Source organism: Momordica charantia, assembly GCF_013281855.1.
Source record: "Momordica charantia cultivar OHB3-1 chromosome 1 unlocalized genomic scaffold, Mcharantia_2.0 BLBB01000001.1, whole genome shotgun sequence".
NCBI classification, from domain to species: domain Eukaryota; kingdom Viridiplantae; phylum Streptophyta; class Magnoliopsida; order Cucurbitales; family Cucurbitaceae; genus Momordica; species Momordica charantia.
The window spans coordinates 8,132,210-8,204,298 of NW_028275157.1; the positions used below are offsets into that span (position 1 = coordinate 8,132,210).

Genomic DNA, 72,089 nt, shown 5'->3' on the forward strand with positions numbered 1-72,089 from the left:
GATTTTTGATGATATGCTCCCTAAACATGTCGAGTGTTATGTTGATGATCTTGTAGTTAAGTCAAAAAAACGCGAAGATCATCTGTAGAACTTGAGAATAGTCTTTGAGCGCCTAAGGAAATATCAGTTGAAAATGAATCCTCTCAAATGCGCTTTTGGTGTGACATCAGGGAAGTTTCTTGGCTTTGTAGTACGGTATCGAGGAATTAAGATTGACCAATCCAAGATTGATGCCATCCAAAAAATGCCAGAGCCACGAAACTTACGTGAGTTGAGAAGTCTTCAAGGACGCTTGGCCTATATAAGAAGATTCATCTCAAATTTGGCTGGTCGATGTCAACCCCTTTCAACGACTAATGAGAAAGATGTGACCTTTGAGTGGGATCAGGCATGTCAAAATGCTTTCGATAGCATAAAAAAATATTTGCTTAGCCCACCTGTCTTGGCGGCCCCTACAGCTGGAAAACCTTTAGTGTTGTATATTACTGCAGCAGAAAGGTCACTCGGAGCATTACTCGCACAAGAAAGAGAGAAAGGTAAAGAATGTGCTCTCTATTACCTAAGTAGAACTCTGATTGGGGCAGAACTAAGTTATTCACCCATCGAGAAGATGTGTCTGTCACTCTTCTTCGCCATCGATAAGTTGAGGCATTACATGCAAGCCTTCACAATACAATTGGTGGCAAAAGCTGACCCAATCAATTATGTTTTATCTAGGCCAATTATCTCATGATGACTGGCTAAATGGGCGTTCTTACTCCAACAGTACGACATTGTTTATGTTCTGCAAAAGGCAGTAAAGAGACAGGCCGTTGTAGATTTCTTAGCAGATCATCCAGTTCCAACAGATTGGAAATTATCTGAAAGCTTGCCTAACGAGGAGATCTTCTATGTTGAAATAAATAAGCCTTGGACAATGTATTTCGATGGTGCAGCTTGAAGAAGCAGTGTGGGGGCAGGTATAATCTTCATCTCGCCAAAGAAGCATATGTTGCCATATAGTTTCACTTTTGGCGAGTTGTGTTCAAATAATGTCGCTGAATATCAAGCACTCATTATCGGTCTTCAGATAGCCTTAGAAATTGGCGTGACATATATGCAAATCTATGGAGACTTGAAACTGATAATTAATCAATTGTTGCTTAAGTATGAGGTGAAACATGAAGACCTAATACCTTACTTCAATTACGCCAGACAGTTGTTGGGAAATTTTGAAACTGTGACCATGGAGCACGTCCCAAGAGCCGAAAACAAGAAGGCGGATGCTCTGGCACATCTGGCTACAACTTTAACAATTTTGGAGGATGAAGTTTTAAATATCCCACTTTGCCAAAGATGGATCATACCACCAACTGAAAGTGAGAGTGAAGAAGTGAATGCAATATCCGTCTATGTGATTGAAGAAGAAGATTGGTGGCAGTCAATTATATAGACTATCTCCAACATGGAAAACTCCCTACAGATAACCGACATAGAACTAAAGTACGAAGGAGAGCAGCTCGTTTCATCTATTACAAAGAAACTCTCTATCGCCGTTCGTATGAAGGTCTTTTCCTTAGATGTTTAGGAAAAGAAGAGTCGATAAAAGCCTTAGAAGAAGCCCACTTGGGCATATGCGGGGCTCACCAATCTGGGCCAAAGCTTCATTTCAAATTGAAAAGGATGGGCTACTATTGGCCTACAATGGTCCAAGACTCGATGCAATATGCAAAGAAACGTGAGGCTTGTCAATTTCACGCCAACTTTATACATCAGTCTCCGGAGCCACTTCATCCAACTATAGCTTGTTGGCCCTTCGAAGCTTGGGGAGTTGATCTTGTTGGTCCTATAACTCCCAAATCATCAGCGGGACATTCTTTCATTCTCGCAGGAACAGACTATTTCTCAAGATGGGCTGAGGCTGTTGTACTAAAAGAAGCTAAGAAAGAAAATGTAGCTGATTTTATTCGCACCCATCTCATCTACCGTTATGGCATCCCGCATCGCATTGTCACAGATAATGGAAAACAGTTTTCCAACAGCCTAATAGACAAATTATGTGAGAAATTTGGCTTCAAGCAGTATAATTCATCCATATACAATGCTGCGGCAGATGGGTCGCCAGAAGCGTTTAACAAAACGCTATGTAATTTATTGAAGAAAGTATTGGGTGTGTTGCCCTAAACTCGTAGTTTGTATTTTGTAAAAACAAATGTCTATTTAATAAAGTTTTATTCAATAAATTTGTTGTTGAATCATAGCTTTGCATTGTCCAAAATCCAATAAACTAAACATCCAAGGTTATTTATTATGTAATCGGCACAGTATATATACTGGGTATATAGTTGATATACGAGGTATATATTTGATATACGCCTGATATATGAATGGATAATGTCTCGTGAATAACCTAAAGGGTTTATAGTATATGGATAAGGCTGGGTACCTTATCCTGGCAACACTATGGATACGGCCCGCTCTGTAAAGGTTACAGACGACTCGATCCACGTCGTTCGTGTGGAGACATGCGAGTGGGGGTATCCAATACAATGAGTTTGTATAAGACCGGACTGCGAAATGGGCAATCTTTAGATGTAACTGACTGGTGGTTTATGCTGCACGCACTAAGCGTGGTAACAATGTTATAGATGCAAGCGCACACCTGTCAGAGTAATATAAAATGGATGGAATATCCAAGTATCGATCCTCAAGGACTTCTAAATAATTTTCAAACTCTAAAGTTTTAATGAATAGTGAACGTTGAAATGAGTGATTCTTGTAAAATGGGAAGTGGTCACAAATAATGGTTTTGGATTTGGGATTTGGTCTTATAATGGTAAAACCTAGCCCGAATTACTTCAAGTTAGCCAACAAAGAATCAAGGATATGCTAAGGACGATATGCATTTTACTTTAGGAACCAACGACTACGCTTTTCACTTGACTTATGTCTAAGCAAGTTCAAAGTCCTAAGACATTCCCTAATATGTCTATTACGAGAGATATCTTAGTTTTAGGATGGAAATAGTCGCAACCTCGGGTTAAGGTCCTATGTCTAGGCTACTTAAGCGGAACCCTTATGTCTAAGGCGCTCCTCTCCTCGGTTTAACCACTCAACAATGCAAATAAGCAACCTTTTCAGTATTGACTTGTTAAGACTTACAGTGGCCTTCTTTAAATCCTAACTTCTTGGGAAAACATGTTGAGCAATGAATGAAAAGCAAAAACACTACTTCTTAGCAACCCTTTTTAGAAATAAAAGGCTAACTATCCATAACCGGGCTAGAGACGGGAATTTAGAAAGACATATTGAAGAAAATACAGGAAGTAAAATGTTTGAAATTGGAATGCATGTGTGAAAAATAAAAGTTAACTAACGGAGAGTTTTTCTCGGGATTGAGAGCTTCGCCCTTCTCTTTCAAGCAAGGGGGAGTGTCACGTGCTCTTTCCTCCAAAAACACAACTCTCTTAACTAAAAATAAAGTAAAGGCAAAGGGAAGATAAGCAAAGTGCTGGATTTTTATATATTTGAATAAGTAGGAAATAACTAAGTACAAACGAAAACAAAACAAAGCTCAATAAAGGAATGTAAAGTGCTCGGGATTTAAAAACTAAAAGCAACTAATGAAAGCAACTCAAAAGTACTTAGAAAGCAACAAAGAAACACTAAAAATGATCAAGAGAAGGAAGCAAGGCTTGATGAATTTGGTGGAGAAGCTGCTGGAATTTATAGCTGTGCAGAATTGGTTAGGTAGGTCCTAAAACGATGGTGAATCACCCATTTCCAACTCCTTTGACTGACTAAATCGTGCTCAAACTAATAGTGGAACACTTCTTCTACACGTATGCATCGGTTGGAACCACCAAAACGCATTGGAAGACGCGTTTCATTAAGGGCAAAGTTGGAAGAAAACCAGTTCATTCTGCAGCCACGCAGGCGCTTGGCGCCTCCCATGTTGGTTTTTTCATCTTTTTGCTTCTTTTGATTAATTTGCACTCCCAAATTGTCCTAAAATGTCATAAATACAATATAAGCCAACCACAAACCATCATATATGAATTTTGCATGAATTGGAACTCAAACGACCGAGAAAAAGTCCGAAACAAAGTTAAAACATAGTAAAAACAGCATCTAAAACCTTCTTTTTACGCATGTAAACAAGCGTAATCAGTAACACCGCTAACTAATAGATTGTCATTTCTTAGGATAACCAGGCAACTCATTCTCAATCCTGAGTGAATTATGGACTCCTGCCCGTGAGGGCTCGCCCTTTGATCTGTATGGGTGAGAGTGGCCCGAGTCGCCGACTCAACATTCCTACCATTTTGGGGACGAGACCGAGTGGGGAGCTGGGAACATAACTTCACAAGATGGAATTCACTCCTCCCCGACTTTAGGGAAGTAGGTGAGTGTTCCCTTAAATGCTGACTCCGGGACTTGAACAAAGGGCCCCACCCTCTCATTGGCCGAGAGGGACTTCCGGTTATTGGTTGGACCATAACCGGGTTGTTCATTAGAGGATCAGTGGTGTTTAAGGAGTAAGATGTAACTCAGGGGAAAACGGTAATTTGACCCAACTTGAGTTACGAACACTCGTGAAGGATTGACTCGTCATTAATGGTCGTATATCCATGGACATGAAAACATTCTGCAGTGAGAAGAGTGCAACTGCGGGTCTTTAGTGGAATGACCCGTAGTTAACGAATCTATATTAACTCGGTCAATGAGTTTGACCGATTAATCTTGCATCGTTGGAGCTTCAGATCTGTAGGTCCATTAGGTCCCCTTGCTAGCTCATAACGGGTAAAACGAGGATCAAATTTTTGGAAGAATTTGAATTGTTCAAATTACTTAAGGGATTATATGTATATTGATACATTATAATATATATAGTTAATTGTAAATTAAAACTATATATTATGAGAGATATTATTTGAATGAGATTCAAATAAAATTAATATGAATGAGATTCATATTAAAACTATAGGTTAAAAATAATGTGCATAAGATGTACATTAAAACTATAGTTTATACGAGAGAAATGTTTTAGAATATGATTCTAATTTTATAATAAATAATTAAGTGTTAATTATTTATGTATATATATATTTATTAATTATTAATTGGATTAATAATTAATATATATATAATTAATTTGATTAATTAATTATATATATATATTAATTATTATATATTTTTTAATTATATTATATATATATATTAATATTATTATTAATATTAACTCCCCTGCAATTTGCAGAGGAGTGGGGGGTTGCTGCCCCACGTCATTGTTCTTCTTCTTCAATAGTTGAAGAAAACAGAACAACACAGAACAAAAAAAAAAAGGAAAAACTCCCACCAATTCTCTCAAGGGTTATCTCCATCTCTCCCTCTCGTTCCAAAGAAATTCTCCCACAAGAACGATCTCGTACCCAGAGGATAGCAAGGAAGGCTCGGTGGTGGTGTTCGTCGGAAATTTGTTGAAGAAACGTTCTTCAAAGGTATTGAATTTCCTCTGTATTTTTCTTCTTTAAACTTCGATTTTGTATCCCGAAAATCAGCAACGAAGATCCGTTTCCGCTCCGGGAATCACATCCCTTCAGAAAGTGGTCTCCAAGTCCAAGCGAGACTGGCAGGAAAGAATTGGTGAAGCATTATGGGCGTATCGAACTACCTATCACACTCCGATTGGTGCTACGCCTCATTCTCTTGTATATGGAGTAGAAGTCGTGCTCCCTCTAGAAAAAACAAATTCCATCTCTACGAATGGCGGTACAAGAAGGACTAACAGTGGAGGATAATGCTCAGCTTCGTCTTTAAGAGTTGGAAGCATTGGATGAAAGAAGATTGGATGCCCAACAAGCGCTAGAATGTTATCAAGCCCCCATGTCTAAGGCTTTCAACAAAAAGGTACGACCTTGATCATTTCAAGTTGGTGAGCTCGTACTTGCAGTGCGAAGACCAATCATTACAACTCGACATACAGGGAATAAGTTCACTCCAAAATGGGATGGACCCTACGTTGTAAAAGAAGTCTACAAGAATGGAGCATACAAGATTGTGGATCAAGACGGCCTCAGAATTGGCCCAATCAACGGAAAATTCCTAAAGAAATACTATGCTTAAATTGTAACCGCTTCTTATCCTAAGAGCCTAAACTATATGATGCTCCTGGCCCGCATGAGTTTAAAAGGTGAACGGCCCTAAAAAAAATATATAAAAAAAATTTGTTTGTAAATGAACTACGTTATGACTTGATCCTTTTTATAAAAAAAAAAGGTACGTAGGCAGCATAGAGGAAACTTTAAGTCAGTCCAAGAAAAAAAATGATGCAATTTATTATCATCTTGGTCATGAAAATATTTCTTCTTCGTAAAAAAAAATAACAGTCCATACATTAAATAATAATAAAAGAGCGAGAATGCAAAAGAAATCATGACATCATCTAAAATCGTGGCGCCCACTTGAAGTCTTTCAATTCTTGTTGCGCATCTGCCAAAAGTCCACGAAATGCCTCGAGTGATCTCACTACTGCATCATTAACAACTGGAGTGTTTTCGAGGTTGCTCATCCTCTCTCGCACCTTAGAAGCCTCAAGTTTCTGCTGGTCTAAACGCTCATTCTGTTCAAGAATAAACTTAGAAATCTCACTTCGTTTAGTCTGACAAACTTTAAGCTTGGCTTCCAACTCTTCCTCTTGTAGCATGCGCGTGTGTTGTTGTTGTAGCTTGTCTTTCTCCTTAAGGGCGCTCTACTCATCACATAATATCTTCTCCAAGCTAAAGCTGCACTCTTCCAGTTGACGGTCCTTACTTGCTAAAGTCAGCTGAGAAGAAACTGAAGACTGTAGGTTATTATAATTTGCAACCTTTTGAAAAATCACCTACAAAGTCTTTGAGAGACGCAAGGTTTATCGCTTTAGTCTCTGAAATGGCATGAAAAATTTTATGTGTCTCTGGCTCAAGATAAGAAGCCTTATCAAGTGAAGTACAAATAAGCTTCTTATGTAGGCGATCCCACATGACTAAAGCAAGTTGCCGTTGAACATCAAAAATCACAGTGTCGGCACAAAAGTTGGAGACTTCAGGAGCATCAACACATATCATCTTTTGAGCAGGAATAGCATACTTCAACAAAATTGGGGGAGCTACAACCTTGTCATTTGGCGTATTGAAACCTCCAACAGGAGTAGTGGAGGGATTAAGGATATCAAAACTCGTCAAAGATAATGGACTGTTTGGTGCCATACTCTCGTGAATAAGATTCTCCAGAGACAACTGAAAGTTAAATAAAATAAAATAACTGTAAAATATATATATATATATATATGTATGTATGTATATACATAAAACAAAAGAAGAATGGTATACGGGAAAGTGATAGAATTACTAACCATAAGTGTAGTATAAGGAGTAGGAAATTATGAAGCACTTGTAATACCATCAAAGAATCCGTCGTCACAAACTGGTAGTGGCTTGGATTTCTTAGATCTCTTCCAATGATGGTCACTGTTACTGTTTTGACTCTCGTCATCATCCTCAGCAACAAACTGCTCAACGTCTGGAAGACGAATTCTTTTCCCTCCATTACTATCGCCAACTTTCTTTGGAAGTTTGGGTTTTGAAGGGGGCGGAAGAGCACTGTTCGTCAACTCTTGTACGTCTTTCTCAAGATAATCTCCATGTTTTGCAAGCCACCATTTTGTATAACGGGGAGTGATCTTGTTATGCGGATTTAAGGAACGTGCAGGAAGATGTACCTGATATGATGGCCGAGTTAAAATACAAATCCTCCAGTGACGTAACACGTTATCCAAACTAGCTGGCGGAATCCCTTCGCTCAAATCCTTCGGTATATCTTGATAAAATCCGAATTGCCGACCGAACCGGTAAGGATTATAAACCTCAACAACCATCGAACTTGAACATCGTGATGATATGAAACATGAGCGTAGGCTTGTGAAGTGTGAAAAAGTTAAAAAATGAAAGTTGTTCACTACCTTTCAAGTCGCCACTCTTATTCCTAGGCGAAAGAGTCGCATGCCACGATATGTACCTACCTCTGTGGTTGAGATCGCGAGCGTCAAAATCACTGAAGTACTTAGCTCCACCTTCCCCAGAATAATCAACCATCATGGGACTGCTGACTGGCTTAGGAGTTTTGAAATGTGTGTTGAAATAATGGGCAATCCTACCATGAACATAATGTACGAGAAAACAAGCACCAGAGTTCCCAGCTGAGGGCGACGCATCATGAATTTGGCTGAGCCCACGATAGATATTGGCCAAAACAGGAACAGCAAGACTAAACGGGATACCCTCAGCCATGTAGCTAGCAGTTTTAAAGACATCTGGATGAAGAAACAAATTCTTACCAGGGAAGACAAACACGCATAGCCAGCACAAAAGGAAAGCTGCCAAGTGCGTCCTTTCTCTCCATTCAGCTTCTACGCCCAACTCAGCAAATAACTTAATTTCCTCCACAGACCAATTGGGACGTGCAGAATAAGTTCCATCCGGATTGTAAGTCGAGCGAGGTGGAGAATTCTTTTGTGCCCTTCGAGGAAGCGGCTTCACATACTTCAGATCTCCTTTAAACCAAAAAGATATCCACAGCTTGACAGGAACTCTAAAGCCAACACCTTCTTGAGACACAACATGGTAGAAAGCGGCAAAAAGATACTCATAGCTCTTTAGGAGATAATCCTCTCTCTCAGTAGGCGATGCTAATAGTTCTGCGCGACTCGGAATGACTTCATCATAAAAGCTACCTCTAATAGGAATTCCCCCTAATTGCCACATATCCCACAAAGATATTGATAACTCTCCAAATGAAGTATGGAAAGTATTGGTTGAAGGACACCAAGCTTCATAAAACACTCGAAATATGTCACTATTACGATCGTTGGTGTATGAAGAAGCCAAAACTGCATCTAACAAGTTTATACGTTGTAAAATATTCCCAGACCGAGCAACTGTTGCTTCTAACCATTCCCAATAATAAGGGGTATAACAAAACTCCCCGTGAAGCTTTAAGGTAGGACACCATCGAGCCGAGCCTTTAATAATGCGACGACCTAGAGTTGACTCCGGATTTGAACCTACCTCCTTTTATGTAGAGGAGAATCTAAAAACCATGTCGTCGAAGAAGAATCACGAGCCAATGACTTCTCTCTGGACCATTTAGATAAATAACTAAAATGATCTAAACGAGGCCAATCCTTCAGATTATGCAAAGGCTCCTCAACTTGAAGGATAAGTCCACTTTTTAATGGCTGATCTTTATCCTTCAAAATAACTAAACACCGCTTCTTTAGATCAGGGTGTTCTGCAAAATATACCATGATGCAATAAAATATCCTACAAAAAAAAGAGAGGTCAGAAGAGCAAAAAAAAACGGTCAGCAAATTATGAAAATTTAATGATCAAATGTTTTAGAATAAAATGATATGAATGCTATAGAAAAACAAAGAAGAAGTATACTGAAATAAATGAACAGGGTAGACTGAATAGGAACACCAAAAGGGAGAAGTGAAAATTCTACTGGGAAATCAACACTGCAGGAGAGCCAACTGACTGCTATGGGAAGAGAGAACACCCCAAAGCGGAGAAGGAGTACTAACAATCACGCGGTTGCAAAAGGTGACTACTGCTGACATAGGACACCCCAACCAGCGGAAGAGGCGTAACCTATCAGCAATGAAATCACTGCAGGATTGCCAAAGGTGACCACTGCTACTTAGGAACAGGAACCCCCAACCAGGGACAGAGGCGATAGGGAGCAATAGCAATGAAATCACTGCAGGGTTGCCAAAGGTGACCACTATGACCTAGGAACACCCCAACCAGTGGAAGAGGCGTTAACCTACTCAGCAATGAAATCACAGCAGGGTTGCCAAAGGTGACCACTGTTGACCTAGGAACACCCCAACCAGCGGAAGAGGCGTTAACCTACTCAGTAATGAAATCACTGCAGGATTGCCAAAGGTGACCACTGCAGACCTAGGAACACCCCAACCAGCGAAAGAGACATTAACCTACTCAACAATGAAATCACTGCAGGGTTGCCAAAGGTGACCACCGCTGACCTAGGGACACCTCAACCAGCGGAAGAAGTGTTAACCTACTCAGCAATGAAATCACTGTAAGGAGAAAAGTGACTGTTGGGGGCATACCTACAGATCAAGGAGTATATGTGCATGCGTACAAAAGAGACTAAATACATAAAATTAGTCATGCTTAAAAGAGTTGGATGATACATATGTAAAGCAATTGTAGAACAATTGTTTTAATAAACTTCTAAATTAAAAAAAAAGCAAAAAAAGCAAAAAAAAAATTATTTTAGTTTTAAAAAAATAAAAATATATATATATATATATACAATACTCAAATCAGTAAGTAAGAATACTAAAAGAAAAAGAGTACTCAAATATATAGATTAAAAAAAACAAAAAAAAGACAAACAAAAAAAAAATATTATGACAAAAGAAAAATAATGGAGAAAAATTTTGATAAAAAAAGTAATAAACAAAACCAAAATAGAATAGAAAAAAATTGTATGGTTAAAAAATATCTTACAGTTTTCAAAAAAAAACAAAAAAAAACTGAAATATATACATATTTTTTTAAAAAAAAAACCTTAAATATTTATATATAGTAAAAAAAATTCGAAAAATAAAAATAAAAAAAGGCCGCATTGGGAGCGGCGCCCTAATGGGCGGCTGCTTTAACATGCAGCCGCGACAATGCAAGAAAAAAGAAATTGATTACAGGCGGCTGCCTCTGCGTTTGTGCAGCCGCCCGATACATTTTTTTTAAGAAAGAAAAAAAAACAATTTTGAAAAAAAAAGAGGCGCTGTGTGTATATTGTATATTAAAAAAAAAATGCTGTAAACCTACGTTTGCATGCAGCCGCCGGCAAAATTCCATGGGTATATATATAAAAATAAAAAAAATAAAAAAAAAGGTGATTCAGTAGGCAAATTGAAAAAAAAAATAGAAGGTTTGTCTAGGTTACCTCGCTTCCAACGGTGCAAATCAAATAAAGGGGCAGAACCCGATGCGAGGCTACACAAAAAAGAAAACACATGAGTACAATAAGCCTAAATGTTTCTACAAAAAAGGAAGAGAAGTTTAATGGATTTTCACCGGCAACGTAAGTGGAGACGAGCGAAGGAGGATTATGGCGTCAACGACAACACAATGCACTGCGCAAAGAAGACAATAACATGAATACAAGAATCCAAATATTGCCACAATGTAAGAAGAAGAAGGAAAAAAAAAAAGAATCTCATATACCTCAATGTTCCAAGAAGGAAAAAAAAAACTTTGTGTTCTCTCTAACACAAAACCTCCCACTTTTAAACAAGGCTCTAAAGCATACATGAAAAATTTTGATAGGAGAGAAAATATTATTCTCAATCAAATAAGTATGGTATCTCCCAAGTTTTAATGCTACAAAAATATTTTTATTCTCTAAAATCAAGAGAAAATTGATATGGAGCGAAGCGTACTAGGGAAATTTCGTTAGGGAAATATATTCTTCCCAACCAAATCAGTATGACATCCGTAAATTTGTATGTCATCAAGAAAATGTCAACTCTTGATTTTGGCAACAAATCATTTTGCCAATCAAATAAAATGATATTTTTTAATGTCATTTTCTATCCCAAACTCAAATTATGGGTAGAATAAATCATAAATTTTTTTACTGAAAATTGATATGTACATTAAATCAAAATTATGAAACATACTTTATATTTTGGTCAAATGTCACATATTACTTTTTTCCGAGATCCACGCATCCATATGCATGTATAAATCTCGAAAAAAAGGGGCATTTGTTGAATGATAAAATTTGACCAATGATTAAATGTCATGCCACAATTTTAAATTATATTTAAGACCAATTATAAAATTACACATGTCCTAATTAATTTAAATTGTGTCCTAAATCAATGGATGAAATAATGTCACGTGTCTCTCCTATGCCGTCCGATGAAATCAATTAATTGGACCAAACCCATAAGGAGATTGGACTCAAGCCCATGGCTCATATGTGACCCACCAAGTCTCTATAAATAGAGGGAGTCACATCTCATTCAGGGGATCCAGAGTGGAAGCATTCAGAGGATTGAGAAGAATTGCAGACTCAGAGTTTTCAGCATCAGGTGTCAAGCGAAGAATCTAGAGCCTAACTTGAAGACTTGAAGATTGAATTGTCACTCCGCCAAGCAACCGATTGAAGAATTCTTCTCAAGACTTGAAGATCTCACGAGCTGCACTTCAAGCAAAGGAACTCTTCACAAGCTACAAGCAGAAGACTTCACAAGCCGCAAGCTGAAGAATTCGCAAGCCGAAGATTTCATCAAACATCCAGTTTCACAGTCGAAGATTGTAAAGATTCTTCAATACGCTCTAGACTGAAAGTGAGAACCTCCTTGATTCGAGAACAAGTTCATTAACCCTCGAAGCGAGCTTACGTCAGAGAGAATTAATCAGAGGATCATACAGTAGAGTTGTAACACTTATACATAAATATAAATCAAGTTCATTAAAGTCGAGTTTCGTTCATCTGAATTTCTGGTCGAACAACTCTTTTTTTTAGTACAACATGTGGGGTGAAGATTCGAACCCACCATCTTTTGGTCGGAAATAGATACCTTATCTAAGTTCGTTGAGCTATACTTAGGTTTTCTAACTTTAAAATATACTTTTTTTGGGCAGCCAACACGTATACTTTAATTTCTATTTTTCAAAAAAATAAAAAACTTTAATTTATAAATTATTTTTGCAGGCATAGGTTAGGAAAACTCAAACAATTTGATATTGTCATCATCAAAACTGTTAGGAAAAAACCTCACAAATTAATGATTCCAACGATTATGAATTGAATGATTGCCCATAGTTTACTATTTTAAATAGCAATACCATATCATTAATTAACACTATAGGCATCTACATGTTTCTTCATGGAAAATAACAAATCATATTAATTCCTACTTTTTATATTTATTACTCATAGCATATAACATGGAAATGTGATAAATTTAGTGATAATTATAAATGCACTTTTTTTCTTTCAAGATCATAGCATGCTGAATAAATGTACATCCAACAAGATCTTAAACTATCATTACTTTCAACGAGGCATTTTACATGCATGACTAGCAAGATCTCAAACTACCCTCAAATTTCAATGAGCTACATATATATTAATCCAAGTAATAACCAAAGAAAATTATAGATCAAATAAATTAATAACTATACTAGTAATTCTAATGAAAATTCATGGTAAAATAAACTAAACATTGCAATTTAGGGTATAATATTATACACTTAATTTGTCAATTAAAATACTCAATTACCTCATTTTCATGGGCAAGGGAGTGTATGGCATGTGACATGCATGAAACAGCCGTTTAGTAGGAGGCGTGTGAGAGGACAAGCAGCATGGGGCGTGCGCGGGCAAAGGCGAGGGCGTATGGCAGGTGAGCCACGCAGCATGAGGTGCATGATCATGCTATTATTATGCTTTAATAGCAACTATAAAATATTATGATAAACTTTTATTAACTTTGCAAATATGCTTTAGAAAAATTTTCATAGTTTTTTTTTTCAATTCAATTTTCAATAATTTACATTATAGCAGATCACAAATTCTTATAGCCGTGTGAACTACAATTTGAAATATTTTTCATAGTTAAGCAGGAAGGAAATAACAAACCAAATTCCTCATGGTTCAATAACAAACCATATCGTCTTCTCCAAAATCCCACAAAATCTACAAGTAAAAACTGAAATTAAATATACAAGAAAGAGCAAGGAAGAAAAGAAAAACCTCTCCTTTTGACATATAGAGCAAGGTGATAAAAAAATCATTCAAATGTTTCCCATGAAAATTATTCAAAGATGCATGGAAATAATTGAAGAACAACTATTGAAAAAGCTTGTCAAAGCGAATAAATGAAGCTGTCAGCAACCGGAAAGGATATCTTGCTCCAATATATAATTTTCATAATGAAATTTCAGTAGTAATAGTAAGAGAAACAAAAGAACACATTCTCACTTAGGTAAATTTTTGGAGCACAACCCTCATGAATTCAATACTCACAATGAAGGGACAATTCTCTCCCAAGGAAAAATTGGCAAAATCACTCAATTCTTAAGGGATAAAGGGAGATACAATTCACACATTATGGCAACCCAGAAAGGAAAGCAAGGAGAATTAGCTAAATTTCAATCACAAGAGAGAAATAAAACAGGATAAGAGTCGGTAGGCATTTAAAAAAGACATCAAAGAAGACACAATAGAGAGCCATCAGAGAAGAGTGATAGAAGCGAGCTCAAAGTGGATATCAGAAACATATAAAGAATGATACAGTTGCTAAAGAAGAAAAATGGAAAAGTTGTTCTCAGGTAATCTCTATTTTTGGGATAATTAAGTATTGTTTGGCTCCTGAAAATGAGCTAAAATCCAAACACAAATGTATTTAGTATGTAGGTATAAAGTATGAGAGCGAGAACAAGAAAAATAAGAACAAAAAAGGGGTGCAAAATGGCACCAAATAGAGCAGTAGACACAAAATTGAAGAAAAATAGAGTGAAATCATACTCGGTAGTGTATTTGGATGTTTTCAAGGAGTTAATGGCTCGTGCAAACGGGCTACAGATTAAACAAAATTATAGATAATATATAAGCAAAAACAACAAAATAACAATAAAATAATGGTGAAAAATGCTACCAAACACGAGACAAGCAAAATAATGTGCTAAAACATGAATCGCTAAAATTTCCTTTACTGTCACATTCTATTCCTATATAAACAAACGAAGCCTCAATAAAACTCTATAATTAAGCACATTTTGTAGTAGAAATTGTATGATGTTTTAGTTTCTATCTCGAAAAATTATTCAAAATGTTACGTTACCACAATACATGGTGCAAATACATATGGAATTATCGTCAGAAAAGAAAGACTCAATTGGTTCGTCTATAATGTCAAGTTATTGCTACCATAATTTGTTTTAGTGAGACCAAAGTCTTCTAGACAAACCATAGCTAAGAGCCATTAGGCCCATATTTAGAAGTTAGAAGCAGTGAGTGACAAAAAACCAAAGAGATATACGTACCAATTGTAAAGAAAGAAAAGTAGAAGAAGAGATAGAGCACGAGGAAGAGGGATTGTGTAACGCCCCAGGTTCAGGATTCAAAATTTAGATTCGGCACCTGTTATTGAATGGTTGTTGTGATTAAATTTGATGTATTGCAAATCATGTTATGATTATATAGTTTTATCATTTCATTTTAAATAAGTTCAATAGCAAAGCATGTTTAGGTAAAGTATGACATATGTGTGACATATTGCTAATTAAATTAGTAGTCTTATGTGTCATGAATTTAGGTCAGATTAATGTTATGCATGAAATACCAGCAGTTATATTATGCAGCTAGATGTATCATATGACATGTATAGTTTTTGCTAAAAGTTGGGCCCTAGGAAACGAATTAGTTCAGTAAATAGTATTTATGAGAGATAATTACCCTATAAATATTACATGCGGAATTGACGGTCATGGTATGGGATATTTCTACATAACATGGCGCCAAATTAAGGATTTAGATAAGTAAGTTTCTACTAGCAAGCACAAGTATGTTAAGTTAGGATGTTCGGTGGTTTATATGCTAGGTGGATGTATGCATGCATTTAAAAACGTGTGTTTGTGCATAAAGGTTCCTTATGATGGGAACTACTTACTGGCTATTTTTATATGATGAGAAGGAGATATGAGACAAACTTTAATTTTATTTATAATTTATACTTTTAATTATGACTAGACCACATTTTTACTTTGATTATAATTTATGATTTCTACTCATAGAGATTTATAAGTTTAGTTTTATTAAGTTATCGTTTCTATTTTTAAATGAAAGAACAAGTTTTTATCTTATTTTATTTTAATGAAATTATGTTTTATGAGTAATTATCTCGATTTAATATTATTAAATACATATAAAAAATTGGAGTCATTACATATTATAGCAAACATAGCTCAAGAATATTACTTTTGTGATACAATAAAAATAGTGGCAACGTAGGTACCTAATTCCAACGATACCAAAACACAGGGACTTGATGTTGATATTTAGATACCTTCAATATCTAGAAAGTGAATTAAAAGGTGACAATAAATTGTTACCTCATTGGACAATGTCTCAAGAGGCCTTTAGGAAATTTCAGCCAATGAGGTAACTGGATGCATGAAATTTATCATATATCTACACACATCGAACCATTTCAATGTTAGGAAAAGGAAAAATATATAAAACTAAAACATGTTAGCATTTACTTTCGTTCATTTTTTCATCCATATGTACATGTGTTTGTTAACTAATTAGTCATATAAGAAACTAACATGTAATAGGTATGTGCTAAAAAAAACTAACTAATTAGTCGAAAAGAATTTTTGAATCCTTCAACCATTTTTGCATGATGGTTGCTTCGAAGTTATTTTTGTAGTCATTCCACTACTACAAGGGATTTTCGTGACGCTAATAAGTAGTAAAAACTGTTGAAAACTAAACAAAACGTCACAAAAGGTAACAAACGCATTTTTAGTGAGGAAAATGGAGTTTTCCAGATTTTACATTTTCGTGACATTTTTTAACCATCACGAAAAGTTGGAAAAAAATACATTTTTCGTGACGTTTAAAAAAACGTCACGAAAGGGTGAGGCATGTTTTTGGCGGGAAACGTCATGGAAAACCAAAATTTTCTGCAAGCAACTATACACATGGTGACTATGAACTCCATGAATCAACTAAAGGGTAGTAAACATGTAAATCCCAAAGGTAAATAAATAATAATTCATCGTGAAAGAATATAATTCTAACCAGGCCGGTTATACAAAAAACGAACTCATAACTCTAAGCATAAAAGTAAAATAAATAGCAGAAAGAGATTATTTATACATTTGTAAAGTCTTCAAATATCAATACCCACACAATTTGTTGTTTTAACTTCCTATTTGTCTCTTTGACTAAACCTCTCAAGAACTTAGACAAGCATGCAGATTTTAAAATAGAAACACTACTAGAATTTTGGGTTTTCGTGACGCACATGAACAGTAAAATATTGTTCAAATAAAACGAACGTGTTTTTGGGAAAAAACGGAGATTTCTGGAATTTTGACCTTTTTGTGACGTTTTTTAAGCGTCACAAAAAGTTTGGCAAAACAAGTATTTTTCTTGACGTTTAAAAAACGTCAGAAAAGAGTAAGCTGCGTTTTTAACGAGAAATGACGGAATGTTTCACATTTTTAATTTTAGGGAAATATTATGAAAAATCTAAGAACATTAGCCTATTTTTTTTATTTATGTTTAAGTTTGTTTCTTTCGTTAAATAAAATAAAAGAAAAACAAAAAGAAGGGAAAACAAAATTAAATCAAAACCCTAGTCTCTCCAATATTATTCTTCTTCTTCCTCCTCTTTTGGTAGCCGCCTACCCCCTCCTTCTTTTGTCTCCGGCGACCCGCCACCAACCGGCACAGTAAATCCCATCCCACGCCCAAATTTCTTTCTTCTTTCTTCTTCTTCTTCCGTCACTTCTTCTCCGTCCTCTATCTTCTTCTTCTTCGGCCGCTTCTTCTTTCTTCTTCTTCTCCTACTGTTTCTTTTTCTTTTTTCTTTGTCTTTTCTACTACTTTCTCATGCTATTGATGGCACTACCAGATGAGTAAAAAAGCCCTATTCTTTTCTTTTTTAATCCATCGTTTCGTTCCGTTTCATTTTTAGGGTTATATCATTTGAAAAGTACGAACCACGAAATTTGCGATTCAAAATGCGATTTGAATCTTTTTGCCTTTGTTTCATTCTGAATCGTATATATTTTTAACAACATTGATTTTGTGTACTCTCCCTCCAATATATCCCATCTAATATCTCTATGTTTTGCTTTGATAAGGTTCTTCATGAGCACCAATTTATCAATACTGATTATGTTAAATTTTAGCCATAACACTGATGAACTCCACGGGGAGAATATCAAACGAGTTGGAATATACAACTCCATGACATCCAATGGTATGACATGCTTTTTTTACTTATACCTACACATTGGTCTTTATCAATCACTTTTCTGATATATGACTTCAACTACAATGGCCTGAATAAGATGAATGGAGTGCTGATATGTGTAGTTGCAAAAAATGGTTAGGGGACTGTGAAATTATACTTATGTGGTATAGATTTTAGCCTCCCCACCCTTCTCCACTTCCCTTTAGGTCGGTTTTGTCACTGTTTTTGTTTTGGGGCCTTTTTTTTTTATTACTTAGGAAATGTTTTTAGTTGACTGATAACTTAGTTGTCGACATGTCCTTATCGCAATGGCTTGTAATGAGATATAGTATTTTTAACTTGGAAGTTATTCAAGCGGCTGTAAAGTTGGCCAAACAAGAGAAAGCTTTTGTGGTATATTACTTAGCAAACCTCTGTGTGCTTTTTGTTTTGAAGAAGAGACTTTTGTATCATTTTAAAAGATGTGTTTAGAGGTAAATAAAGTATCTCACATCTCTATATTTGGTCAGATGGTTCGGGATTTTAGATTATCTCTTCTCCGGCTATTGGAGTCTGGGGATATAGACCTTTGCTTTGCCAATGAGAACGAAGCAAAAGAGTTGATATGGTGATTTCCATTGCTTTGAATCTTATTAATTTCCGAACTTGACTGATTGTAAATCTAATATTTGCGTTGGGGTTGGCGTCTAGGGTTGTTGGTGCTTTGGATCTTTGTGATTGGTTTTATGTAGTGTTTATATTCGTGTCATGAATATAGTTTAAAGTCTAGTTGGATAATTGTGTAGCTATCCTGTAGTAAAGATAGTCAATTAAGACTTAGTGTTTATATTTTCATAAATGAGTCAGAACTCATTATTTGCTTGGTCTTTCAAGGATGTGCAATATAATCTCGATTGCTACTGTTAGATTTTGCTCACATTGTGATGTTATTAGATTAGATTTTGTATTTAAGTCTCTAGATTTAGGTTGTGTAGCATACTTTCAATTCTCGAAATTTGAGTTAAATTCTGATATCTTCGTGTTGTCTGTGTTGCAATAATTTAGTCTATTATTAGGATTTGAGTGCGAAAAAAATCTAATATAGATTTTATCTTATAATTTGTAGAGAATGTTTAATTAGTTATTGTGGTAGCATTTCTAAATTGCATTGTTTTGAAAGATTTGTTGTAGATCAATCACTTACATGGTTAGTCATGAACTTTTTGTCTTGAAGAGGTAAACAATAGCATTTTGTATTTAAGTCTCTATATTTATGTTACATTAGGTTTTTTAGTAATTAAAGCTGTTCTTGAGTTTTGATGAGGACTAAAATTTCTCGTTTCCTCGTAGGTGATCACTTTTTGAAGATGAGGATGACGTTACTGAATAAAAAAATTAAAGCTTTATTGGATGACAAGGTTTGAATTGTCAATTTGAGTCTTTGAGATAAGTGACTATTTTGTCTTTATAATCAACATTGTCGGCCCTTTTATTAAATACACTTGTCGGTTCTTAGTTGGGCATGAAATTGGAGTGGTTCTATTCAGTTCTAATTTGTAATGCATTTTTTCGATGTCTTTTTTATAGCTGCCACATGTATGTTATAGTTAATGATGTAAGTCTGTTCCCCTCTAGGTTTTCTTAATCATGCTTTGATTTTTCCTTTCATATTCTTGTGAGAGACCTCGAAGAATGTGGCAACTACTTAGGATATTGCCATCATATGCTTGAGTGACTTCTGTTTGGGATCTACTTTTGAGAATTCGTTTGCTACTGTAGGACCAGGGACACGTTGTCCCTCTTTTTTTTTTTTTTTCCGTTTCAATGTTCGAATCTACTTTTGTTAATTCCAGAAATTGGCATTTGGGGTTGGTGTTTTGGATCTTCGTGATTGTTGTGATTGGTTTTATGTAGTGTTTATATTTGTGTCATGCATATAGTTTAAAGTCTAGTTGGATAATTGTGTGGCTATCTTGCAGCAAAGATAGTCAATTAAGACTTAGTGTTTATATTTGTGCCATGCATATAGTTTAAAATCTAGTTGGATAATTGTGTGGCTATCTTGCAGCAAAGATAGTCAATTAAGACTTAGTTTTTACATGTGTCATGCATATAGTTCAATGACTAGTTGGAGAATTGTGTGGCTATCCTGCAGCAAAGGTAGCCAATCAAGATTTGGATAAGTAGATTGTTTTTGCTTGTTATTGTTCAACATCTGTGTTGTTCATAAATCTGTTTTATTTGGGTAAAGTCTTTAGTATTTGGAGAATCTAAAAAACCATTTAGTATTGTCTTTTTGCTTCTTTGTTTTTGTGAAAGAAAGGTTTTGTGTGAATGATTCGAGGGAAAGAAAAAGATCTTACGTGTTATTCTTTAATAACTACGAGTTGAGTGTTATTCTTTTGGATTGGAATCCTTTCTTGTAGGGTCGTTACCATTTTGTTGAGATTGATTTTTGTATTCATTTTCTATATTCTTTCATGTTTCTCAATGATAGTTTGGATTCTTCTCAAAAGAAGAAAAAAAAAATGAAGCAATATTTGGAGCACAGTTAAAGCATCTATATGAGAACTCTTTACGATTCCATGAATTCAAGTTAGTTTCTTGAGAGTGGACCACATTCTATAAGTAGGTAGTGAGCTTATTATGTAGTCTATTTTTATTTTATAATGTTGGATATATTTTCTACCAATTTTTTATTAAATTATGTTAGTATCATTTTGAATCTATATTCTCTATTGCTTATTATTTTTACTTTTACAGAGCTTGCTTCAAAAATTGAAGAAACACCACATGATCGCCCTTGAATTTTTTGTTGGAATTAATTTAATAATTAATTCATATGTGGGTAACAAATTAAAGAGCAATTATATTTGGGCTATTTAATGGGCATATGAGTGATCTTGATTATGGGCTCACGACTTTCCATTTAGTGGTGTGGGTTGCTGAGTAGAAACCAGCCCATTAATCCTAGGGGATTATGGGAAATCCTAGGATTAACCTATAAATATATGGTTATGGTCTTCAATACACTATGTTTCTTGAGCCTCCTGTTCCCCATCAAACAGAGAGTATTGTCCATATTTGGTATGAGTTGCATAGTTTTGGAAGACCACAAACTACACAACTTCTTGTAGATATGGTGAATCTATCTAATTGTTCAAGGTAATTCTAATCTCTTTATAGATTTTGGTTTTCTTCTATGCTTGTATCTTTGGTCTTGATTGTTCTGGAATTTTATAGCTGTTATTTTAGAATAATCATGAATTAGGATTTGTTTAAAATTTCCATCAAGGGGTATCAGACCAAGTTTTGCATGGATGATTACTGGATTTTTAAGAGTTAAGTTGAAGCATTGTTCTTTTAATAATTTATTTATTCAAACAAAAAGTTATTAAAATTATTTGGATTGATAAGATGTTTGAACAATTTTCACATGATTAAAATTCTTAATTGGTTGAAAATTGTTCGAATTTATGCCTGACTAATTTGATAAAGTTTAATTTTTTTTAACTAACAAATTAGTTGTGATGGTATCTTTAGTTTTCATTAAAAGAAAAATTAAAGAAATTGCGGCACTCCAATAAGGTGTCGTTTGAAGATAACGGCTGGTGCGTGGAGATAGTGCTCTAGCACCAACTATTTTTGAAATGTTGCAGTCCGCAAACTTACAGATGTATTTTTTTTTTTGGCTTATTTATTTAACTTTTAATAATTATTTATTTAGTTATCAATTTATATTCTGTTTTGAATATTCTAGGCGAATTTAAATATGGAGGCCAATTTAATTTTCCTTTCATGTTGTGCTAATTAAAGATTGTTGATTATGGTGAATAAATTCACAATTTAATCAATATTTGGCACAATTTTTAAATTTCTATGAATGTTTTGATTTAGAAATATTATTGTTAATTGTTGAAAATAACTTAGGTATTTTATTTTCATATGGAAACAATTAATAATAATTGATTAATAATTTTGTGAGATTTGACTATTGTTGTTTATGTCAATTGTGATCGGCCCAAACGAAGGTCACAATTTGACCAAATAACAAATACACTTACAATTATGAAATTAATTATTTATATTAGATTATTGTGCCTTGCAATTAGTGCTCCGTAGCCTATGTTGAATTGTTGATGAGTTATAATATTAATAATATTCTTTTTGGGAAAATCTAATTTTTATTTTTTATTTCTGGATTTAATAAATTGTTTAGAGAACTTCTCCCATTATTAAATTATGTATATAAATATATTATTATTAATTTTGAAAATAATTTTGGTAGTTTTACTTTCATAAAGATAAAATTAATAATAATTAAAGTTATATATGTTAGCATAATTGTCTGATCCTTTTTGGTTGGTGTTAATTTAATGAATCAGCCCTGCTCGGGCTCAGCTCTTCCAAGCGACCTTCGGTCCTGACAGGGGACCGGTCCATTCTCTGCGTCACTAGGTAGCTTTGGGGCCGACCTAATAGGTTGGCAGTTATGGAAATTGAGGACAGGTTGGTTGGCGAGAGTTTGACCATCCAACATTGGCCGCCTCTTAGGTCGGGCGATGAGTCGCTCACTTGAGAGACGTCGAAGGGTGGCGGGCGACCTATCCTGGGTCTTGTTGTCGAGCTATCAGTGGTGACGTGGACCAATCCATCTTCCCAACAGGAGCATTCAATGGCCGCCCCTGGCCTTCACGTCAGATGCGGCCTTCGAGGTGCTCTTGAGCACTTAACCGCTGAGCCGCTGGGGAGGCGATCTAAGCCGCTGGCGAGGGGACACGTGTACAGTGGAGATCACTCCCTACGTTGTATATATATAGTTGAGGGCTTCCTCCTAACTTTACGCTTTCAAGACTTCCGCTTGCTCTTGTGCCGAGGTCAGTAGCTCGTTTTCTTTCTTTTCCTTTCGCAAGTAGGTCATAGGCAATGTCTGATAGGGGCAGTAGTTTCAGGTCGAGGTCTGAGAGCTCGGAGGAGAGCTTCAAGCAACCCTTAGAGGGGTCCCCACCTTTTGCGTCCTCGAGCGACAGGTCGGCCTCCGTCAGGTCGTCTCCCGCCGAATCCTCCAGTAACAAGTCTTCCTCCCCTACAGGTGGGGATGAAGTACCTCATTGCTTAGCCATTTAGCTGTACATTCCCCCACCTAAGATTTCGGAAAAATCCGTCGGCAGCCCATCCGACCTAGGTGACGGCTGCCTAGCTTACTTTAGGGATATGTACGACATCCTGTCGTCGATAGGGATGAGGTTTCCCAGGTGAGGCGAGATTGTAGAGAACCCCCCTGAAGGGCACGTCTACTTCTATGAGAAGATGTTCGAGTTTGGGCTCAGGCTCCCTCTCCATCCCTTCGCACAGGAATTCCTTGAGATGGTTAATATAGCCCCTGCGCAGCTCGTGCCCAATGGCTGGGGCATCCTTCTAGGCTATTGGATGTTATAGTGGGGGCTCGGGATTGACACCTTAGATGTTGATTATCTTACCTCGACCAAATTCATTTCATTATACACTATCAAGAACCTCCCAAGGAAACCGGGTCGGTTCTACCTCATAGCTCGACATGGCGTCGGGAAATTAGTCTATGGACTGTCGTCTATTAAGCATTGAAAGAGGACTGGTTTTATGTGTATTGCGACTGGTGGGCTAAGGTCGTGAGGGCGGGCTGAGCTGGCGGGTTCCTTGCCACTTAGCAATTTAGGTAACGCCCCTTTCTTAGTTGCATTATGTCTCCAAGCCTTGCCAACCTTCTTACCCTTTTTTTTGCAGTTCTTCCTAAGCCCGTGCCTCGACCTGACGAGCTCACTCGCGAATACTTGGTGAGGATACCTTAAATCTACCAAGCAGATCGACACTACCTTGATCTCTTCGTCAACAAACTAACTGCGGCCTGCACATTTTCGAGGGGGCTGCACCAAAGGAGGTCGTCTTTGAAGGGGCAACTATAGAAGTCGTGCCAGAAGAAGTGCCTGAGGAAATTGCACCAGACGAGGCTGCAACTAACCCGTGCACGCCGAGCCCCTCTCGATCTTTCTCTCCCCTCATGTTTCCTATATCTGAAGGTATGTCGTCTCCTCCTTGTTGATTTTCATTTTCACCGATGTTTGATCGTGCGGTTGTTCTACAGAGATGCTGCCCTGCTTCCCTCTTTGGTCGGAAGCGGAGGGCTGTAGAGCTTGGCAACTGCTCATCACCCATCGAGGTCCTCGTATGGTCCATCAATGCCACTCCTCGCTCTGACCCAATCGAGGTGCCCCCACTCCAGACTGTTCACACGACGCCTCCTAAGAAGAAGAAGAAGAAGAAAACCCACAAGGGGGCTAGCCCGAGCTCCCGGGCTATCGAGGGAGCTAAGAAGGTCAGGCCTTCCACGGTAGGAGACTCTGATGGGTTGCAGATGGCGAGGAGGATCGACGGAGTGAGGGACTCCGATCTCCGTTTCAGGAGCTATCCCACCACTAGCAGCATCGACGCCTTATCGCAAAGGATCAACTTGGCGAGCTCAAGCCGTGCTCTAGGGCGTGTCAGCTCGCCCACTGGGACAGCTGGGGAAACCATTCAGCTGGCCATTGACCATGCCGCCGAAGTATTCTCCTGGAGCTTTTCCTTTTTTATTTGGCATTTCAATCCCCTATTGGCCCTTTTTTGTTTCTGTGTTTTCCTTTTAGGCGCACGCCCTCATGTGTAGGTCAGTGACCTTCATGGCTGCTGAGCTCCTTGGACATGAGTAGTAGGTGGACAAAGAGACTGCTGCTCACCCCAAGACCACTAGGAGGCCAACTTGGTAAAGGTCGAGCTGAGGCGGGTGGTGAGGAGCTAAAGAGGGAGGTGAGTTCCCTCCAAACCGAACTGGAGGGCACGAGCTCTGAGAGGCAGGGAAGCTCAGGAAGGAGCTTCAGGCTGAGATGGAGGAACTGCGGCTGGCTGAGGCCGTTACGGCGACCAACCTTAAGAGCGAGGCCTTCTTAGACGCGCGCTTTCAAGAGCTGCCAAGCTACGTGGACTACAGCAAGGGCGTTGCTGACGACGACTTCAAGTTTGCGCTTGCCTTCTTGAAGCACCATTATAAGCGCGTCGACCTGACCCCTATGAAACGTGCTTACTCAAGTCCTGGACGATCTCTCCTGATGGCACCATGGCCTCCGAAGAAGTCATTCAAGCTGGGGTGAAGAAGCTAGATGAGCTCGTCCTTGTGGCCCCTATAGACGATGACCCTTTGGCTAAAGTCGCGCAGTCCAATCTCTTAGACAAGTGACCATACTGTCTTCCTTTATTTTTGCGCTTCCGCTATCTTTTATTACTATCAATGTATTCAGGTCCGAGGCAGTCTCCTCGGTGTTATGAATGAAACCTCGACTTTTTGTCTTCATTCTTTTCTTTAAGTGCGACATTCATATATATATTCACATATTTTTTATTTTAGTAACCTGTTGTCTCGGTAGTTCGCGCTTTCCATATTTGTACCTCTTTGGCCCCCAATTTAAATTTAGCTTAATTTGTTAACGAAAGAGACATTTAAATTTTCTATTAAGCAATCATTACATCAAAACAGCTCGATCACCTATACTTAACGGTAATATACGCGTAAGTGCTGAGCGTTCCATAGGTGAGGTAAGTGTTTCCCTTCCAGATCGGTTAAGACAGGTTCCGGGTCGCTTTTCGTGCTTCACCTGAAATGGACAGTTCCAAGTGGGCTCTAAGGCTCCGCCCTTTTGCATAATCTTCCACAGGATGAGGCCTCCATATTGGAAACGTTACGGTTTGACTCTTGCATCATTATGTCCCTTCACCTGCCTCTGGTATTCGGCGAGCTCGAGTTGAGAGGTCTCCCTTCTCTCCTCAAGCAGGTCGAGGTTCAGGGAAGATCCTCGTTGTTCTCAGACGCATCAAAGGCTTCAATTCGAGCTATTGGTAGACCGATTTCGATAGGTACCACGACTTCCGAGCCGAAGGCTAGGGCGACGGAGTCTTTTCGGTCGCATTCGTGTGGTCGTCTTGTATGACCATAACACGTCAGGTAGCTCCACTGCCTACCGGCCTTTGCGATCCTCTAGTCTTAGTTTTAGGCTGTGCTTGATGATCTTGTTAATGGCTTCAACCTGGCCATTGGTATGTGTGTGAGCTGGCGAGGAGTTGAGATGCTTCATCCCGAGCTGTTCGCAATACCTGTTGAACTTGGGGTTGACGAACTGCTTCCTATTGTTAGTTATGATGGCTTGGGCTATGCCAAACTTGCAAACGAGATTGATCCATACGAAGTTCATGATTTTGGCCTCTATTATGGTGGCTAATGGCTCGACCTCCACCCACTTGGTAAAGTAATCGACGGCCACTACCACAAATTTTGTTTGGCCTTTCCTTGGTGGGAGGGGCCCAATGAGATCGATCCCCCATTGAGCAAATGGACAGAGGACTAAGATAGGCGTGAGGAGCTCGGGCGGTTGATGGATAGCCGTAACAAATCGCTGGCACCGATCACATCGTCGCGCAAACTCCATGGCATCTCGTCCCATGGTGGGCCAGTAGTAACCCTGCCTGACCAGCTTGGCGACAAAAGATCGGCCCCTTGCATGGTTGCCGCACACCCGTTCATGTATTTCTCTCAAGGTGTAGTTCGCCTCTTCTAGGTCTCGGCACCTTAGCAGCGGAAGGGAGAATCCCTTTTTGTACAACACATCACTTCGAAGGACGTACTCCACTGCTTTGCGCCGCATCTTCCTGAAGTCGGCATGTTCCGATAGTTCTTCTTCGCAGAAGAAGGATTTTATGTGGTTCGTCTAGGTCGGTATCGTAGTTTCAATGTTCATTGCTTCCGACTCTAGAAAGGAGGGAGCCTCTAAGATCTAGACTAGGATCGACCTAGGGAAATCGGTCGGGTAAGAGGAAGCCAGCTTCACCAGGGCATCTGCATTGGCATTCTCTGCACACGGTACTCGCTCTATGCTGTACCCATGGAACCGAGACAAAAGCTCGTGCACTTTGTGTAAGTACCTCTCCATCCTGTTGTCCATGGCTTGGTATTCCTCGGTAATCTGGTTGACTACGAGCTGCGAGTCGCTTATGTACAAGTGCCTAGATCCCATGGCCTTAGCCATACGTAGACCTACCACCAACTCTTCGTACTCGGCCTCATTGTTTAAGGTTGGTAAGTTGAATCTCACAGCATATTCAAACCGATCTCCGCTGGGCGCCTGAATGAGGACTCCGGCCCCACTGCCATTTTCATTAGAGGAACCATCGACATTGAGGACCCACTTGTTGGGACTCTCACCAGCTGAGAAAGGCAGCAAAGTGAGCTCAGCTATGAACTCAGCCACGGCTTGACCCTTCATCGCAACTCTTGGCTCGAAGCTTATATCGTATTCATTCAGCTCGAGAGCCCATTTTATGTCTCCCCGAGGTCCTGGATTTCTGGAAGACTTGTTTCAGAGGGAAAGGTAGTGAGGACCCTCACCCTGTGAGCCTGGAAATAGGGTCGGAGATGCCGCGCTGCGATAGTTAGCGCCAATACCAACTTGTCCACTTTTGGATATTGGGTCTCAGTGTCCGTCATGGACTTGCTTGTGTAGTAAACTGGGTTATGCCGACCTCCGTCCTGCCTTACTAGCGATGACCTCACCGCGCTTGTAGAAACCGGTAGGTACAACATGAGCTCTTCGCCAGGTAGCAGTTTTGACAACAGTGGTGCCGAGCTTAGGTAGCTCTTGAGCTCGTCGAAGGCCACTTAGCATTCAGAGGTCCATTTGAAGCGGTCTTTCTTTCGCAGCACCCTAAAGCACGGTAAGCACTTGTCTGTAGATCACGACATAAATTGATTCGGCGTGACTATCTTTCCGTTGACGCATTGAAGCCGCTTTAGGTTTTGAGGCGGCTGCATTTCTAACACAGCTCGTATTTCTTGGGGTTTGCTTCTATCCCACGTTGGTTAACCATGAACCCTAAGAATTTGCCAGATGAGACCCGAAATGCACATTTTTTCAGATTGAGCTTCATCTGGTACCTTCGGAGGACTTCAAACGTCTCAGTCAGGTTGACGACATGGGAGGTCTGTCTTCTTACTCTTTACGAGCATATCATTTACATATACCTCCATATTTCGACATATCTGGTCGGCAAATATTTTGTTGACCATGCGCTGGAAGGACTCGTGTTGGTCTGTAGGGGCAGTCTATGCTTTTCTAAGTGGCTCAAAGTTTGACAGCGGCGTAGCTAGGTCGCAGGGAAATGCCGGGGTAGAGAAGTGCCAAAATCGGATTTCGAATTCTGGGCCTGGGGCGTTACAAATGGTATCTGAGCGGAACCTCTTCCAGTAAGATGTGGTTCCGGGACGAACCAAGGTGGAAGCTGGTGGGCATGTGACGCCCGACTAGAGAAGAGGGGTACATGAATGAACCGATACCACATCCGAATGAGAGGGATACTGAAATCATGGAAGAATGGTCAAGAAAGGCTTAAGAGAATTGATAGTCACTACCTATACCAACAAGGTGTACTTTCCTTTTCGGTGGTTCAATCAAAAGAACTTCAAAGTTAAGTGTTTTGTAGGTTCTTCGGAGCACTAGGAAGATCATCCCGTGTGCTCCGACCTACATGGATTCCGAGCTTCAGGAGGTACATAGTCTTATCCATATACTATCAACTCTTTATGTTATTCCCGAGACATTATTCACTTATATATCGAGAGTAGATCAAATATATAACCAGTATATATACTTTCCCGATTACATGATAATAACTTTGGATGTTTAGTTTATTGGATTTTGACAATGCAATGTTATAAATTCAACAATAATTTGATTGGATAAGAAAACATAACTTTATTGAGTATAAGTTTGTTTTTACATAAACGCAAACAACAAGTTTAGGACAACACACCCAACAATGAGAAAATCGAAAGTTAGTATAAACAAATGCAAGGCTGTTAACATAGGGAGTACATTTAAGAAAAGGGAGGGAGACTTACCGTTTTCCCCAAACTCGTAGGGAACTGGGACACATATGGGAATACTTATGGCGAGAAGGGACTCGTCAACTGAAAACGACCCATCCTTCCATTGCTTCTTGGAAGTAGGGGTTTCAGCACCTCTCCATGACTAGAATTCAGACGTTAGAGCTCTAGAAAACCCAAAACCCCCTCATGATGAAGAGGGTGTTGAGGAGAGCTGTCGTCATCTTCTCCCCATTACGATACTCTTGCCAAAGACTCCCAATAGTCATCATCATTCCCCAGGCATTTTGGAAAAGGTGCGTGAGAGCAAAGCCGGTGGCGAAGAGGAACGTTTGGGCATAAAGAGAATTTGGAAGCGTAACCCCATTCTCAAACATTTTGGAGTAGACACCTACCCAAATTGGTGGATTATGGTCGATCCTCTCGCCCTCAATAAGCAAATGAATCAGGACATACTATGGGATGCGAAAGGTTGAATGGATCACCTCCAGTTCTTCTTCGGTAACAATCGATGATATGTGGATGGCTGAAGGTTTGTCCACGATAGAAATAAAGTTCTTCTTCGAACCAGCCATTGGGAAAGGAAGATTAGCTCGAGGAATGCAAACTTGAGAAGTGAAAAGATCAGGGTCCTTCAATAGGGAGCACAAGAAAGAAAAGTGTGGGAATGAAGAAGGGCAATCGAAAATGCCTGGGCTGGTTTTAAAACCTTCCTTCCCTAACGAGCAACTTTAAATCCCAACCGCTACGATGGATCACAACTATCATACATTTCTGTGTTGTTCCATGTGAGAAGACACAACGGCTTACGAGACGGTGAGTCACATGCATCCCACCATTAATATGGTGGTGTAGTCAAACCATTGGCCTATCCAACGCGTGTCCACACTAAAACTTTAAAGGGCGACCCAAGACGCGCTCGAGCAATCTCATGCATGCGCCTACTCACGTTAATGCTTCTAGATCAGGTTTTTCCTCGTTTTTGAAAATCAACCCCACCCAACATCAGGGCTAACTATTGAGGGTGAAAACCAATCAGGGAACATGTGAAGCTTGAGTGGTGACATCTGACAGTGGGGACCAAACTTCCTATGGACATAAGACCGATAGAGGGAGCAATGCTCTCTCTCGTAGAGATCACGTATAGGAAGATATGCGACAGACCCCACTGCAAGACCTCTTGAGCGGGTCAGGGTGGCAGGCGGCGGAGGTGCTACCACGCACTAGGAATGTCGCCTAACAGTCCGTCAAAGCTCGTATGGAAGTGGACCCCACCATGCCGCATGCTAGGTGTCCTCCTTGGTTGGCTCCAACAACCCTATATAGAGACGGGTCACCACGGCCACAGGATAAGTGAAAAATCTGTCACTAAATACTAAGGTGTTTTCTGTTTCTGTACTCTCTTGCAATTACTAACTTGACGTCGAAATTGGGCAGGGCATCGCACTGGTTTCACGATTCGTTGTTGTACCTTAAACTTGTCTGACGTCCTCGATTGAAGGACACGTAGACTTTCTGGTTTCAGCATCAACAGATATGAATAAATGGATCAAAATCAATCTAAACAACATCAATTATGAAACAATTATAGCGTTCACTTTAGACTATGGGAATATCTTTTTTAGCTTTCCGACAAACAATTATGAAAAATTCTTAATTATGACATTACCTACCCTATTAAACATTGAATTTTGTAAAGTTTTCAAACAACTATAAAAACGTTTCCGTGAACTCTCCATTCACGTATTGTTAATTCGTTTTAAAGTTGGCTATAAATAACCGAGAAACCTCATCAACAATCAATGTCTAGACTTGGAGATTTTTCATTCCCCAATTTGCATTGAAAGTGGCAAAGTTTTGATTAGTTGAAGAAAAAGTATTCAAAGAGATGGAAGTGGAAATCGTGTCAAGAGAAATCATAAAGCCAAAAGACTTCAAAGAAATGGGTCGAGATCAGAAAAGTTTCCAAATTTCACTTCTTGACATTCTCTCGGCTGAAAGTTACACTCCCATCATCTTCTTCTACAATAACACCAAGAAAGATCAAAGTAATAATAAAGCCCATTTCAACAAGGAGGATACAATTTCTAGTTTGAAACTCTCTCTGTCTACAACATTGGCTCGCTTTCCCATGCTTGCTGGAAGAATCAAAGGCAATTTTGTGCATTATTCTTCCCCCAATGAGGCTGATAATGGTGCTCTCTTTGTGGAGGCCACAGTCAAAGCTTCCATGGCTGATTTTCTCAAAACTCCAAACCTTCAGTTTCTTGCAAATTTCCTTCCTTTCCCTGATATGCTTTTGAATCAGCCGTTGGAGACCGCTGTCCAGGTTCGTGTTCATAATTTATAGTCGACTTAGGGTATATTTGGGAGTGATTTTGACATGGCAAAATCACTTCCATTTCTATTTCCAAAATCACTTCAATTTCTATTGATCATGTTTGGAAAGTTAAAAATTTGATTTTAGGAAAACATAAAATCACTCCGAATTAATTTTTAAGGTATCACTTAGGTGGTGATTTTCAAAAATCAATTAATCTTATATTTCTATTTTCAAAATCATTCCTTCTACCATCACTCCTAAACACATCCTTAATCATTTATTGGAGTTCAATAATATGTAGGGTGGTTGGGGTAGGGATTTAAACCTCTGACCTTTTGGTTCGAGGTTATAATGTTTAACCAGTAATTGGATCCAAAAGCTTAATTAAGCATATATATATGTGTGTGATGATAAATTTAATTATTTATTCATACAGGTTGCGGCTCAAGTTAATATTTTCTTGTGCGGTGGAATTGCGATTGGCCTTTCTTTCTTACACAAAATTATAGATGGAACCACCATGAGTGGCTTTATAAGGCTTCTTCTTCCCTTTTCCCACCAAGAGAAATATCAAGTGGTTACAGTGTGATATCCCCAGAAACTCCATTTTTATTGGCACAAGGAAAACAAAGCTCTAGCAGAAGGTTTGTTTTTGATGCTATTGCAGTCTCAAATCTCAAAGTTAGAGCAAAATCTCAAAGTGTTTCCAATCCAACCAGTGTTGAAGCTGTAACTTGCTTTATTTGGAAGCATGCCATGAAAGCTGCATCAACATGTAAATCATTAGGTAAGGATGATAAATTTCTATTTATATTATGAATACTTTTCTAGGGGAAAAAACAATAAATGTTATCAAGCACCATATAAAGAGTTACTGTTTTGAATCATATTGCTATTTTTACAATATTAAAGTTTTATCATGCTATATTTACACTTTAAGTACAACAAGTAGAGATAGATGTCAATTATCGTTGAGTTCAGTTCATGTTGGCCATGTTATTTTTACAATGAAACCCAATTTTTTTTTCTTCTTTATTAACAATTAAGATGTAACCTTGACAGATAAGAAAGAAACTGTTGCAAATGGTAAGGAGGCAAGTTGTGTTGATACAAAATGGGGGTCGGTCTTAGTTCATATCGTTAACATGCGTAGAAGAATACAACCACCATTGTCAGAACATGATGTTGGCAACATTTTTTGGAGGAGTCGTGCGTATTATGAAGTATCAGACAAAGAAACGAAGTTGGCTGATCTCGAAACTATATTGAGGCGATCGTTACTCGAAATCAACAATAATTTTATGCAAAAAGCAACTGGAGATGATGGATATGAAACTCTGGTGAGTTCATTACAACAATTGCATGAATTTTATGCAAAAGGTCCAGAGTCATTTATATTCTCGAGCTGGTGTAACATGGGTTTAAATAGAGTGAATTTTGGAGGGGATAAGCCTATATGGATTACAGGTGGAGGAAAAGCTTATGAGTCGATGGTGAGGAATGTGATTTTCCTGATGGACAGAGCATCAGGTTAAGGAATAGAAGCATGGATTATTTTGGATGAAGAAACAATGAATTTGTTAGAAAATGACTATGAATTTCTTGAGTTTGCTTCCCCCAACCCTAGCATTATACTGGGTTGAAATCCAAAGAGATTTCTAATGTATTGTTAGTTATGTTTTAGTTGAATTGTTAAGGATAAGTGTGTTTAATTATGGCAGGTCTTACATATATATCAGATTAGGTACTCTCAACATAATGGTCGGATACATGCATGTCTTAACACGTTGAGCTATGTGTTAGTTTTAGTTATAGCACATGGTATGAATTGTCATTTTTAGTGTTATAGTTGTTTTAATCACTATAATCATGTTTAAATCCATCTTTAATTAGTGGGACATTTCTTATTGTGTGATATATTATTTCATTTGGGCTTGATTTTGTTATGGGTTGGGATAAGTACACTTGATAGACAATTTGGGTAATCAAATTACATAAATTGACTATTAATATTTTACACTTTTGTCATAAAATGGGTCCAAATAGGATGGTATCCCTTTGATTTTTTACCAAGTTGCCCTTGAATACATATTTAATAAACAATTAAACTAAAATTTAAAATTTGGGAAAACTGATTTTTTAGAGCAATAAAAATCAAATTTGTGAGGGATTCACGTCTCTAAATCATCTTAAAATTTGAAATCCGATAATTATAGTATCCCATAACTTCCTTTGGGTATCATGCCCCACGAGTGAGTTGCCAAGTGCCCCCTAGCCTAGAAGGGCAGTCTACCACAAGATCGAGTGGAAGCCTGGAGTCAAACCCCCTTGTTGGGGAGTCCCTGTTTGTTTGATTTATTCCAGAAAAAGCGGTAGCCTTGTGCATTGATTATCGGGCGCTCAACAAGGTAACCTAACCATCAAGAACAAGTATCCACTTTGATTGCGGAAAAAACTTAAAAGGGGTTGCCTTCTTCAACTTTTTTTCCAACGTTTCATCCAACCGGTGGAAGTTTGTTGCGATTCTAGTATTTTACGGCCACAATAAGGAACCTTTTTTTGGGCTGGAAGTTTTGATTAAAGCAAACATCTACTAGAAGACCAAATGCAAATGAGTTTCAGTCAATCGAGGTTGCTGCACCATGGGCGGTGTTGTCACCGCTGCAGAACCGATGTTGTGGAGGATGCCGTTAACGCAAGGGAGTCACACCGCCGTGGAGGGACGTCGCCACCACTACTGTTCGAATATGGGAACGCGTCGCCAGCTACTGCAGATCATCGTTTATGGTGGGTTGCGTCGTGACGAGTTTGTCGTTGCTTGGGTGTCGTCGAAAAAAAGGGGGCTAGGGGCAGCTACTTTCGAAAAGGAGAAAAAAATAAAAAATCTATGGTTTTTTTTTTTCAAAGGAGAAAATAGGCGATGTCACCCTAGAAAAAATAGTATATACCAGTATATACTATATAATCTATTAGGGTATATTATTATTAGATAAAAAAGTATATATTATATAACATTTTATAAGAGTAAACCTTTTATAAGAGTATATGTTTATATTAGAAGATTAAAATGAAAAATATATTATAATGGTCGTAGGAGTATATTATATAATCAACAGTTTAGCATATAGCACCAATATATATATATATATATATATATATATATATATATATATTATATAACCTTTTGGAAGAGTATATGTTTATCCTACGCACCGGAAAAAAAAATAATGAAGGGAAGAAGATAATTAAAATAACAAGTATATATTATATAACCATGTTTATCATACTATTGCAAAAAAAAAAAAAAAAAAAAAAACGTGAAAATAAGACAAAAAAAAGAGGTAAAAAAACTGATGGTAACATTTGAATAACGTAATAATATTTTTCTTGTATAGGGTACTATTCATAGATTCCATGATATAGAGCACTCCGACTTCAAAGTTGTCGAAAATTTTTGTTGGTTTGATATAACAATATATAGTTTATAGTTCATATAGTGAGATTGATTTCGGTTGATCGATTCTTTATCATGAAATCAACCCTTATTGTTCATAGCTGGATATAGTTTATATTTACGAGTAAGTACCAAGTTGTAGATGATTATGCTTCAGTTCTAAGAACTCAATAACCTGATATAGTTTATATATGTTTGTATCGTCTATTGGAATATAGACGAAGTATATAGTTTATAACTGACTTATAAGTGCTAACGTACACATAATCGTAAAGTATTATTATTTAAATAGATTATTTCCATAATCCCTTAATCCCCTAAAATTAATTACAAAAAGATTAGTATAATATATGTTAACAATTTAGTATAATATATCAATGAGTAAATTAGTAGATTATGAAATAAATGATTTGGGCCATAATAATTAAAGGTTTTGAAAATCAAGGATTTAAATCTTTTATATTTAAATAAAATAACTAACAATAATAAATATAAATGACACAAATAAGGTAAAATCGACATTAATAAAAATTCCTAAATCAAGAAATCTAAAAGTGTAAAATTGGAAAACTTTAGATATTTGTGAAAATAAGTTTCGAAAACATCCCATCCAAAGAAACAATGGAGTAACAACAAATATGACTATTTTAAATAGGTAATTTCAAAAAATGACAAAACTAACCCTGAATTTTGGAGAATAGCCCATTAAGAAATAGGAAGACATCTCCTCACTTTTTAAGTACCAAATTACTCTTTCCTAACCACGTATTTTTTTTATTTTTCTATATTATTTTATCTTTCTTTCTTTACTTTTTTTTATACAGGAGAATCTCAACTATATTCTTCTCCACCCTAATTATAATATTTTCCAACCTATTTTTTAGGAGATTTATACTTCAAAAGATATAGACAAACGATATTCATTAATTTAAAATCTAAAATAAAATTTAAGCAATAAAATAATTTTTGAAATTTGACGATGAATAAATACGATGTATTTTTGTGTTGATACAAAATAAACAAATACGATGTGTTTTTGTATGTCCCTCTGAATTATCAATCAGAAGAAGAAATTCAAAGCATATACGCCTCTTCAGCTTAACACCACAACATAAATTTATCTGGCATTATTCTTTGTAGTTGTGTTCGAAATTTATTTTGAGAGGAAATAGAAAATAAATTTGTATTTTAGAAAGATGAAATTTTTTTTGAGAGAAAAAACAGACAAGATAGAACGCTAATTTTTAAAACAAATTAAGAATACATTAAGAAAAATAGGCAAAACCAAATTAATAATACATTAAAAAAAAGGCAAATTGAACCAATTTTACTTGCATCAATCTCCCTCCTTCTCGTATGTCTCTGTCTCCTCCTACATTTATCTTTAGAATGACGACATCCTTTCGCCAATTTCACCGTCGCCCGCCTACAGTCTCTTAGTGGCATCTCCCTCCGCCACTTGCTGTCACCTTGATTTTAGTCTCCTCTCTCGATTTTGACTTTGATTGTGTCTCCCTTGTCTGTGAGTTGTGTTGAAATTTCGGGCCACTTGCATTCAGGCCCAACTTATCTATTTGTTCTACGCCTTTGTTGTTATTGGAAATTATCTCGAATGAGTCAAATTAGTTATGATATTTCAGACATGTCTATTTTTTCTAAATTTTATAAATCTAAATTTAATTTTTATCTCAATATTGTCCTTGTTTAATGCCATGTTTTAATATTTATTATATAAATATGCCAACTATTTATTTCAAAATAAGTAGAGATTTTCCTTTTCTGAAAAAAGAAAAAATAATAAATAGAGATTTTTCCGTTAATGTAACGCCCCAAATTTCAAACAACTTAATTGGGCACCTTATTAAAACCTTCTATTCAGCTCAACACCAACAAAATAAAATAACTACATTTTACTCAGCATTTTCATAAAAGAAACTTTATTAACACTAAAAGTTCCAATACCATAACGAAAATAACTGAGCATATCTAGAGTTCTCAAAAGAATAATAAACCGATATCTTAAAACATCCTTTAAACATAAAACTTAACCAATCAACTTGCTGATCAAATAACAAATCAACTAAAAAGAAACAACTCCAACTATCCTATTTAAAAAATAAAATAAAACAACACAACTTTATATGGTCCTTCTAGTCAAGTCTCCTCCTCGCTATCACCATTCCTGTGGTGACCTCGTTACCTGCAAAATCTAGGGGGGAGAAGGGAGGGGGTGAGTACAAAAACTAGTACTCAGTAAGCAGCCCTTACCTCAAGGGTCACGCACAATCAACGTGCTTTATAAAAATTTCAAACGACATGCTTTATATAATATAAACTCAACAAATATGCAAACTACATGCCAAAACCCAATCCTCACGACACGATTCACTAGTTCTCCTCCAAATCTTACTCGTTCGAGTCGTATCGATCCCTGACTATCTACCCAGAGCCTCGACACTTCTCTACGGTGCTTGGCGTTCGACCCTTGACCATTTACCCAAGGCCCCGAACTATTGTACCGACCTTTGACCATCTATTCAAGGCCTCGATGGCTTTGCAGCATATTGGTCCTTATTCTTTTCTCTCAAGGCCCTAATACTTGCCTAACCTCTAAGACTCATCGCATCGACCCTCGACCATTTACTCGAAACCTCGACACTATCTTTGTCCAAAGTTGACGTATCGATCCCAGACCATTTACCTAAAGCCTCGACCCAACTAGTGATGTATCAGCCCTCTGACCCTGATACTCACTCATTCTCTTCATAACAGAACCAAACTCTCACCAGAGCCCTACTATATACTTTCTTAAACCATGACTCATGCTTCATTCAGTTCTCAAACACATTTCAGCATGCTATCATAACCATAAACAAACATACTAATCATGAACCAATATGTCATTACGCTTTCACTATATAATAAATCTCACAATAATTCAGTATAAACACACAGTTGACATAATTATCCACAATTCAGTAATATATCCAGCAATATACTTCTCAAGAGTTCAGTTCAAACACCAATCCACAATAATGACATCATACCATGAACATATCCACTCTCACTAACGAAACAATTAACACATTTTCCATCAACAAGACATAAATATATTTAAAGTTACTATATCGAATATATCATTCACAATACATCCAACAACAAGATCAATTTGTTAGAATAATTAACAACAAGTATGATTTTATCCAAAAATACTCATAATCACTACCAATCACAAAGACATAATCAACATACGTATTATTGGATAATAAAAAACACAGAACAGGTGATGTCATATTTGGCCCAACACTCCAAGATGACACCTACACCAACAATGGAGAGGAGTTTGAGGAAAGCCCCTCCAAACGAAGGAGACTTCATTGGACACATCAACAAATTTTGACCATTTTGAAGGTCAATGAGGAACCCACTAGGGTCACGAGGAAGTATTGAGAAGAAGAGAAGCCAAGCAAATGGCCCCACCTAAAGGACAGGCCTATCGAGAGGCCACCCGCACGCATGCATCGGCAAGTGCACGCACGCGCCCATGCCGCCCACACCAATGTCACGTGCTACAACACCACGCTAACCTCACAGCACCTGTCTTCTGCTCGCGCTGCCAGCTGCCCACGCCTGCACACCATGGTCTGCCACCCGCACCTGCACGCCAGCACCCCTACATGCTCAAGCACCCCCGCGCCCCTATCGCCACCAACGCCCACGCCCACGCGCGTCAAATGCCCATCAACGCCCTACCGCTCGTAGCGGCCACATCCGTGCGCACCGCACATCTGTCAGCGACCTACCGCCCATCTCCAGCGCCCAGCGTCAAGTGTCTGCATGCCCCAGCGCGCGCTCAGCATCCAGCGCCTCTGTCCGTACACGCAGCACTTTTCTTCCCAGCACCCAGTGCCCTGTCCGCACACCCAACGCACTCTCCCCCCCCCCCCCCCCCAGCGCTCAACGCTCTTGACCGCCGCCCACACGCATGCACCTCATGCCAGCCCCGCTCTCCCGTGTGTGTCAGTCTTACCTTGCCGCCCACTCCTCCCATTTAAGGAATAGATTTCCTTTTGATTTGGGATTATTTTTAGTGGATTTGTTTTGGATTTTATCTTTGATTTAATTGTTTTATTTATCATTTTTAAAATTCATCTTTAGGCAAGTTTTAGACATTTTAGAAATTTATCATTTTTAAAATTTTTTTATTTTTGTTATTTTCCTTAAAAGGCCAAGGACCTTAGCCTATATATAGGCGTATGATAACTCTAAAAAAGAGAGTTATTCTGGTGATTATTTAGGTGAAAATATGCATTAAAATGTCAAAGTATGTTGGTTTTAGGTTATAATTAGCATGAATAGTGTTCAATTCCAAATTCTTAGCTAAATATCCTTAGTCTTGAGAACTTTGGACAAAAATAGCATAAACTCTCGTATTTGTGGTTCATTTGCACAGGTTTTTAAAGAAGAGATAAAAGAGAAGGAAGTGTTGAACCAGACCAGAGAAGCTAAAGCATTTTCAAGACAGGGCATATAAAAGCTGGAGCATAGCGATGCCAGAGCATGGGTGTCCGTATAGTTAATTCAAAAACACGGGATTCACTTACTTCCATACAATCCCTAGTCGGTGCCCTAAAAACGGGACCCGATATTTAAAGGGTATGTTGCCCTAGCCGACAGACATGCAGATCCTAACAGAGACAAAATTGAGAGCTGAAAAGACAAGGGAACGAAATATACCCATTTTTGGGGGGAGAGCTGACGCCAGAAAAGGGAAGTTTGCCTGCTAGAACGACCTGACTGCTTCTTCTTCTCTGTCATTTAGCTATTTTTCTACTATGGGTTGTATTTCTTCTTCTTCCATTTTGTTTTCTTTACCCATTATGAGCTAAACCCCATTTTGGGGGAGATTTACATGCTGTAACTGACTTGAGACCAAACCTCTAACTGCTACATTTATTTTTAAGCAAATCTGATTTCATTTCTTAATCTTCGCATTACTGTTGGCCATTGTTTCGTGTATGCTAGCTTTTGTATTGACCCAGAAAGGCTTGTGGGTGCTAATCTGTTTTGCTTGTGATTAGCGCTTTTCTATAACAAAGGGATAATCAGGAATGGGGACCCCTAATAATGCCTATAGCTCTTGGGTTTATTGCTTGGGTATTTAGCAAAGGAAGTTGTACTTACTCATGTTTGGGGTGTCTCGGAAGGGAACCGAGTCGAGATGGACACTAATAAATGTTAGCTACGCTAGATGGTAGGTTGATAACTTGTGACAGTATGCTAAATCTCCCCCGCCTTTTCAATATCTGCTATTCCCCCATTTCCGCTTTCTGTGCTACTGCTTTCTTGTGTTGACAGCTTCAATACCATCGTCCCTTGCAAGTTTCTATCATCTTGTTATTACTTTATTTTATTTCTCCTAGATAATATACATACTCAAACTCTGTACATGTTTATTTATTGGTATCTACTTTTATCGTTAAAATACAAACAAAAAATCACTACGGATACGACCTCGTTATGTACTACAACCGGCGATTCGTGTATACTTGCACGTGTTGTCAACACAGTTGTATGAACGCAACAACGTGTACCCCCCATTGTTAAGACATCTTAGAGCTTTCGAATTAAATAAAACCGAGTGTGTTCTTGTCCCTTAGCCATGTGCAAAAACCCTTCCCAAATATCGAATCCCTTTGTATGGTTGAACTTACGTTTTCGTATTTGACCCCCTCGGAGCATGCTTGTTTGACTAGTCATCAAACTGTGGAGTGTTTCCGGCCTCAAGCATAATGAGTATTCTGTCTGCTCAAGGTAACGACTGTAAAGGTAATACCTCTAACCCTTAGCCTTTCGGGTTGAACCAACTCTACGATTTTTAGGGAGCCCATAATCAATAATGTTTTATCTGTTGTTTGGAAGTTAACGAGTTTTTTGTTCGCACTATTTTTCTGGAAATCTTGCAGCCGCCAAAAGTACTGAGTCCCAACTTCGACGATTCATATCTTGCTGACCTTTTTGCTGAATATAGTCAAATCAGGTATCAAATTAAAGGTCTTTGAAAGAGCTTTCCAGAGACATAGATCGTTGTCATCCAAGGTCTGTAGTAGAAGTTATCGGCGAAAGAAGAGAAGGTGTCCAAGCAGAAAACTTCCCATATTTGAAGTTGGACGATTTTGAAAAAAATCTTTGGGCCATCAAATATAGTCCAAATCGATATCTTTTTGGCAAGTAATCCTAACATTGTTTATATTTTGATTTAAAAATATTTTTGAATCATTTTGACCTAATTAGATAGCCTAAAAGAAGGAGGACAACTGCATAACCCACTGGGCCACCCAAAAGAGACCATTTGTGCTGCCCCAGAATTTTCTTTGAGAGAGCAGCCCCCTCCAACAAATTCCAAACATTTTGGCAGCCCATATACATCAAGTACACTTGTTGTGCTATCATTTGCTACTGGTTGGAGCCCTACCCGAGTTGTATACATCACGCACCCTTCACCTAACGTTTACTTGCCGCAAAGGTTACTGTTTTGTTGGTAAGGGAACTTTTTGTGTGTGTTGTACTACAAATTGGAATTTTGTACATCTTTTTAGTTTATTTTTTATTTCATTGATTTTATTTGCATAGTTTTTCTTTGTTTATCTTTTACATCAATTTGTATATTGTTGTTGAGTCCATAGAACCAAGAGCATTAGACTTAAGGTATCTTCTATCTTGTCTTGTTTATATCTTGTCTTATACTTCTTAATTATCATTTGATATCTTTTGTTTCTTAATATCATTTGGTCTTGTTCGTTGCCATTTGATTCTTGTCTTTGGTATCATCTATACCATTGACCCTTAGTAAAAAAGAGAGGATATTTTTGCAAAGTTGCTTGTAGGCCTATACTCACTTGTTCTAAGACCGATTCGCCACGAGCATTCAAGTGAGCATCTCCAAAGGGTATCCACATCAACACCCACCCTACCAAAGGAGAGGAAGCTGAGAGGATAAGTAACAGAGTGAGAGTAAATTTTTCTTGTGTATACTAACCTTTACTTGTGTAGTGATGACAACAAGAGGAAAGTCGTCTCATGACTCGCAAGAAAAAAAAGACAAGGCTTATGTGAGCGATGAAAGACTTAAAGAAGCTCAAATCCAAACTTTTGCAAGGTTCACACAACGACTAGAAGATCTTACCGAATCCTTACAAATGATGAACACGCGTGTTCAAGGATTGGAAAGGCCACAAAGAATGTCACACCGAAAGAGACCCATGAGTCCAAGAGGGATATCCGACGGTTCCCAAGAGGAAGAGGTAGGTACTTTAATGAATATTTTACTCATGAAGAACCTTTTGATGTAGGTTCTCTAAGAAGAGCATACAATGACCAAGGAAGAGGAAGATTCCAACAACACCAAGAGAAGCCAAGAAGGAAAAACTACCTTGGGAGTATCAAGTTGAAAATCCCAACTTTTCATGGAAGGTCTACACCCAAATTTTTCGAATCATGAGAGAAAGAAATTGAGTTGGTGTTTGCTTGCCACGACTATGATGATGGCAAGAAGGTAATTCTCGCAATTACTCATTTTAAAGATTATGCACTAACTTGGTGGGATAAAGTGATGTCTCATAGAAGGAGGAACCATGAAAGACCCATAGATTCTTGGATAGAATTTGAGGAACTCATGAAGAGGAGATTTGTGCCACCACACTACCATAGAGCAAATTCAAGGAAACTTAATAAGCTCTATCAAGGCACCAAGGGAGTTGAAGACTATTACAAAGAAATAGACATGTTAATGAGCCGTTTGCAACTAGAGGAAGATGAGGAGACTACCATGGCCTGATTCTTGGATGGTCTTAATTCGGACATAGACAACAAAATTGACTTGCAACACTATGAAGACATAGAGGAACTTCTACACCTCGCCGTTAAAATAGACGAGCAAAACCAAAGAAGGGCTAAAAGGTATTTCAAATCTACCCCCAAGACCACTAGTAGCAAGATGGAGAACAAATCCCCAGAGTCAACCGAAGGTTAATTATGAAAAGGGAGAGTCATCCAAGTCCAAAACCCAATCCGAAATTCCCAAGACTAGGACTAGTGATATTAAATGTTTTAAGTGTTACGGAGTAGGCCACATAAGCCGAAATTGCCCTAATCAAAGAGCCTTGATACTTAAAGAGGGAGAGCTAGTCACGGATGATGAGGAGGAGGAGAAAGTAGAGGTTGAGGAGAGGAAAGAAGAAAGTAGTCAAGAGGAGGAAATAGAGGAGGATTCCAAGGATATAGCCTTAGTGGCTAAGAGGAACCTCAATGTGCAATTTAGGGAAGAACGCTTTAGAGGACAAAGAGAGAACCTATTCCATACTAGGTGCATAGTAAACTCCATCCCATGTAGTGTTATCATTTATAGTGGGAGTTGCACTAATGTTGCTAGTAAGGATATAGTGGAAAGGTTGAATTTAGCCACTACACCCCAACCACGACCTTATATCCTATAATGGTTGAATAATAGTGGGGATGTGAAGGTCCAAAAGCAAGTTCAAGTTCCATTCAATATAGGAAGGTACAAGGACGAGGTCACTTGTGATGTTGTACCTATGCATTCTAGTGATTTCTTGCTAGGGAGACTGTGGCAATTTGATAAGAAGGTGAGCTTTGATGGTTTTCTTAATAAATATTCTTTTGAGTATCAAGGAAGGAAAATCAATCTTGTACCTCTTTCTCCAAAAGAAGTACACATTGATGAGTAAAAATTGGAAGAAATAAGGTTTGGAGACCAAGAAAAAGGAAATTGTTGGGCTTCAATCTAAAAAGAAAGAAAATACCCCTAAAAAGAATGAGAAAGTCATGACTCTCATGGCTAAAATACATGAAATAGAGCGAGCTCTATGTGCTACGCAATTGCTTCTTTTATATCTACATGAAGGTAATGGTCTCCTAACTCAAGAAAGAAGAAATACTTTGCATAGTACTTGTGTTGAGTTTTTACAGGATATCGAGGAGACAATGCCCAAAGTCATGCCATACTTGGAGAGAAGAATGGAAGAATAAGAAGGAGAGCAACAAGGAAGCTCTTTCGAGCCGCCCACTCAAGGACTCCAAACACCTCAAAAGGTCGAGCCACATGAGGAGAGCCAAAATGACAATCAAGTGGAGATGTTTTAGAAGAAGGAAGAAAATGAAGTTTTTCAACTTCATCAAGGTAATAGTCCTACTATAGATTCTTATCATTGGACTAACCTGCTTCATTTGGATGTAGGTAAACAACTTGATTCGAGGACGAATCCAATTCAAGAAGGAGGAGATGATGTGATCATATTTGACCCAACACTCCAAGATGACACCTACACCAACAATGAAGAGGAGCTTGAGGAAAGACTCTCCAAACGAAGGAGAATTCATTGGACAAATTTTGACCATTTTGAAGGCCAATGAGGAACCCACTAGGATCAAAAGGAAGTATGGAGAAAAAGAGAAGCCAAGTCGCACAAACCAATGCCGCGTGCACCAATGCCCCGCTAACCTCACAGCCCTTGTCTCCTGCACACGCTGCCAGCCAACCCACGCCTGCACACCATGGCTTGCCACCCGCACCCGTACGCCAGCACCCTTGTACGCTCAAGCGTCCGCGCGCCCCTACCGCAATCAGCGCCCTACTGCCTCTAGCGCCCACATCTGCACGCACCGCACACCCGTCAGCGCCCTGCCGCCCATCGCTAGCACCCAGCTCGCGTCCAGCATCCAATGCCCCTGTCCGCACACCGAGCGCTTTCCTTCCCAGCACCCAGCGCCCTGTCTGCACACCCAGCGCCCCCCCCCCCCCAGCATCTAGTGCTCCTGACCGCCGCCTATACGCGCGCGCCCTTGCCTTGCAGCCCACTCCTCCCATATAAGGAATAGATTTCCTTTTGATTTGAGATTATTTTTAGTGGATTTGTTTTGAATTTTATCTTTCATTTAATTGTTTTATTTATCATTTTTAAAATTCATCTTTAGGCAAGTTTTAGACATTTTAGGAATTTATCATTTTTAATTTTCTTTTATTTTTGTTATTTTCCTTAAAAGGCCAAGGGCCTTAGCCTATATATAGGCGTGTACTTCCTCATTGTTGAGACATCTTAGAGCTTTCGAATTGAATAAAACCGAGTGTTTTTTATCCCTTTGTCGTGTGCAAAAACCCTTCCCAAATATCGAATCCCTTTGTGTGGTTGAACTTAGGCTTTCGTATTTGACCCCCTCGAAGCATGCTTGTTTGACTAGTCATCAAATTCGTGGAGTGTTTCCGGTTTGCTGGAGGTAACGATTGCAAAGGTAATCCCTCTAACCCTTAGTCTTTCGGGTTGGACCAACTCTACGATTGGATTCAAGTAGCTTGTGGCTCGAGTAGCTCTAGCTCAATATACTTGGGTTGTCGCGTTTCAACACGCCAAACCATTGATGCATATTCAAACAACAAACTCCCCACAAGTAAGAACTACTTACAACAAATGTCCTAAAGCTCCTAAGCTTGTTGAAGACTTCCTAAAATGAAAAGAGTACGATCTCGAGGTTAGTAACCAATTAGAAACACTTAAATATAATTGAAACCGAGTTTAGGTGAGTCGTTACCTATTAACTCACACTAAAACAACTTGGGTTGGGAGTGGGTAGATGCCGAGGAGGTTCAGGCTCCCAAATTCGAGTTCGAATGGCATTAGGCTTGCTGTTCTGGTACAAAAAAACGATGGGTAACGTCAATTTGGGTCCAAATAGGGTTGGGAAACCCAAATCACACTTCGTTTGGATGTAGGTCAACGTCGAAAGTCACACGAAGTCACCAAAACCCCGCTGTTCGTGAATCGCTGAACAGAAAACCACAGGTTGTGCACGATCTTGCTGTCAACGTTGAAGATCTGGGCATCGGGTCTCCGAAGAGTCGCGTCGCCCGAAAAAAATCACTTAACGATGCTGTCGTTCGAACCAATCCGCGCCACTGCACCAGAGTCATCAAACCTGAGCTGTCGGAAGCGTGCGCCGCCGCTGAAAGGAGAACGCCGCCACGGTGGGCTGGATCGCCATAGGGGTCGCGCGAGTCTGCTGTCGCCGCTGCTGGTTCGAGGAGACGCCGCTGCTGCTCGCAAAGGCCTGCCGCTGCACCGGAAGTCGTCGTGCCGTGGATCGTGCAGTCGCCGCCTTAGAGAGACCGTCGCCGGAAAAGTGAAGGGGAAGGGGTGTGGTGGCTAGGGCAATAAGGGACCAGGAGAAGAAGAAGGTAACCTATTCTTTTTGTTTTGCTTTGCTTTTTTTTTTCTTTTCTTTTTAACAAAAAGAAATAATGATATTTAACCAAAAACTAATGACTTTTAAATAAGAGAATAAATCCTAATCCATTTTTTGTTTAAAACAACTACTACTCTTAAATGGACTTGGGAAAATAATTTAAGAGTTTAACTAATAAATAAAATCCAATAACAAAATCTAAAAGGGAAAAATTAATTTTCAAAACTTTAGAATAAGATTTAAATAAAATCTCTTTTCAAAATTCGAAAACTTAATTTATCTTAATCCAACAAAATTAAACTTATACGCTAATTTACCAAAAATTACAACTTCAAATTAGAAAAATCCAAGAATTTAAATTAATAACTTAAGGCAAAAATCCAAAGGCTCGATTTAAATCTTAAAATAAAAATAACCTGAAAATTTGGGGCATTACATTTAACGTCATATATTGCAATTATGGCATTATGTTTTTATTATATTATAAATCTTGTCATAATGATTTTTTTATTCCATTTTAACTACACCGATATTTCCATAATATTTCGTATGTATTATTTTCATGGAAGAATCAAATTTTTATGTCATTCTAACGCCTTTCAAGCAGCTAAATGGCAAGAAAACCTCCTCTTTCTTATGGCTTACAAGTTCCCTCAAACTTCATCTTTCTGGTGAAGGTTTTCATTCCGACGACCCATCTCCCAATAGCTTTAATATTTTATCACTTTATGGTGACTCATTAATTTTTTTGCCAGGTTATATGGTTATATAATATATACCTCTTGACAAGTCGTATAGGTAGTACTTCTTTTCCAATGAATAATTTTTCCTTTTCCGACGTATCAATTAGGTTATATAATGCATACCTCAATTTGATTAATAATATAGTAATAGAATCTACAATATGAAAAATATATAATAGCCTAGAACAAGATGAGCAACATACAGAACAAGATACCACACCCTCTATTATAGAATAGATACCTATACAGAAGTAGAAGTTGAGAAAGAGGTAGATGCGATGACCAAGCTTTGGCTTATTACCGACTATCTAGGAATAGGGTAAGAAGGACCCCTAGAGCTCCCACTAGATGTGGATTTTGTGACCTTATATCCTGTCCCCATGTAATTGCTAATGAGTTTGTAAACCAAGAACCATAGACTTTCAAAGAAGCGACAAATGATAAGAACAAAGAGAAATGATGGACCACTATGAAAGATTAGTTAGATTCCTTGGTAAAGAATCATACTTGAGTACTTGTTAACAAAACACTAGAGACTAAAATGGTAGGTGGTAAATGGATCTACAAGATAAAAAGAACCCCTGGATGAAAGCAAACATAGGTTTAAGGCTAGGTCAGTGGTAAGAGGTTTACAGCTCAAAGCTAGGGTATAAACTATGATGAAGTATTCTCTCCCAATGTGAGACATACATCCATGTGTATCTTGCTTGTTTTTGTTGCCCATCTAGATCTTGAACTAGAATAGATGGATGTTAGAATCGGTTTCTTGTTTGGTGAGCTTCAGGATACCATTTACGTGGATCAACCTCTCTGTTTTGAAGCTCCCAAACAAGGAACAAATGTTTGTCTTCTTAAAAGATCCCTACATGTTAAGATAGACACTAAGACATGAATATTTTACATTAATGTAATTTAATTTACCTCCCACTTATGGCATGTAATATATTATGTACAGCTTGTAATAGACCACAATCATTGGACTTAATTAGTGCACTATGATTGTGTTGTTGCCTTCTTTGTATCCCAAGAATTCCTATAATATACCTTGTTATCTTTGGTATTATCAAGTCAAGAGACAATTATCATATGGTTTCTAAATCTTAGTTCTACAATATGGTTTGAAGCAATCTTCATACCGATGGTACAAAAGGTTTGATTCTTATATGTTGTCTATTGAGTTTAATAGGGGTAAATATGACAATTATGTATATTTTAAACAAATTTCAAATTCTGAATTTGTTTATTTACTTTTGTATGTTGATGACATGTTTTGGTTGAACACCTACGTGCAAGTATACCTAGAGAAGTTACAGCAAGTGATCAAAAGATCATCTCCACAAAGATTATCTAACCAAAATGTTCTAAACTTCATTCAAAAAGTGGATAACCAAATAATTATATTATAAAGAAACTAAATTATCAAATAAACAAAATTAACATAAACACAATAGACAAAATGAAATAAAACAAGTTAGGATCACTTAAGGAGAAACAATAAGGGTTCTGTTCTTTTGCTATATTAGTACCAACCGATGCTCTGGCAATGAAATTGTTGGAACTGCTAGCCAAACAAACTTCCAGATTTTTCATTCATCAAACTCCTATTTGAATTAATGAATCATAATCACAGTTTATAGTTATACTATGAGTATTACCCTAAGTACCAACACTCTGTACTAAAAGATAGATCTAGTATAGATTAAAGCTTTTCATATCCTACCAAATTCTTCCGTGCACTAATAGGACTAGCAGTTTAAGCATGGGATTGATGTCATCTCAAACATTAAAATGAAGCATAAGTTTTAATTAAACAAAAACTACTTTAAATACTAGAAAATCAGCATTTACAAGTTGAAATCCATAACCCCTGCGATAGATTTAGCTCATACGCGACATAGAACAATGAAAGAAAGATACACAGCCTATTTGGTAAACTGATCCAATCCCAAATGCCAAATGCTATCGTCCTCCTCACGTCTGCTCTTTCTCTTTAGAGTAATATTTTTCCTCTCGTTTTCATATTTTTTAGACTTTCTCCTTGGAAATGATGCCATTGAGGCAGACCTTGTTTTATAGTATTTATACCTCTTCTTAATTTTATGACAATAACTGTGCTATGTTCGGAACACAGTAAAATCGAGCATTTTTTCTATTTATTGCTACTTTTCTCGGGTAATTTTTCTATCGCTTCCCAGCTTAGATTTATGTAAGAAGCTTTGATACTCTAGGATTTCCTACATAAGACAGAATTTTTAAATGGGTAAATTTTATCATAATTTATTTGATAAACCATGGAATATGCCAAACTCAAATTATATCATATTTAAACCTTGAACACTTCTAAATCAGAGTTAACAATAACTTCCCTACCAAAGATAAAATTCACCTAAACTAACTCTCATTTGAGAGTACGTTCATTGGATTATAAACTAAAAGGGCTTTGAAATGAGACTTAGGACAAGCAAAAAGAATACTAGGGATAAATATTAGAAGAGATCGAAAAGAAAAGAAGTTCTTTTTGTCCCGAATTGAGTATGTTGAAAGCTAGCTAAAAGATTAGGGATGCATGATAGTAGAAATGTAAAATGTAAGTTCCCTGTCCGGCAAACAGTTTAAACTATCATCTAGTGGTTCTCTTAAAGACACACCAAATGGGGTAGAAGAAACTATCAATATTTCTAATTTTAATACTTTTGGGAGTCATACGTATACTGTTAGAGTTAATTTCATTACTAGTCATTTATTTTGATTATGTGATTTATTATTGAAAAATTACTCTATAAATTGAAAAATCGCATAAAGATCATTAAAATTGATCCATAAAATTACAACAATTGGTATTAGAGTTTTGATAATTTTTCTAATCCTGTTTCTTTATTTTTCAATTTGTTTTTGCCTACTTTTGGAAACTTTTTAGTTCTGTATTTTTTTTTCTATTTTTGTTTCGGCTGCTGCTCTTTCTGTTCATTTTATTGCAACATGAGTATGCGCTTTGAGGTGGAACAGTTTGATGGTAATGGAGACTTTAGTCTCTAGAAAATGAAGGTTATGACGATCTTGAGACAGCAGAGGGCGAACTAGGCTCTCATGGACAACAAGGATATCCATGCTAGCGTAACTTAGAGGAGGAACTGAAAGAGATGGAGAAAATTTCCTCATAACTTGTTGATTCTTCACCAATCGAATAATGTTCTTTGGCAAATGAGAGGTGAGGATACTGCAGGTAAGCTTTGGGGTAAGTTGCAGTCTACTTATCAAATAACATCCATGTCAAATAAATTGTATCTTTAATCTAACTTCTTTAGCCTTAAGATGTATTCGAATAAAAGCATGAAAGAAAATCTTGATGAATTTAACAAAATTATATCAGAATTAGAAAATATTAATGAAACTTTTTCCGATGAAAATCAAGTTATTATTCTTTGAAATTCTTTGCCTAATGCATATAATGATGTTAAATATGCTATGAAATATTGTAGAGATGATTTGACTGTTGCTGTGGTGATTAATGCTATTAAAATGAATGAATTAGAATTAAAAGAGAGTAAAAAGGATAGATGGTCATTATTTGTGAGATCGAGGTCTAATAATAAGAATCATTATAGGAGAGGTAAGAGTAGATTCAAATCAAGAGGATAGGTAATAAGGAAGGTCACATTATGAGGGTTGATCCTGACCTTAAGAAAAAACAAAAGGGTAAGGAGAAAAGGGAGGCAAGTGAGGTCAACCTTATTGAAGAGTTTTGACCAAATCTGTATAGTTAGTGCATCGAGTGGGGATGAAACTTGGATTTTAGATTCAGGTTGCTCTTTCCATATGACACCTATTAGAAATTGACTAGAGAATTTCCAAGCATATTATAAAGGTAAAGTCATGTTAGGAAATCGCCAGTTTGTAACGTAGAAGGTCAAGGTAAAATTAGGCTCAAACTTCATGATGGAAAAGTTAGGTTGTTAACTGAAGTTAGGTACGTATCCAAAGTTAGGAGGAACCTAATCTCCCTTAGCATTATAGACAAGTCAGGATACACCATTAAGTTAGACAATGGTGTATTGAAAGTCATGAATGGTATTATGGTAACACTAAAGGGGCACCTTAAAAAGATATTCCTTAGAGGGTTCTACAGTTGTAAGGTCAAGTGATTTAGCTAAAGAGCGTGATAACACTCAAATTTTCCTTTGGCATAAGCATCTAGGTCACATGAGTGAACAAAGGTTAAATGAGTTAGTTAAATAAGAACTTAGCCCTAATGTAAAAGATATAATGTAACGCCCCAAGATTTTCAAACATTTCCAAGCGGGACCATTACTAAAACTACCTAAAAAATTTCCACTTAAGCAAGAGAATTAACTTCAACAAGACTAAACAATAAAACCACCACGCTTCCTCTACGCTACTCTGATTTCAACACTCACGAGATATTGAACAACGAAACAACAACACTAAAGATTTAACCAAAACTCAAATCTTTTATAGATAATCCATTTAATAGAAACTTCACCTTATCCAAACTTCTCAAAGAAACCTTTACTATCCATAAATTGTCCACTAAACGAAAAGTAACATCTCGAAAGACAACAAAGCAAAAGCTAATTGAATATCAATATGACAAAATTTATTAATAATTATTCTTAATAGATTACAACCCACAGTTTGAAAAGCTAAACGAAACTAATAATCCTAAAGAGTAGTGAACTTACAACTTAAAACATCCTTTAAACCATAAGACTAAACAGAACCAATCGTTAATAACTCAACTAAAATATCAAATAACTGCAACTATCTAACTAAAAGAAATTAAATGCACACAGCACAGCTAATGGTCTTTCTGGTCAAGCCTCCTTCTTGCCACCACCATTCCAAACAGTAACCCTGTTACCTACAAAATCTGGTGAGAAAAATAAGGGGTGAGTACAACCATGGTACCCAGTAAGCAGTACATACCTGAAGGGTCACACACAAACAACATGTTTATCAAAGAAAGTTCAAACAACATGCATAATGAATCATCATGCTTTACATAATAAAAATATAAATATATCTAAACATGCAACCTACATGTCAAACTCATCCTCGCACCTCAATTCACTAGTTTGTTTTCCAGTTTCTCAATGACTTATTCCTTCGAATCGTATCGACCCCTGATCTTTGTACCTAGGGCCTCGACACTTCTCTATTACACCTTCGTTCGACCCTTGACCTTTGTACCCAAGGCCTCAAACTGTTGCGCTGACCCCTAACATCGGTACTTCTCTAAACTCATTAGTTCTCTTTCCTATTCCTCAAAGACTTATTCCTTCGAGTCGTATCGACCCCTAACCTTTATACCCAGGGCCCCAACACTTCTCTATAGCACTTGGCATTCGATTCCTTGACCTTTGTACCCAAGGCCCCTCTGCTACCTATTTTTACTAGTGGAGTAGAGTTTACTTAATCCATAGGTTACACCTTTCGCTCAATACTAGAATCAACAATTAAAGCATCTGAGGTTACATTAATCGCGGATACACGACAAAAGGAATATTTTTTTAATTGCACCTCCAAGAAGCGTAATAGGTCTTTCAAACCATAAGAGAGATTTTTCTTTTTTATCTATTTCAAATTTCAAATTTTCCTTATTTCCATCCGGAGGGTAAGAAGTTTCATAAACATGTCTTTTTATATTTTGACAGCGTGTCTTTTTAAAGTGGAATTCATCCTTTGTTTTTTCCTTTCCATTCACTCGGATCTCTTCCGATTCATCGATTTTGTCTGAATCTCGAACTATTGCACCGGCCCCTAACTAGAACTATTACACCGACCCCTAACCACGCATAGTTAAGGCATCGATGACCTTGCAACATATTGACCCTTGTCCATTCCTCTCAAGGCCCCAATACTTGCCTTCCTCTAAGACTCGTCGCATCGACCCTCGACCTTTGCACCCGAAGCCTCGACACTCGTCTTTGTCCAAAGTTGGCATATCGATCCCCGACCTTCGTACTCGGAGCCTCGATACCCAAATAGTGACGTATCAACCCTTTGGCCCTGGTACTCACTCATTCACTTCATAACAGAACGGAACCCTCACCAGAGTCCTATATACTTCTAATTCATTGCTCATGCAACATTCAACTTCCATCAATCTAGAATACAACATACAAATCAATATTCATCTCACAACAATCCAGCATGTGATATACATGAAACATATAAGTTCCACAACAAACTCAGCTAAACATAAGCAACATAATAAACATGCTTTTTACACACAACCAATCATGGCACCAGAACAACTATCCATTGTTTTCTATAATCACATCCCAGGCAGATTATGACATCAAACTCGACGTAGCCAATCATGCGTACTAATTCATAACACAACAAGCTTATGGTTCTAACAGTTGATTAATAATGATGATATAATAAGAAGTATTTTATCAACAAACTAAAAGCATACAAGCAGGTAACAACCATCGGCATAGAAGCACACGACAAACTATTCACAAACCATACTTCATACATCCCCTCAAGTAAAGTTTACTTACCCAAGAATTAGTTTCACCGTGCCAGCCCCCGACCTTTGTACCGGAGCCCTGCACTCATGTTATCAAAATTGGCATATCGACCCCCGACCTTTGTACCTGGGGCCCTGACACTCACCTATTCTTCTTCCATAACATCCAAACTTCACATATCATTTCTAGCCTCTAACCAAGATTCTAGTACCAACTCTCTAATCAAACTAATCACCACGTCTATCCACAACAAATCATCTAGTATGATTTTAATGCATCACGGATCTCAACAACATATAATTTAACAACAACTAACCAGCTCACAACATAGAGTATACAGAAGCTTCAACAAATAACTTTTCAACATGCTTTGCATAACATACTTTTCACAGAACAATTTATTGATGATGATAAGTAAGCACGTAGTCTTTTATTTTCTGCAAATACCGCATGATTCATTTTGTAGCTTTCCAGTGAGATATCACTACAAGAATTTATTGTTTTCCCAATGAAATTATTCCCAACGTTAAAGATATCGTCCAGAGAAGTCATTTTCTCTAGACGAAAATAAAATCGTAGGGACAATTATAAGTTTTGTCGACGTTACTACAAAAACGTTGGGAAAAGGTCTATATTTGCCAACGTTTTCTACAAAATGTTGGCAAATTTTTTATTCCTTGTGACGTTTTACAAAAAACGTTGGGAATATGGGTGGATAAATTCAAACGCACCAAAGTTACGTAATAAATATTTCGACCTTTTTTACAAAAATGTTGGGAGAAGATCACTCATTCCCCACGCTTTATTAAAAACGTGGATCATTTTCTCCTGACAAAAATAAAATCGTAGGGACAATTATAAGTTTTGCCGACGTTTCCTACAGAATGTTAGCAAATATTCAATTTCTTCTGACGTTTTACAAAAAACGTTGGGACTATGAGCGGATAAATTCAAACACACCAAAGTTACGAAATAAATATTCCAACGTTTTAATAAAAACGTGTGGCAGATATCCCTTCTCCCGACATTTTTACAAAAACGTTGGGTGAAGATAACTCATCCCCACGTTTTATTAAAAATGAGGGTTATTTTCTCGCGACGAAAATAAAATCGTAAGGACAATTATAAGTTTTGCTGATGTTATTACAACAACGTTGGGAAAAAGTGTATATTTGCCAACATTTTCTATAGAACGTTGACAAATATTCAATTTCTTGTGACGTTTTACAAAAAAATGTAGGGAATATGGGCGGATAAATTCAAACACACCAAAGTTACGTACTAAATATTCCGATGTTTTAATAAAAACGTGGAGGCAAAGATTCCTTCTCCCGACTGCTTTACAAAAACGTCGGGAGAAGATCATTCATCCCCATGTTTTATTGATGATGATAAGTAAGCACGTAGTCTTTTATTTTCTGCAAATACCGCATGATTCATTTTGTAGCTTTCCAGTGAGATATCACTACAAGAATTTATTGTTTTCCCAACGAAATTATTCCCAACGTTAAAAATATCGTCCAGAGAAGTCATTTTCTCTAGACGAAAATAAAATCGTAGGGATAATTATAAGTTTTGTCGACGTTTCTACAAAAACTTTGGGAAAATGTCTATATTTGCCAACGTTTTCTACAGAATGTTGGCAAATTTTTGATTCCTTGTGACTTTTTACAAAAAACGTTGGGAATATGGGTGGATAAATTCAAACACACCAAAGTTACATACTAAATATTCCGACCTTTTTTACAAAAATGTTGGGAGAAGATCACTCATTCCCCACGCTTTATTAAAAACGTGGATCATTTTCTCCTGACGAAATCAAAATCGTAGGGACAATTGTAAGTTTTGCCAACGTTTTCTACAGAATGTCAGCAAATATTCAATTTCTTCTGACATTTTACAAAAAACGTTGGGACTATGAGCGGATAAATTCAAACACACCAAAGTTACGAAATAAATATTCCAACGTTTTAATAAAAACGTGTGGCAGATATCCCTTCTCCCGACATTTTTACAAAAACGTTGGGTGAAGATAACTCATCCCCACGTTTTATTAAAAATGTGGGTTATTTTCTCGCGATGAAAATAAAATCATAAGAACAATTATAAGTTTTGCTGATGTTACTACAACAACGTTGGGAAAAAGTCTATATTTGCCAACATTTTCTATAGAATGTTGGCAAATATTCAATTTCTTGTGATGTTTTACAAAAAATGTAGGGAATATGGGCGGATAAATTCAAACACACCAAAGTTACGTACTAAATATTCCGATGTTTTAATAAAAACGTGGAGGCAAAGATACCTTCTCCTGACTGCTTTAGAAAAACGTCGGAAGAAGATCACTCATCCCCACGTTTTATTAAAAATGTGGGTCATTTTCTTTCGATGAAAATAAAATCGTAGGGACAATTATAAGTTTTGCCGACATTTTCTATAGAACGTTAGCAAATATTCAATTTCTTCAGACGTTTTCAAAGAACATTTGAATATGGGCAGAAAAATTCAAACACACCAAAGTTACACAATAAATATTCCTAAAAACGTCAGGCAAAGATCCCTTCTTCTTGCGTTTTTACAAAAATGTTGGGTGAAGATCACTCATCCCCACATTTTATTAAAAATGTGGGTCATTTTCTAGCGACGAAAATAAAATCGTAGGAACAATTATAAGTTTTGTCGACGTTTCTACAAAAACATTGGGGAAAATTCTATGTTTACTGGCGTTTCCAACATAATGTCAGGAAATATTTGATTTCTTCTGACGTTTTACATAAAACGTTACGAATATAAATGAATAAATTCAAACACACCAAAGTTACACAATAAATATTCCGACGTTTTAATAAAAAAACGTGGGGTAAAGATCCCTTCTCCCGATGTTTTTACAAAAATGTTGGGAGAAGATCACTCATCCTAACATAATGTATCCCAACGTTTTATAAAAATGTTGGGGGTATTATTTTAAAATAAATTTAAAAGTTGGAATATTTTAAAAATTAGTTTTGAAAATAGTAATATTTAAAAAAAATAAAACCTTGAAAATGGATGCCATATTCATCAAAGTTTTAAAAGATTTCTTCCAACATTTTTGTAAAATAGTTGGGATAACATAATGTATCCCAACGTTTTATTTAAAACGTTGAGAGAAGTAACTTTATCCCAACGTTTTACAAAAATGTTGGGTTATTATTTAAAATAAAATTGAAAGTTATAATATTTTAAAAATTAGTTTTGAAAATAGTAATATTTAAAAAAAATAAAACCTTGAAAATGGCTGCCACATTCATTAACGTTTTAAAATATTTCTCGCAATGTTTTTGCAAAAACGTCAGGATAACATAATGTATCCCCACGATTTTAGAAATTTCGTAAAATCAATCTAATGTATGACCTTTTTGTTTGAGGGTATATCTCTCTCAAATAAAATCTAAATTCGTACTATAGTTTTTGCCATTTTCAAGAGCATATCTATCATAAATAAAATTAGGATTTGGATCATGACAGTAAATTAGCCACTATCACAATATTTGATACTTTTGGCTATTTTTCAAAACGTATTATTTTTTATAGCCATCCCTCTAGTTAGCCGAATAATATTCAACATTTGTAGGCCTAATAAAAGGCCCCTCTCTTTTCAACTCTTAAATTGGACAACACAAAAGACTATTTTTTAAACCAAAGGTTAAATTTTTGTTTTGAAAAACATATTTCTCTTTTGAGATTCCTAACAGTCCCCATGGATGACAAAAAGAGGGAAAAAATAAATAAAACAAGATTCTGAGCAAATAAAGAAATAAAACTTAAGCATTAATATCCTACGATTTGAATTAATGCATAGTGAAGTGAGGCTACAACCTAAGTAGTGGAAGTGAGTTACCTCTTGAACTTTTAGTCGTTTTGGTTGAGACTCCCACAATACATTTTAATCGTTCATTTTGATTTTGCGATATACAATAGGTGCTTTTAATGGCCATGCACATAGAACCTTGGGTCACGTTAAAGCTCTAGATAGCGACCCAAAACTCTTTCATAGAATGCGGCATCACCTTCACAATCACGACAATGCTCCATCAAGTTTATCAAAGATGAACCACTAAAAACTGAGCTATGAAGACTTTGTAACTAATCCATCAAGTCTATGAATAGACCACCTAAAGACTGGGTTATGGATTTACATTACTCATTAATGATCCATCAAGTCTACACATTGACCACCCAACAAGGGCTACGGATTAACAATTGATGAATCAGGGTTGTAGTCCCATACATGTCGAGGACTCAAGATTACTCTCCTTGTTAGGCATTTCGTGAGAGAATCTGCCAAGTTCCTGTCCGACCTCACATACTCCAAGGGGATTACTGCCTTTTAGCAACTGTTTCACAACTCCATATCTCAGGCGTATATGCCTCTTCTTGCCATTGTACACACTGTTTTTGACAATCCCTATGACAGCTTGTGAGTCACAATGTAGGGACACTGGCACAGATGCCCCCACAATGTCACGTCTCCAAGAAGACTTCTAAGCCATTCTGCTTCTTGCCCTACTAGTTCGAGTGCAATGAACTTAGGCTCCATAATGGAACGTGCTATGCAGGTCTGTTTTGCTGACTTCCCCGATATAGCACCTCCACCCAAAATAAATACATATCCACTAGTGGAGCTTACCTCATCATTATCTATAATCCAGTTTGCATCACAATATCCTTCAACACAGTAGGAAATTTGTTAAAATGCAAACTATAATCCATTGTCCCTCTTAAATACCTTAATAAACGATGAATAACATTCTAATATTCCTTACTAGAATTATGTGTATATATACTCAATCTATTGACAGCATATGCAATATTAGGTCTAGTGTAGTTCATTAAAAACATAACACTACCTATGATCTTTGCGTATTCAGATTGAGATACACTTTCACCTCTATCTTTCTTAAGACTTATGCTCGCATCATAGGGTGCTCTAACATGTGTTTTATCTAAGCAGACAAATTTCTTCAGCATTTTCTCAATATAATGTGATTGACATAAGGAGAAACCTTTATCATTTTTCTTTATTTTAACACCAAGTATTATATCGGGCTCTCCTAAGTCTTTCATTTCAAAATGTGAAGACAACAATAACTTGCTATTATTAATTACATCTAAGTTTGTACCAAAAATAAGCATGTCATCAACATATAAGCATATAATCACACATTCAGCTTCAAAACTCTTTGAAGAAACACATGTATCACAACAATTTACTTAATAGTCATTGTTTACTAAAGTACCATTAAATTTTTCATGGGAGCTTGTTTTAGACCATAAAGTGATTTTTTAAGCTTGCATACTTTATTTTCTTGACCAACTACTACAAGACCTTCAGGTTGACTTATATAGATCTCTTCTTCTAAATCTCCATTAAGAAATGATGTTTTTACATCAATCTGATGCATTAACATGCCACGAATAGCAGCTAGAGCAATTAGAGATCAAATAGTGGCTATTTTGGTTACATGAGAATATGTATCAAAATAATCAATACCAAATTTCTGTGTGTAACCTACAACCACTAATCTAACCTTGTATTTGTCTATTGAACCATTTGGTCTCATTTTCTTTTTCAAGATCCATTTGCTCCTAATAGGTTTATTTCCTACTGGTAGATCTACCAAGTCTCAAGTTTGATTCAAAACTATGGAGTCTAACTCACTTTTAATTGCACCTTTTCATAAGCTATAATCTATTGAATTTATTGCTTCTTAGTAGGTTCTAGGATTTTCATCTATTAGATACATGCAAGCAAAATGATCATCTATCTTATCACAATTTTCGTTAAAAAGTCAGGTCCAAAACCTTTGCTAGTTCTCTGTCTTTTACTTTTCCTAGGTTCAAGATTCTCAACATTAGTCCTAGGTTCTATCATAGAATCACACGTAGAAGGCACTTGTTCTAAATCTACACTAGATTCAGTAACAAATTTTATCATGGAAAATATATTTTCAAGAACACAGCATATCTATATTCACAAATTGAATAGTCATTTATATTCATGAACCTGTAAGCAGAACTACTTTGGGCAGCCAATAAACACACAATCAAAGGTTTTAGATCCTACCGTGGGTTTTTTGAACTCTGGATATGCTACTTTCGCCAAGCACCCCCATAGTCTCAAGTAGCTCAAGTTAGGTGGATATCCTTTCCAAATCTCATATGGTGTCTTATCTAACCTTTTGTGAGGAACGTTGTTAAGAATGAAACAAGCAAAAAGGGCAGCTTCCTCCCACATATTATCGGATAAACCACTCAAAAGTATAGCATTCATCATTTCTTTTAGAGTTCTATTCTTACGTTCAGCTATTCCATTCTGTTGAGGTGAATAAAAAGCAGTAACTTCATGTACAATACCATGCAATTCACAAAATTATTTAAGAGAGTTGTCACTATATTCACCACCCCTATCAGATCTTAACTTTTTTATCTTTCTGTGGTTTTCTACCTCAGCTTTGAATTTAAAAAATATGCTGCTTGCTTCATCTTTGATTTTAGAAGATAAATTTTAGTGTATCTAGAGAAATCATCAACAAATGAAATGCAGTATTTTTTACTGCTCTACTAGTGGTGCTTTTGAAGTCAGCTAAATCTGAATGGATTATTCTAACAGTTCAGTACTCCCAGTAGTGACAGGTTTGAACGGATTTTTAGCAAATTTTGCCTTAATACATATAGGACATTTTCCAGTTTCATGTTGTTCAGAAGCATTGATTAAATTTAAACTTTTAAGTCTTTTAATCGATGCAATGGATTCAACGATATAAGTAGAACGAGAATTACTTTCATTCATTGTACCAGAAGCAGTCATAGTGTTAAGGACAAATAATCCATCAGCTAGATATCCCTTACCAATAAAATCATCATTCTTTTTTATGTTAACCTTGTCGGCCTAAAAAACAATCCTAAGTCTCACCCTGTTCAATAGACTTCCAGATATCAATTTCCTACATAGAGAAGGAACATAGAGAACATCATTTAAAGATAAAGTTTTTCCAAAAGTAAGTTTTAGAAGAATCTTCCCTTTTCCAAGGACTCCAGCCATGGCTGAGTTACCCATAAATATGCATTCAACATCAGTTGAGTCTTGAAACTCGTGGAAGAGGTCTCAGTTTGAACAAAAGTGTAACACCCCGCGTTCTCTAGCTAGTTTATTTTAGGATTGAAATTGTGCCTTTAGATTTTTCCCTTAAACTAATATTGAAATTCTTGAATCTTCTTATCTCAGAGTCCTAATTTTGCATAAATTAGGATTTAAAATGGAATTTGAGTTTAATTTCGCTGGTTTAAGATAAATTAAATTTACGAACTCCTGAAATAGATTTTTTTAAAATTAAGTCTTAATTCAATGTTTTGAAAATTTAATATCTTTTTGGAATTTTATTCTTGGGTTTTAGAGTTTAAGTTAATTATTTTATTTTGGGTTGTTATGAATTTTATTTTAATTACTGAAGCGTTTTCCTTGGAATTTTGTTTTGGGCTTTCTATTAAAATTGGGGATTGAACCTTAGTATTAAAACAATTTAAGAGGGGCCTTCTTATAAGATTAGGGAATTGAGATAATATCTTGGGAGGTCTATTTTTAAATCTTAATTTCATAAATGTCTTTAGTTTTCAAAATTTACACTTTTAGATATTTTCATGTAGGATTTTATGTTAATATCGTTTCTACCCTTATTTATTGTTTTTTATTTTATTATAATTTTTAAATTTAAAAGATTTGAATCCTTAATTTGTAATTATATTCATTTAATTATTGCGGGCCCCATCCAATTTTTCAACCTTAATTCCTCAAATCTCTCCTTCAAAAAAGATTCTTTCCTCTCACCAATTAACAACTTCCTATCTTGTTAAATCATGTTTTGAATAATTTAGGTCGTTTGCTGCCATCTGCTGCCGTCTCCAACCACCGTTTGACGTCCAGACCTTCAATTTCCTTCTTCAGGGCTTCCATCAACGAGGTTATTTATTCCTTCTTCCCAGAGACGTCCAGATCTTCTTCTTTCCGCCGCCGAATAAACTTTTTGTCGTCGTCTTTGCACGTTTCTGATGCCGTGCAGCGTGCTTCCGTCAACGAGGTATTTATTCCTTCTTCTCCAGAGATATCCAAACTTTTAATTTCCGTCGCCGAATAAACTCTCCGTCGATGTCTTTGCACATTTTCGACGTCGTGCAACGCCTTCCTCGTCTCCTGTCCCCTTCTGTTTATAACATTGGTAATTATTAGTCTTCTGTTAAGATTGATATATATGGGGATATATTTTATGTATGTGTATAGAAAATTGAAGTTCTAAACGTCTCACAGTCTTAGTATTCCTGATTATATTCGTAGATATGGATATATATTGTATATGTGAATATATCTTATATATATAAGATATATACACATATATCTTATAGTTCTGTAGAAAGGGTCCTCCATACCATTGGTAATTATTAGTCTTCCGTTAAGATTGGTATATATGGGGATATATTTTGTGTATGTGTATAGAAAATTGAAGTTTTGAATGTCTCATAGTCTTAGTATTTATGAATATATTACTATATATGTGTGTATATCTTATATGTGTATATATCTTATAGTTATATATAAGATATATACACATATCTTATAGTTCTGTAGATAGAGTCATCCAAAATTGAAGTTCTAAACGTCTCATGGTCTGGACGATTGTTATTTTTGGATTTTGGGGATTTATTAAGGTTTTCAAATTTTGGGGAATTTGGGGATATTGTTTCAAATCTTTGTCAATTTCTTTAATACAAAAGCCTCTGTCAAATGGATGTTTCATTTTTTATTATTTTTTTTGTTTCTTTCTTCTTGGAGATTTTTAGACAGGATTTGGGGATATTTTGGGAGGTTTTCAATTTTGGAGACTTTAGGGTTTTCTTTTTAATGTTTTGGTGTTTTAATTTGTTTTGGAAAGATCATTAACCTAAAATTATGGGATCCAAATTATAACCTTCCAATTAATCAATTTTGCATCTTAAAATGAATTTGTAGATACAAGAGGGTATTTAAGTAATTTATGTGATGGGTACCCTCTTAAATAAGGTTGATACATGACAAATGTGTAAATTATATACATTTCATCCTTTTATGTAATTAGGATCTTTAAATAGACCATCAATGTACTAATCCCTTAGGAATGTGGACTTTTTGGTTTTAAATCAAATTAGGGAAAACGGAAATAAAATAAAAGAACGAGAAAAAAATAAAACAAAACCCTAGGTTTTATCATCTTCCTATTCCCTCTTCTTGTCCAGCCCCCCCTCCCCATCCTTGGTTTCTTCTTCAGCCATCACCCTTCCGGCATCTCTCCGACGACTTTAGATGGCAGCGCACAGCGGTAGCAGTAGCCTCTGTCGTCCTCCTCTACGGCAGTGCAACGAAACCGACGCGTCTTTAGTCGTTATCGACTGAATCTGTTAGAGTTTGACGACCGACGATAGCTTCTGATTGGAACGAGCGTTGCAGTAACACCTGCAGCACTCCACGGTAGTCCAAGCTCCAAATCGGCGGTAGCGACGTACTTTCCCTCAGAACCCGACACTTTAAGCGGCTGCTGACACAATTCGACATGACTCCAGCGTTTCAGCACTCCCCACGGCAGCACCATCCCGACGGTCGGCAACAGCAACGTCAGTCCATTAGCAGTGGTGCCTTTGCGGTTTAAGATTGGTGCGGCGACTCTCCGGTGACCCTCCACGATTGATCGGCGACAATCGACGACTCATGTGACGTTCCCATTGGATTCAGACAGCAAGCAACAGCAGGATCTCGGATTCATGAAGCCGGTGAGTTCATGATGTTTTTCATCTTTTCGATGATGTTTGGCGATGACCCACCTCTCGTACGAAGCCGATTTACAATACCCATCCCCTTTTGGCATCTATTCGGCACCTACCCACGCTCAAACAAAGTTTGATTTGAGTTACCCATCGATTTTTGGCATCGGACCAGCAAGCGCAAAGCCCTTCAAACTTGGATTTGGAAGCCTGACCTCCTCGGTGTCGACCAACTCCTAACCTAAGAGGTTTTAGTGTGAGTTAGTAGGTAACAACTCACCTAAGCTTTGTTTCAATACAAATTGAGTGTTTTTGGATGGACTCTAACCCAAATTTGGTTGCTTTTGACTTAGGCAATCCTTCGGCGAGCTTAGTAGCGTGTTAGGACCCTTTTGTTTGTAAGTAGTTTCTTACCTAAGGGGATTTGTTTGTCGTGTGTTGCTATGAACAAATTGTTTGCTTGTGTGCCTATGATTATTCTTGCATGATTGCTTGCGGTTGGTACTACTTTATACATATTGATATTGTTATATTGTGAGTTTGACGTGTTCTGACTATTATGAAAATTTGTTGGAATGTTGGATGTGTCTCTGGATTATTGATAATTATATTAGTGTAGTGTTGTGTTCACAAAAGCATACTAAGTTTTGTGTGAATGGTTATATTTTGAAAGCATGTTGATATATTGTTTTCGTTGTTAGCATGTTGTTTATGTTGTGGAATCATGCTGGACTATTATGAACTGAACATTGATTCGTATGTTGCATGTTGACCTCATTGTGAATGAATATTGCATGGGTCATGACTTAGAAGCATGTAGGACCCTAGAGAGAGTTCTGAAACTCTTGAATTAAAATCCCTTCTTTTTTTGGACTCTTTCCTTGACAACCTGTTTTCCTTTGCCTTTGAACCTGTCTTTATTTGCAACAGAAGATTCAATTGAGTTAGCATTAACTGAATTGACAAACTGAGGAGAGAGTTTATCCTTTTGCCTATTGGCTTTTTCTGTGCGCATATGACTGATCAATTCGTGTAACGTTAGATCTTTCTTCTTGTGTTTCAGATGATTGCGATAATCACTCCAGGAAGGGAGAAATTTCTCGAGCAGTATATTTTTCTGGAGGATTTCGCACATCTTGATGTCCTCAGATAGAACATTAACCACCAAGTTCTTGTATTCGTGAACTTGATTCATGATTGGTTTGTCATCTACCATTTGAAACTGCAACCATTTGCCAACCACATGTTTTTTCCTCCCGGCATCATCTCCACCATATCTTGACTCCAAAGTGTCCCAAATAACCTTCACAGATTTTTGGACAACAAAAAGATCAAATAGTGGGTCATTCATATGATTAAGGAGATGCTCGCGAACAGTCTTGTTATCCTTTTCGAACTTTATCAGCGGCAGCGGTAGCAACGTTGGTGGCTCCAGCGATGGCTCCGGTAGGAACTCCGGCGGCATCTCCAATAGCAACTCTAGCGACGACTCCAGCGATAACTCCAACGGCGACGGCGGCTACATCGACAGAGGTGGTGGTCAGGACGTAGTCTACCTCCAATTGCTCGAAAAAGATGAGTAGCTTCTGAGCCCAGCGTCGGTAATTGGATCCATCCAATAATTCGAGTTTGGATAGATCTGGAAGCACTTTACCGGATCTTACTGAAGCCATAAATTTTGCTATCAAATTGTAAGAGCAAATGAGGAAAAGACGTTGTGCCGTGGAACCCACTGTCTTGAAAGCAAAATTTGGCACGACCACGGTGCTAAATAGTTAATTGCCAGTTACTTCCCAAGGTTAACACAATACCTGAATTCAGGCGTACACTTAGGATTAGAATCAACTCAGAACAAACTTGAAAATAGAAAATGGAAAAGAAATCGAGAGAGAATTAGAAGGAGAGAAGAATGTTGTAGAAGATGTCTATTTTGCAAATGGAATGTGTGGTTTATATAGGAGGTAGAGAGAAACGATTTTCCAAAAAATTAAATATAAAAGCCAGTTTGAAATAAATGTAAAACGTTCATACCGTTTTACATTTATGAAACATTTTATTATGAAAAACGTTTATCAAACATTTATGAAAAAACGTTCAAAAAACATTTAATAAAAATTATGGCTTTAAAATATTTCAAGTCATAATGTCTTAGCCCCAACATTCAATATAACAGATTTGGGCCTACCCTATCGTAATCCCAGTAGCCGAGTGAATGGGTTTAAATAAGAGAATTTACCGTAGGTGTCCCTATTTGGAAAAATTGTCAAATCATCTTTGATAATAAAAAATGTCCATTTATATTCTTCCGAGTGTTTTTCAAGTTTCATATTTGATACTTTTACCATTCTATCTAGTTATTAGTTTTTAAATCAAAATATCCCAACTTCCATGATCTCTCCTATATTTTATCACTATTATTATAAATTTAGATATATATAGAGATAGAATTCGCCAATTATAAGGAGACATCACATTGAGGGAGACGATTAGAGATGGAATCTATCAGAGTCGAGTTGACTAGAGAGGAGCGAGGGAACAATGGTGGGCAACGCAGTGGGTTACAAGTGGGGCGGGGTAAAGGAGAGGGATGCTTGTATGTCGAGTTTCCGTAGTTCGTGTACCTTTTTGATTTGAGGTAGGGTGCTTTATATTTTTGTATTAATTGTTCACAAAATATATACCTTATTTCTTCACACTATTTGTACTTCTTTAGTTGATATTGTTCACTGTATTTGTTACTCTCTCCTTATTTTTGTATTTTTGCACTAATTGTTCAAAAAAATATACCTTATTTCTTCGTTCACTGTATTTGTTACTATCTCCTTATTTTTATATTTTTCTATTAATTGTTCAAAAAATACACCTCTTTTCATCGTATTTGTTCCTCTATTCACCATATTTGTTTTTCTGTTCGCCGTATTTGTTGTATTTTTGTGTTCACCGTATTTTTTATACTTTTGTTTCTCTGTTCACCATACTTGTTGTCCGTATTTGTTGTTTATTGTATTTTTGTTTCTTTGTTCACCGTATTTTTTATTTGTTGTGTTTGTTGATCAATTTGTTCTAGTTTGAGTGTTATTTATATTTCTAATTATTTGTTTTCTTTAGATTTGTTAGTAAATTGGTTAGAAAACTATTTGAATTGAAAAATATAGGTAGGATTCTTAAAATATTTGAATTATCCAATAAAGATGGTTAGGTGGGATTCTCCTGTGAAAAAGGAAAAAATAACAAATTCATTTTAAAATTATTTTAGAAGAGAGTAATTTCATCCCTAAAACATTAGTACAAATCTTCCTATTTTTATTTGGCGATATTGAAAAGTGAAAGTTGTTTGACCATATATTTTGAAATTGCCTAATGACTCTATCTACTGTTATCCCTTTAAATAATATTCAACATTTGTAGGCCCCCTCTCTTTTCATCTCTTAAATTGGACCACACAAAAAACTAAAAAGATTAAATTTTTGTTTTGAAAAACATATTTCTCTTTTGACATTCCTAACAAATTCTACACTCTCAAGTAGACTCTCACTAGATTACTGTCTTTATTCTACTTGCTCCATACTCGTTTGCTCCCACCTTGTATTCTGACTTAAGCATGCAAATGCATTCGACAGAGCACCACACAGGTGTTAGATTTTTATGTACAGGTGGACTCTGAACTAGGAAACGAAAAAGATGTACGTACAATTTGATTGCAAGATTCTTGTACGTTGTTTGAAAAGGTCGTAAGGTGTCTATACCTCTAATAGCATAAAAAAGATTGAGAGGAAAAAAAAACTCAGTACAAAAATAGAGAATTTGGGAGTAGTGTTTTTAACTATACTCATATTGATAATTAATACAATCGAAATCTCATATCTTTTAGACTTCCAATAACAAAACACGCTTAATTATTGCTCAACGACTCAATTAAAACATAAGTAATAGTACCATTATGAGATTTTAATCGAGTGTGATGCTTGGGTTGGGGGAAGCAAACTCAAGAAACTCATAGTCATTTTCTAACAAGTTCATTGTTTTGTCATCCAAAGTAATCCATGCTTCTATTCCTTCACCCGATGCTCTGTCCATCAACAGAATCATATTCACCGGCGACTCATTAGCTTTTGTTCCAATTGCAATCCATATAGGCTTATCCCATCCAAAATTCACTCTATTTAAACCCATGTTACACCAGCTCGAGAATGCATATGACTCGGAAGCCTTTGCATAAGACTCATGTAATTGGTGTAATGAACTCAAAATAGTTTCAAATCCATCGTCTCCCGTTGCTTTAGGTATAAAATCATTGGTTATTTCGAGGAACGATTGTCTCAATATAGTTTCGAGATCACCCAAATTTATGTTTGTGTTTGATGCTTCATAATAAGCACGACTTGTCCAAAAAATGTTGCCAACATCATATTCTGACAATGGTGGTTGTATTCTTCTACGCATGTTAAGGGTATGAACTAAAAGCGACCCCGATTTTGTATCAACACAACTTCCCTTCTCACCATTTCCAATAACTTCTTTCTTATCTGTTAAGAGAGAAGAAATTAGCTTATAATGATTCGTATATGTTTGTAAATATTTTTAAAATTCTTTTATTTTTTATAGAAATATACGAGTTGTGTTTGATGACATTTAATGTTTTTCTTTTTTCGTCTTCATAATATAAACACACAATCAATTATATTCTTACCTAATGATTTAAATGTTGATGCAGCTTTCATTGCATGCTTCCAAATAAAGCAAGTTACAGCTTCAACGCTCGTTGGATTGGAAACAATTTGAGATTTGGCTCTAACTTTGAGATTTGAGACTGCCATAGCATCAAAAACAAACCTTTTTATAGAGCAATGTTTTGGTTGTGCCTCTAAAAATGGACTTTTTGGGAACACCAAATCATTGTTATTCGCTGATATTTCTTTTGCTGGGAAAAGTGAAGAAGAGGCCTCATAACTCCCACATGCTAATTTCTCTAATGCAGCCCAAGATTTTATGAAGGCACTCATGGTGGTTCCATCTATAATTTTGTGTAAGAAAGAAAAGCCCATTGCAATTCCAGTACCGCACGAGAAAAAGTTAACTTGAACCGCAACCTAACAGAACATGAAGGAAAGATTAAATTTTTTATAACCTTTCTACTTAAACTTTTGGCTTCGAGGAAAGTCTAACATGGTATCACATTTTTTTGATTTAGTAACATCAAGATATATGTAATTTCATCTCAAAATCCAATTAGCAACGTATTATAAACCTCACATGGGCTTGTTAGATGTAATACAATATCAATATTCATGAGTTCATATTTAATAGTATATTTGGATAAACGACTTAAGATGTCGGATATTTCCAATATGGTCATTTAGCGATATTCAAATATATATTAGAAAGAAAAAAGTGAGAAGGTAAACAGGGACATCTCCACAAATTTCCCAGCAGTTATCTTCGATAGTATACCTAAAAAGGACCTGGTGAAGACCCAACAAGTGAGGAGCGTTTTCGAAAATTTACCGCAACCTATCAACACAAACCTGGACAGCCGTCTCCAACGGCTCCGTGGAATACAAATCAGGGAAAGGAAGGAGCTTCGCAAGAAACTCAGGGCTTGGATTTCTGAGAAAATCAGCCATGGAAGCTTTGACTGAGGCCTCAACAAAGAGAGCGCCATTATTGGAGGAACAATAATGCACAAAATTGCCTTTGATTCTTCCAGCAAGCATGGGGAAGCGAGCCAATGTTTCAGACAGAGACAGCTTTAAACTAGAAATTGTATTTTCATTATTATTACTTTGATTCTTGTTGGTGCTGTAGAAGAGGATGATGGGAGTGTAAACTTCGATTCCATGAATATAAATGTCGAGAAGTGAAAGATGGAAAGATTTTTGGTGTTGGTCCCTCTGGAAGGCTCCTGACCTTATGATTTCTCTTGAAATGATTTCCACTTCCATCTCCAAATGAATGCAAACTTTGTGCTTCAATAATTTAATGGAAAATCTCTTACTACATTGATGGTTGAGTAGGCTGCTTTGTTATTTATAGAAAACTAAACATCGCCCAATAATCAATAAGCTTATCATCAGAATGTGTTGCCTTTTAATAACTGTACACTGTACCGTGGGATGCACGTCTGAAATTGGGTTTGAAATACATTTTATCTGCGACATGAACATAATTCAATTGGTTTAGGTTTATATTGAGATGTTAGTAAATAGATTAAATTTACCAAATCCATCCACTTAAATTTTTGGATCTATTCACCTTTCACACTTAAAAGGCATAGTAAAACCACGTCAGTCGGTCTACAGGATGAAACGGTCTGTACAAAGAGAGGGAGAATTAAATTGAAAAGACAAATTATGTTTCACGTGATACACGTGAATTATATATATATATTTATTATTATTATATTTTATTTTTTACCACATTTTACTTCCCCACCTACCTACGTGGCTGTTTAATAGAGATTCGTTCTTATCCTATTTTTCAATATCTCTCTCTTTCTTGTCCATGATCCATTCCTTCCTCTCTTTGTCGTCTTCTCTATCCATCTTTCTTCTCTTCTTCTCCCATGTTCTTACTCTGAACCCTTTCTTCTCCCATGTTCTTCACCCATGTTCTTCCTCTCCACCCTTTTCTTTCTCTTTCTTCTTTCTTCATTCAATCTCCCCTGCATTTCATTTCAGTCACAGAACCACTCATTTAGAATCGTTTTAGTTTCGAATTTAGTACCTCTTACAAATCGATCAAACCAACCGATTGAAAAGTCGGTTTGTATAGAGACGGAAAAAAAGAAAATTTCCGACCGACTGAAACCGACTAGGTCAATTTGATGATTGTGTCTGGCACTGATTTTTACCTGGCTAAATCACTTTCACTTATGTCAAAATTGCAACCATTTTAAAATAATATGTTTGACAATAAGCTTAGTAATAATTGACACCTAGATTTGACGAAAAAGTTATTGAATCTCCCGCAACATTTCTTGTACTAAAAGAGGCAAAATAAAAGGAAACAAACAAACAAAAACTTGTTATGCAATAATTTTCAAGTGATTTAGAAAATCCAAAATTAATTACTCTAAGTAATTCCTGGTCAATCACTTGGCGATGATTCCCAAATTATTTTTGTCAACAAATTAACAAGAAATTAGTTTTTAAAATGATTATTTATTTTTGGGCAAATTGTAAAAACCACCCCTGAAGTATAGTGGTCGTTACAATTATACCCTTAAACTTTCAATTGTTAAAATTAAACCCTCGAACTTTTATAAATGAAAAAATTAAACCCTCAAACTTTCAATAGTAAGAATTAAATCCCTCAACTTTCACATATGATAAAATTGTACCCTCCAAATTCAAATTAAATCCTAAATTTTTTTAAAATGGTATTTTTTTACAATTCCTCCATATTATGTACCGAAAATATTCTCATCTTCATTAATTTTGAATTCAATGAAGTTTTTTTTGCTCTTCAATATCCGATTTTGCAGACAATTTTTATAAAGCCTTTTTCCTCGAGACTTGCCGATAAATATGGAAAGAGTATTGCTCAAATTGCTCTCAGGGACGTCGAAATCCGAGAGATTGCTCAAAGTTTTTAAGTTTAAGCTTACAAAAGAAGACATGAATAATAATTCTATCGGCAGAATTGACAGGAAATACCAAACGCCCCGCCAAGTTTTGGGGCATAGATTTGTACGCATAGGTAATTAATAAATCTGATACTTTTAAAAATCTGATGTTGAAAATTGAAATGGAAAATAATGTCCACTGTTCTGTTAAATCCTTCACAAGTTAATGAATGATGGAGCATATATCCCATTTGTGAACTACTGTTTGTCTGCAAAATTGAATATTCACGAACATAAATTTTTTTTGAATTTTACAATTGTCAAATACATACAAATTTTCAAAATTTTAGGGTTTAGATTTTACAATTTTGAATTAGAGAGTGCAATTTTATCATATGTGAAAGTTTAGGGGTTTAATTTTTATTATTGAAAGTTTGAGGGTTTAATTTTTTCATTTATAAAAGTTCGAGGGTTTAATTTTTACAATTGAAAGTTTAAGGGTGTAATTGTAACGACCACCATACTTCAGGAGTGGTTTTTGCAATTTGACCCTTTATTTTTTAAATTTTCAAATCGTCTATCTATTTAACCTTATTTCCACCTTCAAATGTGATACTTTTATTTTTTCATTTTTAAAATTTTTTTCACCTATCTAAATTTATTTATCTTTAATTTTGTTTATTCTCACTAATTTTTTCTCTAAAATTTTGGTTGTCTCTCTAAATTTTTTAGTTTCAATCTAAGTTTATTTATCTGTCTAAAATTTTTGTATAGATCTGTGGGGATTTTGGATTCATGAAAGTAGGCAGGCTTACAATACGTCTTTTCCATTCCCACAAGGTATTAGGTAAAAATGAGCATATTTCTTTTTGATTAGTTCTTTTAACCGTGTGATTTTCTTCTAGACATTAGGATTGACATTAGGATTATTTAGGGTACGTTTGATATTTCCGTCTCCTATTTCTTGTTTTTGTTTCTAATTTTTGAGAAATAGATTTATTTGGTAACAGTGGCGGATCCAAGATTCTATGTCGGGGCACAAATGCATATAAAGATTGGAAAAATCAAATTTATACTTTTTTTTTAAAGAAAAATCAAATTTATACGAGAACTTGACAATATGTATCAATTTTCATCTTACAACAGGATAATATTGTAATTTTCACCCAAAGCTTTAAAATATGTTACAAAATTTACTATTTGGCTGAGTTATTTGACATTAGATTTTGTACATTAATCAAACTTAATTTGAGAAACTTGATTTTTGTTAAATTAGTAAGTTTTTGTAGATTTTTAAACTTAATAGATGAACAAACATAAATTTTATAGAGTGATAAAAATTATAACGTTTATCTAATTTTAGGGTTATGAACTTAAATTTATAAAAGAAATACATTCAACATATAAATTTAACTATTTGGTCAAAAAAAAATTAAAATTACTTTATT

At 36.7% G+C, this 72,089-nt stretch overlaps 3 protein-coding genes, 1 long non-coding RNA gene and 2 pseudogenes across 5 annotated transcripts; 4 read left to right on the forward strand and 2 right to left on the reverse strand.

Annotated features, from left to right (window-relative positions):
* The window catches only part of LOC148213212 (uncharacterized), a 4,851-nt pseudogene extending 3,419 nt beyond the window's left edge, over window positions 1-1,432 (forward strand).
* A 22,664-nt stretch (window positions 1,433-24,096) lies between these two features.
* LOC148213213 (uncharacterized) lies at window positions 24,097-25,397 on the forward strand. Its single transcript, XM_088125589.1, has 2 exons — window positions 24,097-24,614; window positions 24,697-25,397. Exons 1-2 carry the CDS (start codon window positions 24,129-24,131, stop codon window positions 24,757-24,759), a joined length of 549 nt encoding a protein of 182 aa, XP_087981715.1. The 5' UTR covers window positions 24,097-24,128; the 3' UTR covers window positions 24,760-25,397.
* On the forward strand, window positions 24,517-33,014 carry LOC111017837 (akuammiline synthase 2-like; annotated as a pseudogene). Its single transcript, XR_015791672.1, has 3 exons — window positions 24,517-31,305; window positions 31,736-32,086; window positions 32,362-33,014. The product of XR_015791672.1 is annotated as an akuammiline synthase 2-like (transcript).
* Window positions 26,872-27,360, reverse strand: LOC148213214 (uncharacterized). The gene has a single exon (XM_088123606.1). It carries the CDS (start codon window positions 27,358-27,360, stop codon window positions 26,872-26,874), a length of 489 nt encoding a protein of 162 aa, XP_087979732.1.
* Window positions 33,015-44,867: 11,853 nt separating the features above from the next.
* LOC148213215 (uncharacterized) lies at window positions 44,868-47,839 on the forward strand. The gene is made up of 2 exons (XR_015788421.1): window positions 44,868-46,001; window positions 47,537-47,839. It is a non-coding gene; the product is annotated as an uncharacterized LOC148213215 (long non-coding RNA).
* Window positions 47,840-66,873: 19,034 nt separating this feature from the next.
* On the reverse strand, window positions 66,874-69,105 carry LOC111017855 (epi-neemfruitin B 7-O-acetyltransferse L7AT). The gene is made up of 3 exons (XM_022293734.2): window positions 68,603-69,105; window positions 67,768-68,167; window positions 66,874-67,603 (listed from the first exon to the last, which is right to left on the reverse strand). Exons 1-3 carry the CDS (start codon window positions 69,017-69,019, stop codon window positions 67,026-67,028), a joined length of 1,395 nt encoding a protein of 464 aa, XP_022149426.1. The 5' UTR covers window positions 69,020-69,105; the 3' UTR covers window positions 66,874-67,025.
* Window positions 69,106-72,089: the final 2,984 nt, after the last annotated feature.

Coding starts and splice junctions, on each gene's coding strand:
- LOC148213213 (XM_088125589.1), top strand. CDS start 24,129: ATGTTTGATCGTGCGGTTGTTCTACAGAGATGCTGCCCTGCTTCCCTC. Junction 24,615..24,696: donor CCATTGACCATGCCGCCGAA/GTATTCTCCTGG, acceptor TTTTCCTTTTAG/GCGCACGCCCTCATGTGTAG.
- LOC148213214 (XM_088123606.1), bottom strand. CDS start 27,360: ATGAAGGGTCAAGCCGTGGCTGAGTTCATAGCTGAGCTCACTTTGCTG.
- LOC111017855 (XM_022293734.2), bottom strand. CDS start 69,019: ATGGAAGTGGAAATCATTTCAAGAGAAATCATAAGGTCAGGAGCCTTC. Junction 68,168..68,602: donor CGTTGGAGACGGCTGTCCAG/GTTTGTGTTGAT, acceptor ATGTTCTGTTAG/GTTGCGGTTCAAGTTAACTT. Junction 67,604..67,767: donor ATCAACATTTAAATCATTAG/GTAAGAATATAA, acceptor CTCTCTTAACAG/ATAAGAAAGAAGTTATTGGA.